Source organism: Bubalus kerabau, unplaced genomic scaffold, assembly GCF_029407905.1.
Source record: "Bubalus kerabau isolate K-KA32 ecotype Philippines breed swamp buffalo unplaced genomic scaffold, PCC_UOA_SB_1v2 scaffold_54, whole genome shotgun sequence".
NCBI classification, from domain to species: Eukaryota; Metazoa; Chordata; class Mammalia; order Artiodactyla; family Bovidae; genus Bubalus; species Bubalus kerabau.
In genome coordinates this window covers 1,197,574-1,269,050 of record NW_026577908.1, presented here as the reverse complement: position 1 = coordinate 1,269,050, position 71,477 = coordinate 1,197,574, and the positions used below count along the sequence as shown (strand labels likewise).

Genomic DNA, 71,477 nt, shown 5'->3' with positions numbered 1-71,477 from the left:
GTGGCTCTAAAGCACATGTTCCAGCTTTCTTGCGTGTTTAGCTTAGGTGTTGTGAGTGCATTGCTGTTCACCCCATGAAATCACGTGTACAACATCCTGCTTTGTAACTGGACTTGTATTGTCTCTTTTTTCTGTTACCACCCATTGCATGTTAGCTGCATTGTTAGTCAGCTTATAATTAAATTAACCGTGAATCATTTTAGCGGCCTGTGAAGTGGTAACTAGTCCATTTTGTGGTCTTTTGACACACTGTTTTTATAATTTGCATCATTGGCTAATTAGTTGATATTTAAAATTCTTTGATGATTTCTCTGTGGTTTCATGCTTGATTTCTTTCCGAATATTTGGAAAAGAACAGTTCTGCATGTTTTCCTTGCTGTTGGAGTTCTCTGACAGTGTGTCTGCTTTCATCATTGGTTTTGATTCCCTCTCTCATCCTGTTGTCTGCTTAGTCGTCATGAATCCAGATCCCCCCCCAGGCCCCGAGGCTGTAGTTTACCCATCCATCTCCCCTCCCCCGTCCCCTCACTTGCTCTGGTCATAGCCGTGCTGTGGTCCACAGCGTGTGTCCCCTTAGTCAGGTTTGTGCTTTGTCTTCATGTCTCATTAAATGGTGTTTTTCCCCCATAGCAGTAAGTTGAATTGGTGTATCACTATGCAGTTACAGGAGAAGGCAATGGCAACCCACTCCAGTACTCTTGCCTGGAAAATCCCATGGACGGAGGAACCTGGTAGGCTGCAGTCCATGGGGTCGCACAGAGTCGGACACGACTGAGCGACTGAACTGAACTGAACTGACACAATATCCTTTCTGTGTTGGTGCTTGTATTTAAGACTGTAAATCTCATCAGCTTTTGCACAGTTAATGTCTCTATTAGACTCGTTAAAAAAGTATCTTCTATGGTTAATAAAATGTAAAGACTGCACCTGCTATTGTGCTAGCTTTCATTCTTACATATTTTCACAGGGAACTTGCTTTAATGAATTTATTTTGAGAAGTTTTAAATCAAATTCTATGTCAGGATTTTACATGAATGTCCAAGAGGTGGTTAGATTTGTTCAATGTTAAACTAGGTATTATGGTAACTTCCTCATCAGTTAAATTACTAATTTAAAGTGTAACATGTTTTTGATTAAGAGAAGCTAACTTATAGAGAGATTTGGCTGAGAATAGACAGACACCTGTTAAGGCCCTTTGTTGTACAGAATGCTGTGCTTTAATAAATCATGATGTTGTAATAGAATGGTATCTTCCTGAGTAATAATTTATAGTGTTTCTCTAGTAAATCTTGAATAGCTTATTTAACTTCTGTGGTCAAAAAAATGTTCTGCTTCCAGTCACATTTCTCTAAATCTTCATGTCACTTACATGTTTGCCATCATTTTTGCTTTACTGTATTTGCCTCTACGGATTCTTGAAATTTTAGCTTCAAAGTCGCAGTAAATCTGGTTTCTCTTCATTTCTTTGCACACATCTATCAGCCTAGTGATTTAAGGAAGCAGCGTCGAAAGGTAAACTATTGAGTAATTTAGCAGGCCTTTGTTTCTCTGTGAAGTATTGAAGAGTCCTTATCGTTTAACGTGAATGAACACTGTGTGGTTATGTCCTGGTGAATAATTGACGGTTTAATGGAAGTGATGAAACTCACCCACCACTTAAAATGTGCTGATGGTTCTGTTGGAAATTGGTCATTCGTTGGGACAATTGTAACAGTGTGCCTTTCTCCCACTTGTTGGCCTTCTGGTCATCTCATGCTTGTTTATAATAGACATAGTATTATTTATTATTTTTAAAAATTTCTGTACTTATGTTTTTGGCCATGCTGCACAGCTTATGGGATCTTAGTTCCCCAACCAGGGATCAGACCAGTGTCCCGGCAGTGAAAGTGCCAAGTCTTAACCTTTGGACCACCATGGAATTTCCGCTTAGTGTTTTCATATAAGAAATGACTGAATCAGAGCCATAGATGTTAGATTTGCGGGAAGCCAATTTAATGATGGTGGGTAGCAGTGTGCAGGAGACTCTGTGTGCCAGGCACGTGCTTTCCGAGTCTGTCATCTCATCCCCAGGTGAGGTCCAGTCTACTGCTATCCCCATTCAGCAGACATAGACACTGAGGCTTAGGGAGGCCGGGCACCCTGCCCAGGCTCTCACACCCAGCAGCGTGGTGTGGACTGGTCTGATCAGAGCCTGGACACTTAACCGTGGTGCTGTCCAGCCCGCTTTCCTCCAGAGGCTCTCGTGTCCATCACGGCATCCCTGATGGAGGGAGCATCAGGAGGGAGCTCTCTGCCTCTCCCCTCGGGTCACTTGGATGAGCCCCTGTTGTTGGAGTCCAGTGCCCCAAGGGCTGGCCTTCCTTGTCCCTCTCCTGCTCCCAGCCCGCTGGCCGAGCACTCCTGGGCCTTCCCGCAGGACTGGGGTGGCCGTGCTCCAGTTCAGGCGGCTCAGTGCCCAGGAGCCCTTCTGCTGGGCACAGCAGAGCAGCGCCGTCCCCCTGGGGTTGGTGACCTGGGCGTGCCGCTCGCCCGCTCTGTGGCCTGCTTTGCCCTCCTGTTCAGGGAGGACACAGCACTGCCCTTCCTAGCCACATGTGGCACCAGTGGGGCAGCTCCCATCCTGGGGGAGGGCAGCCAGGCTGCAGACCCAGAGGCCTTCCTCAGGAGGAGGCCCGGGGGAAGGGGCTGGCCTGGGCCCTGACTCCGAGGCAGGTGTTTGTCTCCACTGAGTCCATAGTCAACCCAGGTGTGTCACTTCCCTGCTCTGTTGGTTGTTGTTTTCTGATTTTTATAAATGCTTATTTTAACTTGAATTTGAGATTGATCCCTGTTCAGTTCCATGTGGAAAATTTCTAGCCTTTGTAGCCTTCTGTTGTCTGAGGGTTCTTGTCAGAGCTCAGGGGAGGGAGCCCAGTTTATCCAGCTGCTGTTAAATGAGTTCAGCTGTATTTTGCACTGTTACTTTGTTGTCACCAAGCTCCTCTGGGGCTGCATGGCATCAGTATTCTTGACAGAATCCCACCAAAAAGGCACAGGTTAGTTGGTTAAAACAACGCACTCATTGTTTATAACAATACATGCCATGCATGTTTCCTAAAACCTCCCCAGGTTTAGCCACACACCAAAATGTATCAGTGAGACCTGTTTGGACCCTGCAGGGTTAATCTGTTCCCACACTGTCTTTCCTTTCCTCACACCCAGGACCAGCGGAAACGCTGGGAGTCCAAGAGAGATCATCTTCTTCTTTTTTTTTTTTTTTTAATTAGTTTATTTTTTAATTGAAAGATAATTGCTTTACAGAATTTTCTTTTCTGTCAAACCTCAACATGAATCAGCCATAGGTATCCATATATCTCCTCCCTTTTGAACCTCCCACCGCTCTAGGGTGATACAAGATCATCTGTTAGTGAAGACCTGGGGGTGCCTTATGGAAACCACTGTGAGCAAATGACACTCGAACGGCGTGTAAGTACTTCAGTGGGTAGTCCCCAGTCTGTATGTTACCGAGAAATACGATCCAGGCACATGGTGTTCGCGTGGAGGGGTTAGGTACCTTTTCTGTGTTTCCCTTGTTGTCATGGGTTCCAGTAACCTGCATCATCACTACAAATGATCTTGGATGGTGACACAAGCTGTGTCTTTTTCTCCTTCAAACAGAAAGGTCTGGACGGCTTTGCTGAGAGGTTTCGTACTCTAGCTGTGGTGCTTCTGAGCAGCATCTGGCGATGAGCACAGTCCTGTCATCAGGGCAGTTCATGCCGTACAGGATCCACGGTGCCAGCATCGCTCTGCTGTCCTGCCCCGCAGGGCCATCTGGTCGCTGGATTCCAGGGAGGGCCGAGGCCGGCTGCAGGGAGGCTCCCGTCCGGGGTCTCTGCACTCAGTCAGATGCTCTCGCTGCCCCATAGCCCCACTTTTTTTGAACAAGACAGTCCTTTAAGATGGCATTAAGCTATAACAAGGGTTTTTTTGTACTTGGGGGAAAGCATAGCTAATAGATTTTCAAATAAGTTTCTGGTTATAATGTAAAGCCTGTGTGATTGCCTTTTTCAGAACAGTCTATTGTTAGCCAATTTGACACTTAGCTCACTCCCTCAGCTGCCAGCTTTACGGGAAGAGGTAGAAGATGACAAGACCGCCATCAGATGTGAACCCTCGACCCTCGCCTGGCCGCGGTCCCTTCGGCTGGGCCGCCTGCACACGGGGGCGCTGCGCACAGCCACCCACGAGGACCTCAGGGACGCCCACAAGTAAGCGGCCTGTGTGTGCGTCGTCAGTTTCAGGAGCCCTGCGCCTCTTGTCTTGAAAGAGTTGCAAGGATGATTTTAAAGGAATACCACTGAGTTCGGTGCCTGTGTTTAGTGGTGAACTTCAGGTGCTGGGGAAGAAGAGCTCAGTGACCTCAGTGATTTTAGAAAACGTCCATCTCTACAGATTGACTCCTGTGGGAGCTTTCTTCCTGCTCTTGGTAGAGGTCTGCCCGGCCTGGGGCACGTTCCTGACGGTGACGGCCCCGTGCCTCTCGGGTTCGCTCTTGAGGGTCCCTCCCTTTCCTGCAGGGGTCTCCTCTCAGGAGACCCTGTCCCCTCCTGTGACTGACACTGTCCTCATTCAGACCACCACTTGCTGAGCTCCCGTCCTGAGCCAGGCAGCACTCGATGGAGGGCACATGTGGTCACCTGACCAGCGGCCCTGCACGGTGACCGTCGCTCTCCTGCCACGGCCGGGGATGGTTACCCTGTGGGAGGCGGGGGGATCTACCCAGAGCAGGGGAGCTCGTCTTCTCCTGGAGCGTCGTCACCTGCCGAGCAGCGACCCTAAGGGAGGGTCAGAGCGCCCTCTGCACCAGCTGGCCTGGAGTCAAGCCCTCCTCGCGGGAGAGCTCGAGGCAGAGAATCTCAGCTTCCCAGTGCGGTTGTCTGACGCCGGGAGCCTGCATTGCTTGTGTGGAGTGTGGTTGGTGAAGGAGACTCCAACTGTCAGCTGCGAGGTTGAGGCGCGGGTGTTGCTGGGTGCCCGTTTCTATCAGTAGCTCTTGTGGAGGGGTGTGTGTTTGCACAAGGGTGCCAGTTAAAGGTCGTTTTCTCTCCCCAAAGCTCCACAGGCTCTCAGGACAGCCCCGGGAACAACCCCAGCAGCAGCACCAGCAGCCAGGGCTCGCTGCACAAAGCCCCAAAGAAGAAGGGCATCAAGTCCTCCATCAGCCGCTTGTTTCGCAAGAAGGAAAAGGACCGGCCTGAACACCCCAGCAAGGAGGCGTTAGGACCAGGTGGGTGCTTCACCGTTCAGAGGGAGGAGGGCCTGCAGGCATCTCCCTTCTGTGTCTCCCCCGTCGTCCCCACGAGGCTCCTGTCAATCACGCTGGGAGTCCTCCTGGGAGCAGGAGTGGAGGAGGCGTCTGTCTTCTCAATGGGTCTGAGATGATCGGCTGAGTTAATGAGTGGATGGTTGGGTGGATGGATGGATGGATGGATTAGTGAGGGGTGGATGGATGAACAGATGGCTGGCTGGATGGGTGGATGAATGGAGCATGGAATGAATAAAGCAGATGATTGTACTCCAGTGCTAGAAACATATTCTACGCAATTGATTGAGTAGGAGCTGGGCAATGATTGTTTCATCCTAGCAGTGACATGTGTTTGGAAACGGCCTAAGTGGTCCTCAGTGAGGGGTGAGGTACAATCTGTGGACACCCCACAAGGAACAGCCCGCCCTCCTTCCTGCCACCTTCCCCATCCCCAGGAGCTCATCAGGGGTTCTGCCCATGCCCCCACCCCACCCCACAGCCACACAGGTCCTCCTGGGGTCCCCTCATCACACAGGGTTATCATCAGGCCCCCATATCACTCAGCTTCCTCTCCTTGAGGACAGACAGCGTATGTTCCTGCCTCTTCAGCCACAAATTTGTTGAGTCTTGTTTGTGCTGGGTGTGGGATGTACAGGGGTAAGTAAAGCAGATGTGGTCTGGAGCACAGCTAAGTGACAAGAGAGAAAAAGGAGCAGATTATTAAATGCTATCCCTATTATTAGTAAATACAATGCTGAGATGGATGGTGCATTGATTATGTACCAGATGCTGTGTGTGCCTCTTAGCAAGCAGGTGCTGCCCCCTCCCGATTCACAGAGGAGGACACAGTGACAGTCACGTGGTTAGGGAGCGGTGAGGGCAGGTTCACACCCACCCAGTGGGACCAGGCACTTTGCCGAGCCCCAGCCACCTCTCTCGTGGATGAAACAGGAATGAGATGGCTCTATGGCATGATGGTTCAATGGACATGAGTTGGAGCAAACTCCAGGAGATAGTGAAGGACAGGAAAGCCTGGAGTGCTGCAATCCAAGGAGTGACAAGAGTCGGACACAACTGAGCGACTGAACTAAAACCTGAGTGTGTGCTAACCCGCTTCAGTCGTGTCTGACTCTGCGACCCCAGGGACTGTAGCCCGCTAGCTCCTCTGTCCATGGGATTCTCCAGGCAAGAAGACTGGAGTGGGTTGCCATGCTCTCTTCCAGGGCATCTTCTCAACCCAGGGATCGAACCCATATCTCTCGTTATCTATTGCATTGGCAGGCAGGATCTTTACCCCTAGCGCCACCTGGAAATCCCCAGTGAATGCTGACAACTAGAAACGCAGAACATAAGGGCCGCTCCTAAGTTAAACTGGAAGAGCAGCAAGCACAGGTTGTAAAGAGGAAAACACACGATGAGCGACAACAGCGAAGTATCTGTGCCATTCGGAAGAGGAGCCCGTCAGCCCTTGGAGGGACAGCTGGAACCAGAATGAAAACCAAGGCCATGGTCAGCAGTGCCCACCACACGGCCTGGGTGGCGTGGTGTCACTCACCGGGCTTCCTGCATCCCCAGAGCTGCTGGCAGTAACATCTCTGAGTGCCAGGCCGGGCAGCGTCCCCGAATGAGCTCAGGCATCACCGCTCTCCTTCCAGTGCTGTTCCGGGGCCCTCTGTGGGCGGCCACCCTCATGCCCTGCCCTGCCACTTGCTGGGGCCCGGCTGTCCCCCTGGGATCCTTTCAGCCCTTGAGCTTGGGTGTTCCCAGCCCTCTGCCACACCGGACTGGGACGCAACTCAGGACTTGGGCTTGAGATATGAAGGAGACCGTGAATCTGGAAGGACACCACCCTGGGGCCTGTGAGAGAGCAGGAGAGCAAAGCCCCTACGGGGAGGAAGCAGAGCTGGGGAACGTGCACACAACGTCCACTGCCTCCTGCACAAGTGCCTTTTCTTTGTCTCTCCTTGACCTGAAACAAACGCCAGCTGCTGCTGCTCCGCAGGTGATTCCTAAAGATGCACCTCCTGCCAGAGCTATTGTCCTGCTGCTCTGGGGCTGCCTGAGTGTGCTCAGGAGTACCAGACAAGTTAGGGCTGCCACACCTCATACTGGAGGTGGGGGGCCTGATACTGGGGAAGGGTCGGAGGTGGGGGGAGGGTCTGAGGGTGGGGGAGGGCCTGATGCTGGACTGGGATCTGATGCTGGACTGGGGTCTGATGCTGGACTAGGGTCTGATGCTGAGGGAGGACCTGATGCTGGACTAGGGTGCATCATTTGGGTCCCCGTCAAGGTTGCCCTCGGACACCCCGCCCTGTGACCGATGGCGAGCCTCGACACCTGCACTTTGTTCCCACCCTCGGCCCGCTGCCCACGCCTCAGCAGCAGAGGGGCCCTGTCCCCGCAGATGCTGAAGTGATGGAGCCTCTTGTCTCCGGAGCCAAGGGAATGAACACACCGTCGGGCGCCCTCTAGGGACACCTATGCTTCCGCCTTCTGGCCTTTCCATTGCATCCGTCCGTTTCTCTTAAGAGAATGTCCGTGGGATGACACGGGCTCCCTTTACCAGCTCTGGTCTGTTCTCAGTGAGAGTACAGCTTACCCTCGGCACTCTTTATTGGCCCTGGGAAATTTTGCTTCAGTACTTGATTGAAAGAAAGCAATAAATAATACTGTGATAAAAATAGTTCAAAAGTAGACTGTACATACTTTGTCACATATTCGGGAAGTTCACAAAAGATTAATAGGAAAATAGAATGATAACAATGAATTGTACAAGTAAATTAAAGGCGGAACCCACATGTAAAGAGACATGCTGTCTCTGTCTACCAAGATACCAGCTGCATAATAAATATCACACTGTGACCTGAACGCATCTCTTGCTGGCTTTTTTAATGTGCTGCTGAAAAAGTAAAGATTACATTTGCTATTTATACAATCCAGAATGGCTATGTCATCACAATCTAAAAATGTACGCCTAGGTCCATTCTTTACACGTTTACAAACATGTAAAAAGATGATTTACATAAAAATAAGGCCTTTGTCAGAGCTGCACTACCCTGTCTGTCTGGGAAGTGGCACCTTCACTGTCCAGCTCGATGGCTCTGCAGCAGGTGCAGGGCATTGCGATTGGTCCCCAAAGAGTCTCACGGGAGAGGAGGGATCCGGGTCCACAGAGACTAGGTTACAGGAGAGATCTTCATAGTCGTCTTCTAGGCATCCTTTCAGCCCAAATTTCATTAGAAGCTCACATTTAACACCCAGTACTTTTAAATCACTTCACGCTGTGCACAAAAACCATTTCTTGCTAGAAAAAGTACAGTTTAGGCCAGTCGTTAACATCCACCAACAATTGGTTGAAATTAAGTTTGCTTATTTCAGAGTGATTGTTGGAGAGCTTGGTTACATTCTGGAAGGATAATAATGCACACCGTGTCATGATGATTTTACCATCGCAGGAAAACCCCTTCTCTCATGGTTTAACATTGAAAAACAAGAATAATGACAATAAATGCATCATTTACAAAAGCCCTGTGTTTGTTCATAGGATTTATACAGACAAGCACTACAGTACATTCATTTGAAAGACTGAAATCAGGTATCAGAACATGAATGGATCTGAAAGGATATTCATAGCCTGAATATACAAGAAAAAGGAAGTAATTCTATAAATGAAGTCATAAGTTTACATAAATATCAGAAACATTAAATTCTAAAATATTTTTTCTCTATGGTCTTCATGAATTTTTCACTAATTAAAAACCCTGTAATATCTTCGGATCCATGTAACAAGTATTAACAGAGTAAAGATGACATCGAGTTCAAAATGTAGTCTTTGTTGTATACTGGATGCTGTATAAACATCTGGAGAATTCGTGCAGGTGAACTGGAAACAAACACACAGAAAAGTCAGTCCTGGGATGGCAGCTGGTGCCCCAGCCCCTGCCCCTCCTGACGCCCCCACCCCCTACCCCATTTGGGGCTTCAGCTGCTTTGAGAATTCAGAGAAACATGGAGGACCAAGCAGATCAAGGAGAGAACTCTGTGGCTGACTTGATTCTGACATATAGCTAAAAGCTGCTGGTAAAAAAAAAACCCTCAAAAGCCCAATCCAGCTTTCTAGCTGAGATGTGAACAGGACAGAGCAGACAGCCTCCTGCCCTCAGAGTTGCTCGAGCAGGGCTGGGCCCCAGGGCCGGACCCACCAGAGGACCACCCAGAGCAGTACCTGCAAGGGAGGGTGGCCCCTTAGTGGCCGCCGAGCCCCAGATGCCGGTGCACCTCCGTGTGAAATGCTGGCCTCTGCACGGAGAGGTCCAGGGCAGGGCAGCCTCGTGAACCCTGACGGTCTGGGCCCTGTTCCCTCCGAGAACGTGCACGCAGGGCGTGGCCGGCAGCACTGCCACTGTGGGAGGGATACCCATGCGTCCCTATGCGAGGGGCCTTGGCCATGCTCTGACCACTCCGGCGGCAGTGGGGCACCAAGGTCACGTTCTCTGCTGTGAGGGTTCTCCCAGGCTAACCTCCGGAGACCCGCTGACCCTCCACTCCCTGGGGCGTGGGCTCCGTGCCCCCGCAGGACCAGGCCGGCCTGTACTCACCCCGAAGCACATCAGGAGCAAGTCCTGACTGTAGCAGAATCCAGCCCCTGCGTTCCCGCCACGCTGCCTGGTCCCATGAGCGCGGGAGGAAGGGTGCAAACACAGAGTGCGGTTAGTCGTGCAACGTCACATGGGGCACGAGGACACACAACGCACACCAGCAGCAGTGCCCACTCCTACTGAGGGTCTGGGGAAACTTCTAGAGGGTGGATGAGCTGGAGAGAGCGAGCCTGGAGGCTGCCACGTGGGGGTCCCTGCCCCCCGGGGTGGGGGGAGGGCGGTCAATGGCACATTTGATAACGTAAACGTGGTCATGGGGACAGATACTCCACATCGGCAGCTGCCAGTCTCTCCTTAGACCTACGGATTCACAGAGCTCCAGATTCACAGATTCCACATAGTCTATTGTTATTCAATTTTACACTTCCCTCATTCCCTCAGCTGCCAGCTTTACGAGAAAGAGGTACGCGATGACAAGCCCACCATCAAATGTGAGCCCTCGAGATCAGACGAGATCAGGCGCCTTCAGGGTGGTATGGCCGTAGACGGAGGCGGCTGCCGCCGGGCGCCCTAAGAGCCCTGCGCTGCGCCTCCCTTTCGCTCTGACCTGCCGGTCGGGCCAGCCGGCCGCACCTCTCCACGGGGACGCGCGCTGTACCTGAGCCGAAGGACCCGCGACCAGACTCCGGCCGGCCAATGCCGCCACGCCCCCGAACACCGCCGCCCCGTGGCCAGCAAACGCCTGGCCAGGTTCGGCAGCCCGGAGGGCTTCCAGGACCCCCAGCGGCATGCCGGGCGTGCGTGCGTGCGTGCGGGGCCTGGGGGGTGGGCTGAGGGGCGCGGAGGTCTCGGTGCCCTCCCACCCCGGGCCTCTCCAGGCCCGGCTGCGCTCGGCGAACCGGGCCTCCCCGGATCCCGTTCGCTGCTCAGGGCCGTGCGGCCCAGAGGTGTCTGGCTTTCGGACCCGCCGCCACCCGCTCCCCCGCGGCCCGCGGGCCTCTGAGCCTCCTGTGGGCCTAGGCGCAGCCCAGCCAGGGCCCTGAGCGCCCATCCTGCCGGACACCTGCCCGGTGCCCAAACCCACCGGGAGCCACGGAGGCGCAGTCCTCCCGAGCGCCTCAGTCCCGCCCCTTCGCCCTACCGAGCCCCCCCCCCCTTTCCCCCACGCCGCTGGACAAGCACACAACCTTCCTGAGAGAGCAAACGAGCGACAGGCAGTCACACGGACAGACACACAGACAGTCGACAGCCCGCCGTCGCAAGCTCGTCAGCCAGAGCCATAGCACCTGTGAGAGGCTGGGGCCAGAGGAACGGACGGGCCGCCGGGTGTCAGGAGAGACAGAGGCAGAAAGAGATGAAAGTTCAGAGACAGACTCCAAGACTGCGAGAGGGAGATACAGACAGACAGACAGACGCATGCGCACGCGCGTGCACACACGGACACACACACACACACACACAGGGAGGCAGAGACAGATGGAGACACAGAGCGAGTGACAGAGAGACAGCAAACAGGAGACAGGGGAGAGACGATGGCATCGGATCTGAGACAGACACACTGGCACAGCCCGTGACGCACCTCAGAGGAAGGCCACGCGGAAGAAGCAGCTTCCCCAAGGGAGGGGGCGTCAGCCTTGGGCCGGGCCCCGGCTGGACGCGGTGCCCTGGGGCTGGCGGTCACCCGTGGGGACCCCAAGACTTCCTCGAAGCCGAGGTCTCAAAGGTCCCCTTCGGCCTGGCTACCTAAGGCGAGACCCAGCCCCCACCCCCAGGCCAGAGGGTGAGTGTGTGAGAGTGTGTGTGAGTGTGTCGGTGGGTGAGGGTGGGGTCGGGTCGACTTGGGGCCGGGTGGATACCCAGAGTGGAGGGGGAGGGTGTGGAGGCCGGGGGTTGGGAAGCTTGCGTGTCCTCTTGCTGTCTCTCTCTCCCTCTTTCTCCGTCTCCCTTACCTGTGGTTTCTAGCTCTTGATCTGTCTCGGCGGCAGGGTGTGTGTGTGTGTGTGTGTGTGTGTGTGTGTGTGTACCTCCAAACCCAAAGCAACTTTCTATGGAGACATAGTGAAGGGTAAATGCACTCTGACTCATCTGATATATGAGTCTAAAACACTGGACATGTCTGGACTCAAACTTCCAGGGCCGCCTTCCTGCCACCTCTGGCAAGCATTGATGGTGCCACTGTAATCCTCTAAAGGACCGAAAGTCCTGTACAAGTCCAGACATCTGCTCTGTACAGTCTCTTCCTACAGTACAGAAAAGTATAGAACAGAATGACACATTCTTTTTTAATTGTACAGATGAATCAGCTGCTATCTGCTGCCTAGTCAACATGGTCAACATGAGGGAGTCAAGCAAGAGTTCCAAATCTCTTGAATGTGGCCCTTGGAAATACTTCTGCTCTTAGTTGCTCAGTTGTGCCCAACTTTTATGCTACCCATGGACTGTGGCCCGTCAGGCTCCTCTGTCCGTGGCATTTCCCAGTCAAGAATACTGGAGTGGGTTGCCATTTCTTTCTCCAGGGGATCTTCCCGACCCAGGGATCAAACCTGAGTCTCCTGCAGGTGGATGCCTTCCCATCTGAGCCACAACTAATTGCCTACTCAAAATAGAAAGAAAAGAGCTAGTGTTCTACTAAGTGGAAAGATGATTTAAGAAACGGAAGCTTTCCTTTGTTGGTATATTTGAATCTTCATTTAGTTTTATTTTATTTTTACGATTAAGGCTACTTGAATTCACCGAAAAAAAAAAAAAAAGGCTACTTGAACAAGGCAATGGAGAAACCCCAGAGTTGAAAAGCAATTGACTTTTTAAAAGAAACATGTGGCAGGTGAAACTTTCTTCATTTTTTAGAGTTGGGTCAATGCAAAATCTTTATTCGACAAATATGACTCTTGTGAACTTTATTTCAAATCTCCACGATGAATCACTAAGGCATCAAGGAAGAAAGGAGTAGAGGTGGAGAAAAAAAGAGCAACCTTTCCCCTTGGCTCCATCTCAACCAGCTGCTTAGTTCCTTCATCTCATGGACTATGATCTGGGATAATCTTGTTTGTCTGATTTTTGTTTGGGGACCATTTCTAGTCACAGGGCTAGAAACAGTGGAGGGGGTAAGCCCTTCTTTCCATTCCACATCAGACCCAGTGGGCAGTCCAGGCCCTGCCCACTGCATTGAGTCTGTAGCAACAGAATCACCAGTGATGTTGGTTAACAATGCATGTTCCTGGAATCCACTCCATTCTCTACTGACTCTTTGAGGTGGTGGTCTGGAACCTATACCTGGAAGCTTTCTTAATGATTCCAAATGACACCAAAGTCTGAGGACTATGGAAGATCTTCACATTTCTGGAAGAGCCACACACCTCCAGAAGGAACCACAAGACTTGCCTGAAATGGTAAAGGTATAAGTATTGGGCTGAAAGTTGGAAGGTCTCCACCTTTGCTATGTAAGTAAAATGATCTTTCTTTGAAATGAAAATGGATAATACTAAAAGTTCACATTGTTCTAGAGCATTAAAAAAAACCCTGAATTATAGAAATATGATGTACGAGTTCCTGGAAAGCAAGAACCTATATTTATTGATATGTCTTCATGCCTTAGATCGTGCCTTGAATATAGTGTGCACATCAACAGAAGAAAGAAAAGAACTGAATCGACAAAGATACAAAGAGATCAAAAGTGCTGAGCCAAGTGAAAAGTTGAGGCTTCACAGAACTTTTCCGTCTTTCACACACTGAATAAATATTGAGCACCTACTATGAGCTAGTAGGCATGCAATATGTTTCTGGAAATAGAATGCGGAGAGAAGAAGAAACACAGTTCCTTCTTTCCCTGCGACTAATCTAATGATAAATAACAGGCAGATCCTTTGAGAACTTCTATAGGGGCCTCTTCCCTCACCAAAAACTGGGTGTCAGAGAAGGCTTTTCAGACTAATAATTGAGTTGAGATCCATAGGTTGAACCAACGTAAACCAGGGTTGAGATGCAGGAAGAATTTCAGGCAGGTAAAATAGCATCTTGGAAGGCTACGTGACAAGGGAACCTTAGTACATTCAAGAAATGAAAAATGCCCTATGGGATGGAACCAAAAGAGTGCAGAGGGCATTCCAGTGAAAAGAAATCAGAGAAGAAAGTGGGGACCAAGCAATGAAGGGATTTGGTCATATCTTCACTATGATGGGAAAATACAAGAGCAGTTGGAGCAGGGAGGTGATAGAATTGCATCTGCATTTTAAAAAGGTCATCTTGCTCCACATCAGTCATGATTGGACAGACTCAACTCCAAACTACAACGAGGTACCACTTCACATTAGTCAGAATGATCCTCATGGAAAAGTCTGTAGATAACAAATGCTGGAGAGGATGTGGAGAAAAGGGAACTCGCCTCCACCGTTAGTAGGAATGTGAGTTGGTAGAGCCACTATGGAAAAGAGTATGGAGGTTCCTGAAGGATCTAAACCTAGAAGTACCATATGATTCAGCAGTCCCACTCCCAGGCACATATCCACCAAAAGTATAACTGAACAAGATACATGCACCGTCTGTGCACATATATCTGTGTGTGCACGCAGATGCGCGCGAGCTCGGGCGTTCGCCTGCGAGGATGGGGGGTGGGGGTGGGGCTGGGGGTAGGGCTGGGGCTGGGGCTGGGGCTGGAGCTGGTGCAGCCTCCCGGGGATTGCCTGAGGCACGCCAAGGGAGCCCCAGACGGAGACCCGCGGGACGGTCGTCTGGTTTCCTGGAAGCCAAATGCGGAGGGGCTCGCGGGCCGCGCGGAGGCACCCCAGGTCTGCAGCGGGAGTCGGTGCCCTGGCCACCCACCCCCAGGAGGGGTTGGGGTGCGGGAGCCCAAGAGTTGGGACGTGGGGGCGGGGGCTAAAGGAGAGGGAAGGCAAAGAGCCTACAGCATCCGGTATTCCCAGGCGGTCTCCCATCCAAGTAAGAACCAGGCCTGACCCTGCTTAGCTTCCCAGATCAGACGAGATCGGGCGCCTTCAGGCCCATACGGCCGGAGAGGGACGCGGCTGCCGCGGGGCGCCCTAAGAGCCCTGCGCTGCGCCTCCCTTTCGCTCTGACCTGCCGGTCAGCCATTCCGTCTACAAGTAATTTTACTCCCTCCCCTTTCTCTCCCTGCTTTCTGAGAGTCTCTCTCCTTCCATACTCGATGGTGTAATGAATGGATGCCTTAGATCATTTTCCCTCAACATTTTTTTCTCTTTATTTTTACATTGATTTCTATGAATTCATCTTCAAGTTTATGGATTATTTCTGCCAGCATCTCATATGTGCTATTGAACCTATCAATTTTTCATTTCAATTATTTTCGTTTTCAAATCCAGAATTTATGTTAGTTTCCTTTAAAAAAAATAATTTGTAGCTCTTCATTGGGTCTCTCTGTTTGTTGACTTAGTATCATACTGTCATCTAATTCTTCAAACATGGTTCCATTATTTCATTTTGTAGTTATCATTACTTTGATATTTTATCTTTTGACCTTCATACTGAATTTATAAGTGATATACTTATATGAGTTATCAGTGGTATGTTATACAAATGCTTTACTCACCACCATTACAACATTAGAGTTTTCTGATTTTAACTGTATACTTACCTGTCCCAGCAGGTTGATAAAGAGTCCAAGCCTAAAGCCCCTTTAAGGAGGAGGCAAGCTTGCTTGCTTTTTCACATTCTTTGGCCTAAGACAAGTAGGCATTGTAGGGAGCAGTATCTCAGGTTCAAGGACATTCCTCTTTTTGAGCTTTGGATGTATGCTATAGGAAAGGGTCTGGGCAAAACGCTCACATCCTTGAGATGTTTTTTGTCTATTCTCAGAGGCTAGTTGAGACGTATATATGGCCCCACTTAAATTAGTGAGCCCCTTCTGATGTCTGTGTCAGAAGCTTTTTCTGTCACCTTCACTTTAAATAAAATATACACAAAGCTCTGAGTGACTGAGACTGTCTTTGGCCCCAGAGTAATATCTTCTTCTTCAGACACCATGAATCCAGTGGCATCGGTCACCGTTGACTGCTAGGTTATCATCTTGGGGGCTTGTCCAAGATCTTCAAGACAAGGTAAGAACACTCAGAGTTGAGATTCTTTTGCTCGTTTACTGTGGTCTCTACTTTACTACGGAGAAGGCAATGGCACCCCACTCCAGTACTCTTGCCTGGAAAATCCCATGGGCGGAGGAGCCTGGTAGGCTGCAGTCCATGGGGTCGCTAAGAGTTGGACACGACTGAGTGACTTCACTTTCCCTTTTTACTTTCCTGCATTGGAGAAGGAAAGGGCAATCCACTACAGTACTCTTGCCTGGAGAATCCCAGGGGCGGGGGAGCCTGGTGGGCTGCCAACTCTGGGGTCTCACAGAGTCGGACACAACTGAAGCAACTTAGCAGCAGCAGCAGCAGCAGCTACTTTACTAAATCAGAAGCATGTGGACTGAACTTCTTTTCCCCAGTCAGCTTTTCCTGGTCCCTCTGACCATTTCATATCTGCTTGGGGAATTAAAGTTATTAACCTCGTGTGCCGGATTGTAGACTTTCAAGGGACTTGCAATCCATGCTGTTATTGTGCTTTTCTAGCAAGGCCCCCATTCCAAGTTTTACAGGACACTGCAGACAGGAGCACTTTAGGGAGCGAGCTGGAGCTCTAGCTCCAGGGACATCTCTCAGACTGGAAATCACCATCCTGACCCCACAGACACACAGGCAAGTTCTTGTCGTGGCTATGCCTCTGGACTATATGGATTGAGGCATTGCTGGTGAGCATGAGATTCCTGAGGACACAGATTGGGACACCCCAGATTTGGGCAGATTGAAAGCGCATTGGGCTTCTTCCCTTAGTAGCGCTAGCTCTTAGCAGAGCAGACGAAGCCCTCCAGTGGCTCTTGTCTCAACTCCTTAGGTATTCTTTTTGTACAGTCTGAGGGACAGGAATCAAAAGGATGATGTTGGCACTCCATGCATAAGAAGGATTAGTTTTTCCTCGCAGGCGGGCCCTCCATTGCCTCCTTTGTTATTAAATAGACTCGTGTGGCCACTCTCAGGAGGATGTCTTGGGTTTTCTGTTCATCCCTTTATGACTTGCCACCTATACTGTTATGAGGAATGTGCGCAGGTACACAGAAGTTGGGTGCTTCCCCTAGTGGTCTTGGCTCGGCGAGCATCCGGAAAACTACTCTGTTCCACCCCAGGTGGTGCCGGAATAAAAGGGAAATCAAACCAAGGTTTTAATGGTGAGGACCTGGACATCAATCTGGGATGCCATCAGGTCTAACCCTGGTGCATCTCCACCATGCCTGGGTGGTAGAATGAGGGGGGGTGGGAGTAGGACACCTTCACCTGTAAGAGACAGGTTAGCTCTGGCCAGGGAAGGAAGCTTAGGTGGAAAATATGTCTCCAACCCCGTCTAGAGCAGGGGCAGACACCTCTGGTAGAAAAAAGCCATGGCACTGGGCACTGCTTTTTTCTCTCTTACAGATGGGGCTTAACAGTCCAGAACCACTCCCCCCCTTGAATAATATCTTGAAAAACTGGGATAATTTTGATCCTCAAGGCCTAAAAATCCCTTATATATGGGGTTTCTTTGCTTTAAGAGACGACCTCACCTGCCCAGAGAGATAATCCCTGCTGGGACATCTTCTCGATCAGTCTAGCCCTGTCATCAGAGCCAATTTGAGCACTCTATGGTTTAAATTTTAGCTATGAAGCTATGACTACATGAAGGAGAAATGACATTTTGAACCCTGAATGGCCATGTGTATTCTTTAGACTCTGGAGAAAACTAGGTAAAATGGAATCTTTTTGAAATTGCAAAACTGGTTCCTTTTGCACATGTAATTACTAAAAGTTTGACTTGTGAAAATACTCTTTTGGGGAGCTCTGATCCTGCCTGAGAAACAGAAACATGCCTGGGGAAAAACCTGAGTTAACTCTTATCATGTCCTTGAGATACACAGCCCACTCGATCCGGGACTCCAGCCATGAGCTGGAACTCAAGCCAAGAAAATAAAAGGGACAAAGAGACAATTTAAATTTCAGGTGGAAAACTGTGAGGTTTCTGTCTGTCCAGATTTGTGTGTGTCTCGGTGTATGTCTCCATCCTTGGAAAAAATTGCTAAAGGCTATGTGGTTCAATGAGCTCTAATTAATTGGCCTAAAGAGAAGTAAGTGCTTACAAATCAAACAATTCTAAATTCAAGGAAATTAAAGTAAATGAATTTGAGGCTTGTGTGAACTGGGAAATAATCATTATTGTATTGATACATGATACTGATGTTTGTTTATTGATCTAATTAACAGAGACATTGTGCAGATACTTTTATAAATGATATAACTTTGGGTGATTTATCCTTACCAATCGACAGAATGATGATGTAAAGTACAAGTCATGGTTTCTGAAGAAAAGTAAGATGTGTGTTTTTAATAAAAAGTAATAAGGAATGGAATTACATTCTATTAAGGAAAAGCAAAGTAAGTCTAAACGTACAGGTGGCTGTCCTCTAAGTGGACAAATGAAGTGACGAATACAGAAAGTGCAAAAAGGTGTGTTGCAAGTGAAAGAAGAGTTTTGTGCATGCTACAAGTTTGTTAAGACATTAAACTGCCTTTGAAGTCTTATTGTGACTATGACTAAGTGAACAACTATTGTTTCACAGTGAATATAAGCTGTTACCAAACTGGAATTTGGTTTTCTCTCACTGATTAAAAGAACAAAGTTTTCTTGGAATGTGGCTTTTGATAACAGACTACAGCACATATGAACAAAGCTCATTCTGCTTCTACAAAAGTTAACGCCTCTTCAGGGAATTTAAAATGGATTAAAAATGGCCATAAACCAAAGAGTTGGGGCTATGAGAGGTCCAACGTGGCCACTTGGCTTTTCCTGGCTCCCTGACAAACCTCATTTTTATTTGATAATGCCTTTCCTGGCTTCAGAATTAATATCTCAGAATAGAAAAAAATGGTTAAAAGGTGCTTTCCACAATCTCCAGTGATCAGGGCACCCACTTTGCTGGACAGGTCATACAGACATTCACAAAAGCTTCATGAGTTTCTTCGCGACTACTGCTTTCACTGATGTCCTTGGCCATTGGGCAAGGACAGCAGAACAAAGGGATCAATTGCATGGGATGGAGTAGACTGCTAAATATGACCGCAATTTTCACGACTTTTTGTCTGACATATTGTTGATTTTTACTCTGTGTTTTCAGATATAAAGAAGCACTTCTCCTCGAGTTACTGGTCATTTAAAACAATCTAGTGATTTACTCCTACGGGTAAAATTATACCTTTTTTCTCTCTGCCTCATCCCTCCAGAAGCTGGAGACACTTGGGTTCTGAACAGCCTTCTCAGGTAAATAAAAAGACTGTCTCCCGACATATACAGAAATCTCAACGTATACTGGGGAGCTCTAAAAGAAAAATCCACCTAACTGATGTCAGGCCTATGGCATCTATTACGTTTCACTGAATATTAAGTTCCAGTTTTTTAAGTTAAGGTCTGTATTTACTAAGACGCACTCCTTAGATAGTTCCTTGTGGTTATGTTACATTGCTAAGAGGTTTAATTAAGTTGTTAAAAAGGACATTCTGAGTTTGTTTCTAAAGCTTATCTCAATAACCAGTCTTTGAATCAAGATCAGATGCTCAGGATCTACAACCAGGATATCAACAGCAAGCTATAGTCATTTAGCAAACTAAGTCAGATGACATGGAGATGTCACTGGGCTACACCTACTAGAAGTTCTTGACTTAACTTCTTACTTATGATTCTACTATTACTGCTATTGCTTTCTATATTGCCTGTTTCAAGAAGTGTTGTTCCTTACATTATCAAGTGTGTGACTGAGCCACTAAGTGAGTCACTGTATGACTTAGCTGGAAAAAGAAGAGAAGTGAAAAGCAAAGGAGATAAGGAAAGATATAAGCATCTGAATGCAGAGTTCCAAAGAACAGCAAGGAGAGATAAGTGAAAGGTTGTTGTTGAATCACGCGAATACACCAGGATTCTTGGCTCCCGGAGGAGAAGAATTCAATCCGGGGCCAGAGACAAGGCTTGATTGCTCAGAGCTTTTGTGTAATAAAGTTTTTTTATTAAAGTATAAAGGAGATAGAGAAAGCTTCTGACATAGGCATCAGAAGGGGGCAGAAAGAGCACCCCCCTGCTAGTCTTCAGCTGGATGTTATATAGTCACTAGCAGTCTGTTAATGAAAGAAAGGAATGTCTTAAAATTTAGAATGGCACCAAATGGTTTATCTTGGGCCATAAAATAATTAACTTGAATCTTAAAGAAGGACAGACCACCATACAAATAGTTTCATTTACATAGATTAGGGGAACAATATCTGAGTATAACATACTGGTTTGTCAAGTAGGTTTTGGGCCAAGAGGCGGAACCGACTTGGAGACAGAGTTTGGGGTAAAGGCGTAGTACATTAGCATAGCTTAAGACAAACATTTCCATAAGAAAAAGGCATTGGTTATCTCTAGGCTCAAGAATAGCTAACTTCAGGTGAAACCAGGTGTCATTATGGCAACACAGTATTTTAAGAGAAACCTCTCTTTAAATTTGTATAGAGAAGGAAAAAAATATTGTTAGTTTGTTTCTTCCTGCCGCTTAAGAGAGATAAAAATGTCTGACACTTGCAGGCTATTTCCTCCATTTGGAGACCCCTGGCCTTCCTGCCTGTTACCCTCTCATTCCCCCCTTTTCTTTTAGGAGAATTATGTTGTCTAGGGAAAAGGGGCGTCGTTCTCATTCCATAACTACTTCCGAGCTGACAAGGGGCGTTGTCCCTAAATTGGTGAGGCAACATATTCTCCTAATCCTCATATTGAGGATATCTGATCCAGGGGCCCCAAATAGTAGTCGGAGGAAGCTACAGCAGTAGCAGGAGTTTGAGCAACCATTTGTAACTTAAAAGCTTTCATGCGGCTAGAAACAAATCCAGTTATACAATTACAGATGCAGGGAGCAAACAGCAAGAACAAAACAACCAGAATTATTAAAAGTCACATTATGTCCATAGTTAAAGTGCAAAGTGTTGCACCAGTCCATTTTAGGGTTGGTAGATGTCATCAGATGAAGAAGAGGCATCGCATGTGATTGTTGTCGAAGGTATTCACAGACTTGGAGAAAGTCTTTTCCTTGAAGTGGGGACGTCCACCACGGGAAGCCTTCCATTGACGAAGAGGGGAGTGCTCCACAGACCCAGCAGTTAGACCGATTGTGGAATGCAGCATAGGAGTGAGCCCAGGACAGGAAGACATTGTCTTGAGGATCCAACGGCAGACTCAGGATATTTGGAGTCAGCAGAAGTAAGCTCGCATAGGTTATCAGGTACATCTAAAAGGTACAAAGTCAGAGCATAGAAAGTAAAGACATAAAATGAAGTCACTTAATTTTGGTCAGGGTGCCACCTCTTAACTCGAGTATGATGTACCCACGAATCAATTTCTGGCACTTTGACAGCTGTGGGAGAAGAAAGAATAACCTGGTAAGGACCTTCCCAGAGAGGCTCGAGGGATGGGCCCCCAGATCCCAATGTTTTTATGAGGACCTCGGTTCCTGGCTCAAATAGAGGCTTGTTTGTCTCGGAGGCTGGGTCAGGAGTTGTCTCCCGGAGTTCTGTTAATGCCTGTTGAAAAGCTGAGAGCTGAGTTACATAATTAGTTAATTTCAAGGCTTCAGGGTCTATAACAATGTCTGTGCGTAAGAAAGGCCTTCCATAAATACATTTAAAGGGGGACAATCCCTTCTTTTGGGGTGTAGTTCGAGCCCTCATTAAAGCTATGGGTAGGACTTTAATCCATTTGTCCTGCGTCTCTTGAGTTAATTTGCGCAGATGTCTTTTGATAATGTCATTTGTTTTTTCAACTTTTCCGGAGGATTGGGGTCTCCAGGAACAGTGTAAGTGATATTCTATTCCTAGAGCTTTAGACACCCCCTGAGTTACAGCAGCTTCAAAGGCGGAGCCATTGTCACTCTGAAGGCTCCGTGGCAGCCCAAACCTGGGGATAATTTCATGGATTAAAATCTTTATAACCTCCTTAGCCTGTTCACTACGACTGGGAAAAGCCTCAATCCATCCAGTAAAGGTATCTACCCAAACTTGTAAGCAAGAATATCCATTAGCTTTTGGCATGTGAGTAAAATCAATTTTCCAATCTTCTCCAGGATACTTCCCACTTCGTTGTAATCCAGATTTTGTTAGCTTTTCAGTCTTTGGGTTATTTTTTTGACAAATCTCACACCTTTTGATAATATTCTTTAAAGTTTTCATTACATTTTTACCTTCAAACAAACGAGAAACCATTTGGTAAGTACTCTCGGCACCCAAATGAAAACTCTGATGTAAACCCTTAAGAATTTTTCACTGAGCATTTTCAGGAATTATTAATTGTCCATCCTCAGACTGTAACCATCTTTTATCAGTAATCTTTGTTCCTCGTTTTTCATATCTTTTTAATTCTTCTTCAGTATATTGTGGTCTTTTCTGTTCCACAGGACCTGTCCAGATCAAAGGCGTCTGTAGTGAAGGGGTTTCGTAAAGTGCCGCTTTTCTGGCTTGGCAGTCAGCCAGATGATTACCTTCGGCTATTTTACTCCCATCCCTGCTGTGCCCTTTGCAGTGCATAACAGCTACTTCTTTAGGACAATATATAGCAGTTAAAAGTCTCTCGATCTCTCTGAAATGTTTAATAGGTTCTCCTGTTGCTGTTTTAAAGTGTCTCTCTTTCCATATTGCAGCATGAGCATGTAAAGTCAAATAGGCATACTTAGAATCTGTGTAGATATTTACCCGCTGCCCTTTGCTTAACTCTAGAGCTCGGGTCAGGGCCACAAGCTCCGCTAACTGAGCACTGGTTCCCTGGGGGAGAGATTTTGCTTCCAAAACCTGTTCAGCAGTCACCACGGCGTAACCTGCTTTACGCTTTCCATCCTGAACAAAAGAACTGCCATCTGTAAATATTTCCATGTCAGGATTGTCTAATGGGGTATCCTTTAGATCCTCTTGAGCTGCATAGTTTAAAGTTAGGAATTGAGAACAATCGTGATCAGGTGTTTCATTTTCCTTCTCAGGAAGGAAAGTGGCAGGATTTAAATTTTCACAAACTTTAAGCTTAGTTACTGGTCCTTCTAACAACAATGACTGATACTTAAGAAGCCTACTGTCTGTCATCCAAATATTAACCTTAGAATTTAAGATTCCACTCACATCATGAGAAGTCAGGACAGTAAGGTTTCGTCCATTAATTATTTTTAAAGCTTCAGGTGCTAATAAAGCCGCTGCCCCAATTACTCTTAGGCAGTGGGGCCACCCACGTGAAACTACATCTAATTCTCTGCTTAGATAAGCTACAGGCTGCTGGTGAGGCCCTCGGGGTTGTGTCAAAACTCCCAATGCCACACCTTTTCTTTCAGTGACAAACAAATTAAATTCTGACCCTGTGGGCAAGCTCAGAGCTGGAGCTTGCAGGAGAGCAGTCTGAAGAACCTTAAAAGCCTTTTGAGTTTCTGGAGACCAAACCGGTTTGTCGGTTTGGGCCTGCTGAGTTTCAGCTATAAGTTTATATAAAGGCCGGGCAAGTTCCCCGTAACCTGGAATCCAAATGCGACAGTAACCTGTGATTCCCAAAAATCCTCTCAATTGTCTTAAAGTCATAGGTAGGGGGTGATTTAGTATAGGTTTAATTTTCTCAGGGCCTATGGCCCTAGTCCCTTCTGATATGATTAGGCCCAGATATCTAACCGATTGTTGACAAAGCTGAGCCTTTTCTCTTGATGCCTTGTAACCACAGTCCGCCAGAAAGTTTAAGAAATCTTCAGAGGCTCGCGAACAAGCTTCCTCTGTCTCAGCACAGAGCAAAATATCATCTACATATTGTAACACCACTGTTTCAGAGCTATTAAAGTTTTGTAGATCTCGTGACAAACTTTGTCCAAATAAGTGAGGACTGTCACGAAATCCCTGGGGCAAAACTGTCCAGGTTAATTGAGAAGCTGGCTGCGTAGGGTCTTCAAAGGCAAATAGGAATTGACTTTCTTCCGCCAAAGGCACTGAATAGAAGGCATCTTTTAAATCAATTACTGAGAAATATTTGGCCCGTTCAGGAATTTCAGACAATAGAGTATAAGGATTAGGCACTACGGGGTGTAAAGGAACTACAGCCTCATTTATTATTCGTAAATCTTGAACTAGTCTCCATTTACCATTCGATTTCTTTATACCCAAAATAGGAGTGTTGCAAGGACTGTTACAGGAAATTAATAGTCCCTGTTCCTTTAAATTTTCAATGATGGGTTTTAACCCTTCCTTAACTTCAGGTTTCAGTGGATACTGCTTCTTATGTGGAAATACGTGCAGGTCTTTGAGCTTAACAACTACAGGAATAGCATTTTGAGCTCGACCCACAGATTTTCCATCCGCCCATACTCTAGGATTTACATTTTGTTCAACTAAAGGGAGAGAAAGGGAGGGCTCCATATTCATGAAAACAGAGGCATGGACCTTGCTCAGTATATCCCTTCCCAAGAGGGGTGAGGGAGATTCTGGCACAATCAGAAACTCGTGTGAAAACAGCACAGAATCCCAGTTGCAAGATAAAGAATAACTGAAATAATACCTTTTGGCTCGTCCAGACAGTCCCATTACGGAAGCGGATCGGGAAGAAAGTGGGCCAGGGGCTTCAGTGAGCACAGAATAAGTTGCCCCAGTATCTAAAAGGAAATCGACGGATTGGCCCCCCACAACTATTAATACCCAGGGTTCCTCAGGTGTAATTAGGACGGGAGCTTGTGTGGCGACCCCTGGGCACCTTCAGTCCTGATTGTCTTGAGAGTCCGACCCGGGAGACCTACGCCTCTGGGGGCAGTCTCTCTTCCAGTGTGGTCCTTTGCAGACCGGACATGGAGCCGGGGGCAGCTTAGATGCCTGAGGGCAATCCCGCTTGAGGTGTCCCCCCTTTCCACAGTAGTAGCAAGCCCATCTGTTTTCACCTGGGCCCCTCTGGGCACTTTTCTCAGGCTGTTTAAGAACGTTTTTCATAGCCATGGCGAAGGCTTCCGCCTTTTCCTTTGTCTTTTTTTCTTTTCCTCATATTCTCTACCGTAATAGACTGTCTGAGCCAGTTGTAACAGAGTATCTAAAGACTGATTTGGTCCATACGCCTGTTTTAATAGCTTACGGCGGATATCTGGAGCCGACTGAGTGAGAAATCTATCTTTTAAGATCACTTTTTTCTCTTCACTTTCGGGATCAATCTCAGTGAATCTGCGAAGGCCTTCTCTCAGTCTATCTAGGAATTTACCAGGAGCTTCTTTTTCCTCCTGTTCTATATCTGCCAATTTGCCATAGTTTAAAGGCTTAGAACGTGCCTGTCTAAGTCCTTCAGGAATACATCTAACAAAATGATTCTGATCCCATCTTCCTTTAGCTGTGTTGTAGTCCCAGTCTGGTTCTATAGTTGGGACCGCCTGATTCTCAGTGGGGAGGGCCGCTATCTCGTTCTCCCTCTTCTCTACTGATTCATTACCAAGCCATTCATCTCCATAAGCAACCGCTTTTCCCAAAACTCGAGTCTTTGACTCGGGAGTCAGCGTTTGTCCCAAGATATACATCACATCCTTCCAGGTGAGGTCATAAAGCAGAGTAACACCTTTGAAAGCTCTAATATATTTTTCTGGGTCATCTAAATAGTCTCCCAGATCTTCCTTGATTCTTTGTATCTCTTGATAAGAGAAAGGCTTATTAACTCTCACAGACTGATTATTTTTCCCGGTGGGTGTTTTATAAAGAGGCAACAGCTTTTGTGGCTGTTCCTCAGTCTCTCTGGCTGTTCTGCGCATATGATCCCAGGGATAGATTGGAGAAACCTGTTTTTCCTCTTCTCTTTGTCTCCTGTCCTCCATCTCATCTCTTACTTCGATGGTCTGAGTTTCTACTGAAACCAGAGTAGTCTGAGGTCGTACTGAGACAGGAGATGTTTGGACCTCCATGTGGGCAGTTTGAATCCCAGTTTGGAGTCCCCAGCACGGGGGCAAAGTAAGAGGACAGGAGGGAGCTGAAGGTTTCACGCCCAAATCTATACCCTTAGGACATAAGTCTGGCATATTTCGCAGAGAGTAAAAGGGCAACACATATGCTACTTCTACCCATTTCCCTTGTTCCTTACAGAACCGGTCTAATTGTAGAACAGTATTATACTTAAGAGACCCTCCAACCGGCCACTGTTCGCCGTCCTCCAATGGATACCATGGCCATGCAGTATCACATAGGAAGACCAGGTGTGTCTTCTTTAAGCCCTGGGGATCAAATCTATCCCAGTTTTTCAGGATACAGTTCAAAGGAGTGAGGCTGGAATTGTTAGCTCCCATCTGTAAGAGAGAAAAAAAGCGACCAGCGCCATTTTTTCTACCGGAGGCGTCCCTCCCTGCTCTAGATGGGGGTGTAGACAGACGTTACACCAAAAGCTTTTCCTTCCTGGTCGGACTTAGTCTGTCCCTTACCGACGCAGGCGCCGTACTCGTCCCTCCCGGTTCTACCACCGAGATGGGGTGGGGATGTACCAGGGGTAGACTTGATAGCATCCCTATTTGACGTCCAGCTCTTCACCCTTAACCTTGCTTGTCTCTGATGTCACCTGGGGTGAATCAGAGTAACCTTCTGGAATGCCTCCCAAGCTAAGACCGCTGTGGGAAACATTTGTCACCTGAGTGCCTGTGCACGACCCTGAGCATTTCCTGACTACAATAAGACCGACGCGAACATAAAACTGAGATGTTCTTTTCAAGCATCACCACACCAGTATAACAGCCTCCTCTGATCCACTAAGAGCTGGCGTTACCCATCGCAGTCCCAATCTGCGTAACCTTTAACCTCAGAGATGTTCTGGGGGCTAGAGCTCCATCTAGCTTCCGAACTTTCGATTTCTAGCGAGGCTAGGCGCTTTCTTGAATTACCAGTCTAAGTTTGGGACCTAAGCCACAGTATACAGTAACAATATAGATCACAAGTCTCTCGAAAGTCTATGATCCGATAGATTAGGTTAGTACTTCTAATTCTCAAAGAGTTATGAAATGGTCAAAGAGACCGAAAAGTTTGACCGAGAAAGGAGAGTTCGGTCCACACGCTTTGCCCATTTCTGGTCGGTTCCCGAAGGAGACATTGAGTGCCTCTTGGCATTGGCAGGTCGGTATAACACCCCAACAGGTTTTTCCCATAAGCCCTATGAGATCACTGTGGAACCGCAGAGCAGGGCCCCTTACTTGCTTCACGCAGGGCCTGTCATTCATTCACACAAGCACACGGTAGAGTTAGTAAAGCACAGCAGAAAACGTGTTCGCTAAGAGAACAAAGAACTAAAGCTCTAAGCATCCTTACCTTGTCCTGAAGGATCCCGGACGAGCCCCCAAGATGAAAGGTTGTTGTTGAATCACGCGAATACACCAGGATTCTTGGCTCCCGGAGGAGAAGAATTCAATCCGGGGCCAGAGACAAGGCTTGATTGCTCAGAGCTTTTGTGTAATAAAGTTTTTTATTAAAGTATAAAGGAGATAGAGAAAGCTTCTGACATAGGCATCAGAAGGGGGCAGAAAGAGCACCCCCCTGCTAGTCTTCAGCTGGATGTTATATAGTCACTAGCAGTCTGTTAATGAAAGAAAGGAATGTCTTAAAATTTAGAATGGCACCAAATGGTTTATCTTGGGCCATAAAATAATTAACTTGAATCTTAAAGAAGGACAGACCACCATACAAATAGTTTCATTTACATAGATTAGGGGAACAATATCTGAGTATAACATACTGGTTTGTCAAGTAGGTTTTGGGCCAAGAGGCGGAACCGACTTGGAGACAGAGTTTGGGGTAAAGGCGTAGTACATTAGCATAGCTTAAGACAAACATTTCCATAAGAAAAAGGCATTGGTTATCTCTAGGCTCAAGAATAGCTAACTTCAGGTGAAACCAGGTGTCATTATGGCAACACAGTATTTTAAGAGAAACCTCTCTTTAAATTTGTATAGAGAAGGAAAAAAATATTATTAGTTTGTTTCTTCCTGCCGCTTAAGAGAGATAAAAATCTCTGACACTTGCAGGCTATTTCCTCCATTTGGAGACCCCTGGCCTTCCTGCCTGTTACCCTCTCATAAGCAAGCCTTCCTCAGCGATCAATGCAAAGAAATAGAGGAAAACAACAGAATGGGAAAGACTAGAGATCTCTTCAAGAAAATTAGAGATACCAAGGGGACATTTCATGCAAAGATGGGCTCGATAAAGGACAGAAATGGTATGGACCTAACAGAAGCAGCAGATATTAAGAAGAGGGGGCAAGAATACACAGAAGAACTGTGCAGAAAAGATCTTCACGACCCAGATAATCACGACGGTGTGATCACTGACCTAGAGCCAGACATGCTGGAATGTGAAGTCAAGTGGGCCTTAGAAAGCATCACTACGAACAAAGCTAGTGGAGGTGATGGAATTCCAGAGGAGCTGTTTCAAATCCTGAAAGATGATGCTGTGAAAGTGCTGCACTCAATATGCCAGCAAATTTGGAAAACTCAGCAGTGGCCTCAGGACTGGAAAAGGTCAGTTTTCATTCCAATCCCAAAGAAAGCAATGCCAAAGAATGCTCAGACTACCGCACAATTGCACTCATCTCACATGCTAGTAAAGTAATGCTCAAAATTCTCCAAGCCAGGCTTCAGCAATACACGAACCGTGAACTTCCAGATGTTCAAGCTGGTTTTAGAAAAGGCAGAGGAACCAGAGATCAAATTGCCAACATCTGCTGGATCATGGAAAAAGCAAGAGAGTTCCAGAAAAACATCTATTTCTGCTTTATTGACGATGCCAAAGCCTTTGACTGCATGGATCACAATAAACTGTATAAAATTCTGAAAGAGATGGGAATACCAGAACACCTGACCTGCCTCTTGAGAAATCTGTATGCAGGTCAGGAAGCAACAGTTAGAACTGGACATGGGAAAACAGACTGGGTCCAAATAAGAAAAGGAGTTCGTCAAGGCTGTATATTGTCACCCTGCTTATTTAATTTCTATGCAGAATACATCATGAGAAACGCTGGACTGGAAGAAACACAAGCTGGAATCAAGATTGCCGGGATAATATCAATAACCTCAGATATGCAGATGACACCACCCTTATGGCAGAAAGTGAAGAGGAACTCAAAAGCCTCTTGATGAAAGTGAAAGTGGAGAGTGAAAAACTTGGCTTAAAGCTCGACACGCAGAAAACGAAGATCATGGCATCTGGTCCCATCGCTTCATGGGAACTAGATGGGGAAATAGTGGAAACAGTATCAGACTTTATTTTGGGGGGCTCCAAAATCACTGCAGATGGTGACTGCGGCCATGAAATTAAAAGACGCTTACTCCTTGGAAGAAAAGTTATGAACAACCTAGATAGCATATTCAAAAGCAGAGACATTACTTTGCCAACAAAGGTCCGTCTAGTCAAGGCTATGGTTTTTCCTGTAGTCATGTATGGATGTGAGAGTTGGACCATGAAGAAGGCTGAGCACCGAAGAACTGATGCTTTTGAACTGTGGTGTTGGAGAAGACTCCTGAGAGTCCCTTGGACTGCAAGGAGATGCAACCAGTCCATTCTGAAGGAGATCAGCCCTGGGATTTCTTTGGAAGGAATGATGCTGAAGCTGAAACTCCAGTACTTTGGCCACCTCATGCAAAGAGTTGACTCTTTGGAAAAGACCCTGATGCTGGGAGGGATTGGGGGCAAGAGGAGAAGGGGACAACAGAGGATGAGATGGCTGGATGGCATCACTGACTCGATGGACGTGAGTCTGAGTGAAGTCCAGGAGTTGGTGATGGAGAGGGAGGCCTGGCGTGCTGCGATTCATGGGGTCACGAAGAGTCGGACACGACTGAGCGACTGAACTGAACTGAACTGACATAACATAAGAAATCCCCACATAATAGGAATTAAGCTCAATATATGAGTTTTCTCATACAGTGTGATTTACTAGCGAAAAGCAACCACCACCCCACAACCTGAACTGCTCATGAATCCAGACTGAATGAGGCAGGCAGAATAATGTCTTATTTTAAGCCTCATTCCGAGAGAGAGAGATTTGTATGAATGATGTCTCTGTGAAATGAAGCAATATATTCTGGCCTCTTTATTTCCTAGTACTTGTATTTATTAACAGGAGAGATAAGAATGGCATATATTGTAAGCATCTTTTTTAAAAATTCCTCACCCAAAATATCTGGTATTAAACTCCGTAGTTCATGGCTGAAGGTCATGGATTATGGTTTCTGCTTAATTTACACATGAAGGCAGAGCTGAGGTCTCTATGGAAGGCTGTTAAACACTATAAGCAAACACAGAGATGGGGATATTGAAAAATATCAGTTATTACCAGATATTCGCAACTATCTGGGAAGACGAATGGATGATCTTTATGAAAATGTAACTCCAAACAACTGATCCACTTGAGGAGATAATTCAATTGGGAAATTAAGTAAGATTTGGTTGATTTACATTATTTACAACATATTCATTCAGTTACTTTGATAACTTCTGCCTCCTTAAGATGATTATTTACAATTCTGAAACACCATTCTTTTTTGACATTTAAATATTCAGCAAAATATGCAAAATAATATTTGCAAAGTATCTTGCAAGTACAAAAATAAGACACATACATATTCAGTTCAGTTCAGGCCCTCAGTCGTGTCTGACTCTTTGAGACCCCATGTACTGCAGCACACCAGGCCTCCCCGTCCCGTCACCAACTCCCGGAGTCCACCCAAACCCATGTCCATTGAGTCAGTGATGCCATCCAGCCATCTCATCCTCTGTTGTCCCCTTCTCCTCCTCCCCTCAACCTTTCCAAGCATCAGGGTCTTTTCAAATGCGTCAGCTCTTCTCATCAGGTGGCCAAAGTGTTGGAGTTTTAGCTTCAACATCAGTCCTTCCAATGAACACCCAGGACTGATCTCCTTTAGGATGGACTGGTTGGATCTCTTTGCAGTCCAAGGGACTCTCAAGAGTCTTCTCCAACACCACAGTTCAAAAGCATCAATCCTTCGGCCCTCAGCTTTCTTTATAGTCCAACTCTCACATCCATACATGACTGCTGGAAAAACTATAGCTTTGACTAGACAGATCTTTGTTGCTCGTAAAGTAATGCTCAAAATTCTCCAAGACAGGCTTCAGCAATACGTGCGCCATGAACTTCCAGATGTTCAAGCTGGTTTTAGAAAAGGCAGAGGAACCAGAGATCAAATTGCCAACACCTGCTGGATCATCGAAAAAGCAAGAGAGTTCCAGAAAAACGTCTATTTCTGCTTTATTGACTATGCCATAGCCTTTGACTGTGTGGGTCACAATAAACTGTGGAAAATTCTGAAGGAGACACACACATAATATAGCCAAATATTAATATGGCCTATCTTTGTGTGGAGAACAGTTAACAACATTTTTATGACATAGTAATAATATGATTCTTTAAAATCCATCATCTGTCCTATTAATTCTAAAAAATATTACATTTTTTGAGAGAAACATTAGAAAATATCCTATTACCTAAAATAAATCTATAATATTAAATATAGTTTAACTCATTATATAGAATACAAATCTATACTATTAATAGTTACATTTTATATCCAAAACTATGCACATTTTCATAAGAAAATGCAGCAATCTTAAAAATGTATTTCAAACAAAATGTATACTTTGCCCTAGAAAATCATGAAAATCCTATAGGTATGGATGTATACACATTAGACTTCCCTGGTAGCTCAACTGGTAAAGAATCCACCTGCAATGCAGGAGACCCCTGGTTGATTCCTGGGTCGGGAAAATCCCCTGGGGAAGAGATAGGCTACCCACTCCAGTATACTTGGGCTTCCCTGATGGCTCAGTTGGTAACGAGTCTGCCTGCAATGTGGGAGACCTGGGTTCAGTCCCTGGCTTGGGAAGATCCCCTGGAGGAGAACATGGCAACCCACTCCGATATTTGTGCCTGGAGAATCCCCATGGACAGAGAAGCCTGGTGGGCTACAGTCCATGTGGCCACAGAGTCAGAAACACCTAAGCACAGCAGCAGAATATATATATATATATATTCCCATCACTGAGTCTGATCTATATTTTGTCAAATATTATTTTAGGATTATTCTACACTTGAATTTAGATAGTAAGTGAAAGTCTTTTACTTTGAGATAAATCATCTGTTTTTTTTTTTTTTTTTTTTTAAATTTTATTTTATTTTTAAACTTTACATAACTGTATTAGATTTGCCAAATATCAAAATGAATCCGCCACAGGTTTACATGTGTTCCCCATCCTGAACCCTCCTCCCTCCTCCCTCCCCATTCCATCCCTCTGGGTCGTCCCAGTGCACCAGCCCCAAGCATCCAGTATCGTGCATCGGACCTGGACTGGCAACTCATTTCATACATGATATTTTACATGTTTCAATGCCATTCTCCCAAATCTTCCCACCCTCTCCCTCTCCCACAGAGTCCATAAGATAAATCATCTGTTTTGAGGAACTAAAGGATTTATATTTTCTTCTTTTTTGTAGCAAAGTCAGTTGTAGTTTATTTATTCCTTGATCATGTATACTTAATGTCAAACCCAGTTCAAATAGCATGAGTTTGTGTGTGTATATATATATATATATATATATATATATATATATATACATATATTTCCCCCAATACTTACAATGTTACTTCACACACAGATCACACAGTGACTTGCTTTTCAGACTGTAAGACTTGCCATGTCGACTATAAGGCTGGACTTTACACTATGTTGTATTTAGATCTATATATTCTTTTCACTTAAGTAAAATAATAGCAGTTCACAAATACACACAAAAAAATCTCTAGGTACTTGATTAAAAGAAATCTAGAGTTGTAGGATACGAGGCTAGGTATATAGTTCTGAAAGGAGTTTGCAGTATGTGATTGTTCTTATTTTCCTATAACTGCCTTTTTGTTTTTGTTTAGTCGCTGAATCATGTCCAGCTGTTTTGCATCCCCATGGGCTGTAGCCCACCAGATTCCTCTCTCCATGGGATTTCCCAGGCAAAAACACTGGAGTGGGTAGCCATTTCCTTCTCCAGAGGATCTTCCTGGCCCAAGGATTGAACATGTGTCTCCTGCATTAGCAGGTGGATTCTTTAACTGTCTTTTACCTTGTAACATATTATTACCTTTTATACCTTGAGGCCAAGTATTTTGAGAGCGAAGTCTCCCCCAGGTTTAGCCTTCAATACAGGCAGGATCACTCTCCCTCCAGATTTTTCAGTGTGTTTTTACTCTGTAAAAAGTTTCCTTTTCTTTTTTTTTAAACAAAGGGGATTATTAGTGAAAAGTGAAATCAAGGAAAACGCATTGAGAGGAAAATAAAGAAGGAACCACTGAAGGCAAGCTGTTGTTGGAGGCTTGGCTTTTACACATTCTGCCTGATGTTCCCATTAGCAGGAGAGACTCAGCAACAGAGGGAGTGATGAGAAGACAGTCACTGGCGTCAGAGATGAATGACCTTCAGATCATTAAGCTCCCTTCCCAGAACCTTTTATTGCACCAAACTCTTCTTATGGAATTTTTCATCTCCATGTTTCTAAGTGTGTAGATAAGCGGGTTGAGCATGGGGACAATAATTGTGTAGAAGAGCATAAACACTTTATCCTCTGGTAATGTTGTGGCAGGTCTAATGTAAACAAAGATGACAGGTGTGAAAAAGAGGATCACGGACTGTGATGTGGGAACTACAGGTGGAAAGTGCTTTATGGCGGCTTTCTGCAGAATATGTGCACACATTATACAGAATCAAAATGTAGGAGGCCATCAAAACCACAAAGAGCACCAGTCCCATCAAGCCAGAATTGGCAATGACAAAAAAGCCAATTTTGTGTGTATCAGTGCAGGCTAGTTTCAACAAAAGATATGCATCACAGAAATAGTGGTCTATTTCACTGGGGCCACAGAAAGGTAAAACAATCGCAAGAAGAAAGAGACCAAGAGAATGAAGACGTCCCCCTGCACACGACGCTATGAGAACTGAGTGACGTTTTTGCCTGTTCGTGGTGATGGCGTCGTGGAGAGGTTTGCTGATGACCACATAGCAGTCACAGGCCATCCCTGTGAGGGTGAAGACCTCATTCCCCCCTCCCCAAAGAAGTGGGTGGTGAAAAGCTGTGTCATGCAGTTTTTATAGGAAATGGCCTTTTTCTCCATCAGTAAGTCAGTCATGAGTTTGGGTGTCACAGTGGAGGTGTAGAAGAGATCTGAGAGTGCAAGGCAGTTAAGGAAGAAGTACATGGGCTGGGTGATTAGCTGACTGCATGTAATAGAAATCACAATGATCAAATTCCCCAACCAAATAGCCAGGTAACAGAATAAGAAAAATAAAAAGCAGAGGATCTGGACTTTCTTGTCCATAGAAAGTTCTAAGAGGATAAATTCAGTAACATTATTTCTATCTTCCATGATCTGATGTTCAAGAAAGTTATCTGAAATGACAAAACCAATGAAACGAATCATTGATGAGAAAATGGAAACCTAATATCTACTTTAAATGGCACCAATGTGCCGGTGCTAGACGGCAAAGTCGATCAGGTCCCGAGAACGTGCACGGCGGGGCTGAGAAAAGAAACGAAAGCAAGAGAAATCTCCAACAAAGATGGGGTCGAGAGGTTCAGACACGTCTCCACGAAGGGACGCAGTCTGACACCAACTTTATTCAGCATCTCATATTTATACAGAAGAGCGTGAGAAAGACAAGACAGTTAACATTTTCTTTGTTTGACCTACACATCTTACAAACAGTCACAAGAAATCTTGAGAGCATGGGAATGGCACCCTGTTATTATTTCTTACACCAGATAATATTTCTCTGTGCGTGAGAAGTTTGCACAGAACTCCAGGTGCCTGCAGTAAATAAGCGCCTAATCTCTGGGGTGGCGGGACAGAGAGCTATGTTTGCAAGCAAACCCTCAAGGACTGAGGCAGCTCCCAGAGCTGTGTCCTTCGGACAAAGGACCCCGTTCTGACGGGCAGCTCCCCGCACCAATGCCTTTTAAAGACAAGTTCTTTTGAGACCCACTGAAATCATTTTCATTTAATACGAGTCTTTTGAATATCTAGTACTAATATTCCTCGAAGAGCTAAGAATACAGTGATAAATTAGACAAAGTTCCAGTTTTTATATAATTTAAATTATTTTGTGAGGAAGCCAGGAATTATGTTTATCAAGAATTTTTAAAAAAGAGATAATCTTAATAGTGTTAAGTAGGGCGACATATAATGTGCCGATTTAGGATGTAAAATAGAGGTAACTATAGAATTTGCTTGATTAAGTGGTTTCTAATGAAGTCACAAAATTGGTGTAGGGTGTGTGGGTGGGCTTTGCAGTGCTGGCACAGAGTCAATGTTAAATAAATATCAATTAAATAAAAATCTGGAAAGTGAACAATGTGCTATAATTTTGAAGGAATAATACAATACATAATCATCCTTTAGTCAGGTAATTCATGATAAAACTGAAGAACAAATCATTTTTATGAGTGGACTCATGATCCTTTTTGACTTTTAAGGTAGTTAAGTTGCTCAGTAGTATCTGACTCTTCGCGACCCAGTGGACTGTAGCCCACCAGGCTCCTCCATCCATGGGATTCTCCAGGCAAGAATACTGGAGTGGGTTGCCATTTCCTTCTCCAGGGGATCTTTCTGACTCAGGGATCAAACCCAGGTCTTCTGCATTGCAGGCAGATGCTTTAACCTCTGAGCCACCAGGGAAGCCCTTTTGACTTTTAAGAGGAAATAATTCCTTCATGCGAAATACTCCATGAAACTTTCATATTTCTTAAACAATATTTGTAGCATCTCTAGGTTAATATATTGACAACTATGCTTTTCCTGTTTGTCTATATTTCTCTTGCAAGATTATTTCCTCTTTCAAAATCAATTAGCATTCAGAAGTTATTTGAGTTACATCTTATCAGACTGTAATTATACTTGCCTAGTTTGGAAATCATATACTGAGGAATGGGCTCCTCTAATTCCAAAATAGTTCCCCCAAAACACAATACAACAAACAAGATGTAGCACTCCTTCCCTTAATTTCTTAGAGAATTCACCCACACAATCTGCATGTGGAGTAGAGTTCCCTTTGGTCACATCTTCTCTAGCATTCGTTATTGACAGACTTTGCAATGAGGACTATTCGAACTCGTGGAAGTGGTCCCTCCTTGTAACTTGGAGTTGAGTCGCTCCAAATATTAGTGTTATGGAACAAGATGACATTTTGGAAATGCAGAGAAATTCTATCATCTCCCTGCCCCAACTGCTCTTGTATTTTTCCATCATATTGAATATATGATCACATCCCTTCATGCTTGTTCCCCACGTTAGTCTCTGATGTCTTTTAACTGGAATGCCCTCTGCACTCTTTGGCTTCCATCCCATAGGGCATTTTTCATTTCTTGAATGTTCTAAGTTTCCCTGGTCGCATAGCCTTCCAAGATGCTATTTTCCCTGCCTGAAATTCTTCCTGCATCTTAACCCTGGTTTACGTAGGTTCAACCTATGGACCTCAACTCAATTGTTACTCTGAAAAGCCTTCCCTGACACCCAGGTTTTGGTGAGACAAGAGGCCCCTCGATAAGTTCTCAAAGGATCTGCCTGTGATGTATCATTAGATTCGTCTCAGTGAAAGCAGGAACTCTGTGTCTGCTTCTCTCCGCCTTCTAGTTCCAGAAACTTATTACATGCCTCCCAGCTCATCGTAGGTGCTCAGGATTTACTTAGTGTGTGAAAGACAGAAAAGTTCTTGGAAGCCTCAAGGTGTCACTTGGCTTGGCACTTTTGATCTCTTTGTATATTTGGCGATTCAATTCTTTATTTCCTGGGTTGACGTGTACACTATAATCAAGGCACAATCTAAGGCACTAAGACATATCCATAAATATAGGTTCTTGCTTTCAAGGAACTCGTACAGCAGATTTCTACAATTTAGGTTCTTGCTTTCAAGGAACTCGTACAGCAGATTTCTACAATTTAGGGCTTTTCAAATGCTCTACAAGAACGTGAACATTGAGTATGATCCATTTTCACTTCAAAGAAAGATATTTTGATTTCCATAGAAAAGGTGGAGACCTTGCAACCTTTAGTCCAATAATTATACCTTGACCATTTCAAGCAAGTCTTGTGGTTCCTTCTGGAGGTGTGTGGCTCTTGCAGAAATGTGAAGATCTTCCATCGTCCTCAGACTTTGGTGTCATTTGCAATCATAAAGAAAGCTTCCAGATATAGGTTCCAGACCACCACCACACACAGTCAGTAGCCAAAGGAGTGGATTCCAGGAATATGCGTTGTTAACCAGCATCACCGTTGATATTTCTGCTGCACACTCAATGCAGTAGCAAGGGCCTGGATTGTCCACTGGGTCTCATGTGGAATGGAAAGAAGGGCTTCCCCCCCCTCCCAAACATCCACCCCACTCTTGACAGCCTTGTGACTAGAAACGGGCCCCGAAACAAGAATCAGACAAACCAGATAAGCCCAGATGGTAGTCCATGAGATGAAGGAACTAAGCAGCTGGTTGGGATGGCGCCAAGGGGAAAGGTTGCTCTTTTTGTCTCCCACTCTACTCCTTTCTTCCTGGACGCCTTAGGGGTTCATCGTGGAGATTTGAAATAAAGTTCTCCAAAGTCATATGTGTTGAATCAAGATTTTGCATTTCACCATCTCTCAAAAACGAAGAGTGCTTAACCTGCACAGGTTTCTTTCAAAAAAGTCAATTGCTTTTCAGTTCTGGGGTTTCTCTCTTGCCTTGTTCAAGTAGCCTTAAGAGTAAAAATCAACGAAAACTAAAGAAAGATTCCAAGATACCAACAAAGGACACCTTCTGTTTCTTCAATCATCTTTCCACTTAGTAGCACACGAGCTCTTTTCTTTGTATTTTGCCTAGGGAATTCGCAATGTGCTGGTTCAGATGGCAAGGCATCCGCCCGCAGGAGACTCGGGTTTGATCCCTGGGTCGGGAAGATCCCCTGGAGAAGGTAATGGCAACCCACTCCAGTATTCTCGCCTGGGAAATGCCAAGGACAGAGGAGCCTGATGGGCCGCACTCCATGGGTCCTATAAGAGTTGGGCTCAACCCAGCAACTACGAACAGAAGTATTTCCAAAGACCACACTCGTGTGTGTGTGTGTGTGTGTGTGTGTGTGTGTGTGTGTGTCTGTCTGTGTGCCTGCCTGTGGTTCGTCTGCTCTCTCAGGAAGGTCGGGTGCTTGGCAGGCGGCGTGGGGACAAGGGGGGCGCCTCGGTAGGGCAAAGGGGCGGGGCTGAGGCGCTCCGGTCGACCGCGCCTCCGTGGCTCCCGGTGGGTTTGGGCAGCGGGCAGGTGCCGGGCAAGTTGGGCGCTCAAGATTCGCTGCGCCTAGGCCCGCAGGAGGTTCAGAGGCCCCCGGGCCGCGGGGATCGGGAGGCGGCGGGCCCCGAAGACCGACACCTCCGGGGTCGCGGGGCACTGAGCAGCGAACGGGATGGTGGGGGGGGGGTGCGAGGCCCCGCTCAGCCAGCGCGGCCGGGTCTGGAGTGGCCGGGGGTGGGAGGGCGCCGAGACCTCCGCACCCCTCAGCCCACCCCCCAGGCCCCGCGCGCACGCACGCACGCCCTCCCGGTCACTGGGGGGTCCTGGAAGCCCATCGGGCCCCCGGGCCCGGCCAGGCGGTTCCTGGTCTGGTGTTGGCGGTGTTCGGGGGCCGGGCCGGCGTCAGCAGGCTGGAGTGCGGTCGCGGGTCGTGCGGCTCAAGTACAGCACGGCCCCCCGAGGAGAGGGGCGGCCCGTTGGCCCGACCTGCAGGTCAGAGCGAAAGGGAGGCGAAGCGCAAGGCTCTTTGGGCGCCCCGCGGAGACCGCGTCCGTCTGCGGCCCTACCGGCCTGAAGGCGCCCGATCTCGTCTGATCGCGGAAGCTAAGCAGGGTCGGGCCTGTTTAGTATCTTGGATGGGAGACCACCTGGGAATTCCGGGTGCTGGAGGCTTTTTTGCCTACCAGAAGAGGTCCTTTAGCCCCCGCCCCGCGTCCCAATTCTTGGACCCACACCCCCCTCGCCCCCCCGCCAACCCCGCAGCCCCAGCCCCTCCCGGGGCGGGGGGAGGGAGTGGGTGGCCGGGGCCCCGACTCCCGCTGCAGACCTGGGTTGCCTCCCCGCGGCCCGCGAGCCCCTCCGCATTCGCATTCGGCTTTCAGGAAACCAGACGACCGGCCGTCCCGTCTCCCTCTGGGGCTCCTTTGGCTTGCCTCAGGCAATCCCGGGGCTTGCACCGACTCCAGCCAGAGCCCCAGCCCCCGCCCCACCCCCAGCCTCGCAGGCGATCGCGCATGCGCATGCGAGCGCGCGCACAGATCGATGTGCCCAAACGGGGCATCTGGCTTGTTGGCTTGGACTGGGGGTGGATCTATGCCTGGGAGTGGGACTGCTGAACCATAGGCTACTTCTACGTTTAGTTCCTTCGCGAACCTCCATACTCTTTTCCATCCCGGCTGTACCAACTCCCATTCCTACTCAGCGTGGAGGAGAGTTCCCTTTGCTCCACAGCTTCTCCAGCATCTGCTATGGACAGACATTGCAATGAGGCCCAGTCGGACTCGGGCGAAGTGGTCCCTCCTTGGCGTTTGGAGTTGAGTCTCTCCAATCATTAGTGACGTGGAGCAAGATGACCGTTTGGAAATGCAGATGCAATTCTGTCACCATCCTGCTCCAACGGCTCTTGTATTTTCCCATCATATTGAAGATACGACCAATTCCCTTCATGCCTGCTCCTCACGTTCTTCTCGGATGTCTTTTCCCTGGAATGCCCTCTGCACTCTTTGGCTTCCATCCCATAGGGCATTTTCATTTCTTGAACGTCCTAAGGTTCCCTGGTCACGTAGACTTCCAGGATGCTGTTTTCCCTGCCTGAAATTCTTCCTGCATCTCAACCCTGGTTTACGTAGGTTCAACCTATGGACCTCAACGCAATGGTTACTCTGAAAAGCCTTCCCTGACACCCAGGTTTTGGTGAGGGTAGAGGCCCCTCGACAAGTTCTCCAAGGATCTGCCTGTGATGTATCATTAGATTCGTCTCAGTGAAAGCAGGAACTCTGTGTCTGCTTCTCTCCGCCTTCTAGTTCCAGAAACTTATTACATGCCTCCCAGCTCATCGTAGGTGCTCAGGATTTACTTAGCGTGTGAAAGACAGAAAAGTTCTTGGAAGCCTCAAGGTGTCACTTGGCTCGGCACTTTTGATCTCTTTGTATATTTGGCGATTCCATTCTTTCCTTTCCTGGGTTCATGTGTACGCTATATTCAAGGCACAATCTAAGGCATTAAGACATATCCATCAGTATGGGTTCTTGCTTTCAAGGAACTCGTACAGCAGATTTCTACAGTTTAGGGCTTTTCAAATGCTCTAGAAGAATGTGAACGTTCAGTGTGATCCATTTTCATTTCCAAGAAAGATCGTTTGACTTCCATAGCAAAGGTGGAGACCTTCCGACGTGTAGTCCAATACTTAGACCTTGACCATGTCAGGCAAGTCTTGCGGTTCCTTCTGGAGGTGTGTGGCTCTTGCAGAAACGTGGAGATCTTCCATCGTCCTCGGACTTTGGTGTCATTTGCAATCATCAAGAAAGCTTCCAGGTATAGGTTCCAGACCATCACCGCACACACTCAGTAGCCAACGGAGTGGATTCCAGGAATATGCGTTGTTAACCAGCATCACCGTTGATATTGTTGCTGCACGCTCTATGCAGTGGCCAGGGCCTGGATTGTCCACTGGGTCTCATGTGGAATGGAAAGAAGGGCTTCCCCCACCCCCCACCCCACCCCCCACTCTTGACAGCCTTGTGACTAGAAACGGGCCCCGAAACAAGAATCAGACAAACCAGATAAGCCCAGATGGTAGTCCATGAGATGAAGGAACTAAGCAGCTGGTTGGGATGGCGCCAAGGGGAAAGGTTGCTCTTTTTGTCTCCCGCTCTACTCCTTTCTTCCTGGACGCCTTAGGGGTTCATCATGGAGATTTGAAATAAAGTTCACCAAAGTCATATGTGTTGAATCAAGATTTTGCGTTTCACCATCTCTCAAAAACGAAGAGTGCTTAACCTGCACAGGTTTCTTTCAAAAAAGTCAATTGCTTTTCAGTTCTGGGGTTTCTCTCTTGCCTTGTTCAAGTAGCCTTAAGAGTAAAAATCAACGAAAACTAAAGAAAAGATTCAAAGATACCAACAAAGGACACCTTCTGTTTCTTCAATCATCTTTCCACTTAGTAGCACACGAGCTCTTTTCTTTGTATTTTGCCTAGGGAATTCGCAATGTGCTGGTTCAGATGGCAAGGCATCCGCCCGCAGGAGACTCGGGTTTGATCCCTGGGTCGGGAAGATCCCCTGGAGAAGGAAATGGCAACCCACTCCAGTATTCTCGCCTGGGAAATGCCAAGGACAGAGGAGCCTGATGGGCCGCACTCCATGGGGCCTATAAAAGTTGGGCTCAACCCAGCAACTAAGAACAGAAGAATTTCCAAAGACCACACTCGTGTGTGTGTGTGTGTGTGTGTGTGTGTGTGTGTGTGTGTGTGTATCTCCCTCTCGCCGTCTTGGAGTCTGTCTCGGAAGCTTCATGGATTTCTGCCTCTGTCTCTCCCGACAGCCGTCCGCCGGGCCTTTGGTCTGGCCCCGGCCTCTCCCAGGTGCTATGGCTCTGGCTGAGGAGCTCGCGCAGGCCAGCTGTCTCCCATGGCGTGGGTGCGTGCGAGTGTGTGTGTCTGTCTGTGTGCCTGCCTGTGGTTCGTCTGCTCTCTCAGGAAGGTCGGGTGCTTGGCGGGCGGCGTGGGGACAAGGGGGGCGCCTCGGTAGGGCAAAGGGGCGGGGCTGAGGCGCTCCGGTCGACCGCGCCTCCGTGGCTCCCGGTGGGTTTGGGCAGCGGGCAGGTGCCGGGCAAGTTGGGCGCTCAAGATTCGCTGCGCCTAGGCCCGCAGGAGGTTCAGAGGCCCCCGGGCCGCGGGGATCGGGAGGCGGCGGGCCCCGAAGACCGACACCTCCGGGGTCGCGCGGCCCTGAGCAGCGAACGGGATGGGGGGGGAGGCCCCGCTCAGCCAGCGCGGCCGGGTCTGGAGTGGCCGGGGGTGGGAGGGCGCCGAGAACTCCGCACCCCTCAGCCCACCCCCCAGGCCCCGCGCGCACGCACGCACGCCCTCCCGGTCACTGGGGGGTCCTGGAAGCCCATCGGGCCCCCGGGCCCGGCCAGGCGGTTGCTGGTCTGGTGTTGGCGGTGTTCGGGGGCCGGGCCGGCGTCAGCAGGCTGGAGTGCGGTCGCGGGTCGTGCGGCTCAAGTACAGCACGGCCCCCCGAGGAGAGGGGCGGCCCGTTGGCCCGACCTGCAGGTCAGAGCGAAAGGGAGGCGAAGCGCAAGGCTCTTAGGGCGCCCCGCGGCGGCCGCGTCCGTCTGCGGCCCTACCGGCCTGAAGGCGCCCGATCTCGTCTGATCGCGGAAGCTAAGCAGGGTCGGGCCTGTTTAGTATCTTGGATGGGAGACCACCTGGGAATTCCGGGTGCTGGAGGCTTTTTTGCCTACCAGAAGAGGTCCTTTAGCCCCCGCCCCGCGTCCCAATTCTTGGACCCACACCCCCCTCGCCCCCCCGCCACCCCCGCAGCCCCAGCCCCTCCCGGGGCGGGGGGAGGGAGTGGGTGGCCGGGGCCCCGACTCCCGCTGCAGACCTGGGTTGCCTCCCCGCGGCCCGCGAGCCCCTCCGCATTCGCATTCGGCTTTCAGGAAACCAGACGACCGGCCGTCCCGTCTCCCTCTGGGGCTCCTTTGGCTTGCCTCAGGCAATCCCGGGGCTTGCACCGACTCCAGCCAGAGCCCCAGCCCCCGCCCCACCCCCAGCCTCGCAGGCGATCGCGCATGCGCATGCGAGCGCGCGCACAGATCGATGTGCCCAAACGGGGCATCTGGCTTGTTGGCTTGGACTGGGGGTGGATCTATGCCTGGGAGTGGGACTGCTGAACCATAGGCTACTTCTACGTTTAGTTCCTTCGCGAACCTCCATACTCTTTTCCATCCCGGCTGTACCAACTCCCATTCCTACTCAGCGTGGAGGAGAGTTCCCTTTGCTCCACAGCTTCTCCAGCATCTGCTATGGACAGACATTGCAATGAGGCCCAGTCGGACTCGGGCGAAGTGGTCCCTCCTTGGCGTTTGGAGTTGAGTCTCTCCAATCATTAGTGACGTGGAGCAAGATGACCGTTTGGAAATGCAGATGCAATTCTGTCACCATCCTGCTCCAACGGCTCTTGTATTTTCCCATCATATTGAAGATACGACCAATTCCCTTCATGCCTGCTCCTCACGTTCTTCTCGGATGTCTTTTCCCTGGAATGCCCTCTGCACTCTTTGGCTTCCATCCCATAGGGCATTTTCATTTCTTGAACGTCCTAAGGTTCCCTGGTCACGTAGACTTCCAGGATGCTGTTTTCCCTGCCTGAAATTCTTCCTGCATCTCAACCCTGGTTTACGTAGGTTCAACCTATGGACCTCAACGCAATGGTTACTCTGAAAAGCCTTCCCTGACACCCAGGTTTTGGTGAGGGTAGAGGCCCCTCGACAAGTTCTCCAAGGATCTGCCTGTGATGTATCATTAGATTCGTCTCAGTGAAAGCAGGAACTCTGTGTCTGCTTCTCTCCGCCTTCTAGTTCCAGAAACTTATTACATGCCTCCCAGCTCATCGTAGGTGCTCAGGATTTACTTAGCGTGTGAAAGACAGAAAAGTTCTTGGAAGCCTCAAGGTGTCACTTGGCTCGGCACTTTTGATCTCTTTGTATATTTGGCGATTCCATTCTTTCCTTTCCTGGGTTCATGTGTACGCTATATTCAAGGCACAATCTAAGGCATTAAGACATATCCATCAGTATGGGTTCTTGCTTTCAAGGAACTCGTACAGCAGATTTCTACAGTTTAGGGCTTTTCAAATGCTCTAGAAGAATGTGAACGTTCAGTGTGATCCATTTTCATTTCCAAGAAAGATCGTTTGACTTCCATAGCAAAGGTGGAGACCTTCCGACGTGTAGTCCAATACTTAGACCTTGACCATGTCAGGCAAGTCTTGCGGTTCCTTCTGGAGGTGTGTGGCTCTTGCAGAAACGTGGAGATCTTCCATCGTCCTCGGACTTTGGTGTCATTTGCAATCATCAAGAAAGCTTCCAGGTATAGGTTCCAGACCACCACCGCACACACTCAGTAGCCAACGGAGTGGATTCCAGGAATATGCGTTGTTAACCAGCATCACCGTTGATATTGTTGCTGCACGCTCTATGCAGTGGCCAGGGCCTGGATTGTCCACTGGGTCTCATGTGGAATGGAAAGAAGGGCTTCCCCCACCCCCCACCCCACCCCCCACTCTTGACAGCCTTGTGACTAGAAACGGGCCCCGAAACAAGAATCAGACAAACCAGATAAGCCCAGATGGTAGTCCATGAGATGAAGGAACTAAGCAGCTGGTTGGGATGGCGCCAAGGGGAAAGGTTGCTCTTTTTGTCTCCCGCTCTACTCCTTTCTTCCTGGACGCCTTAGGGGTTCATCATGGAGATTTGAAATAAAGTTCACCAAAGTCATATGTGTTGAATCAAGATTTTGCGTTTCACCATCTCTCAAAAACGAAGAGTGCTTAACCTGCACAGGTTTCTTTCAAAAAAGTCAATTGCTTTTCAGTTCTGGGGTTTCTCTCTTGCCTTGTTCAAGTAGCCTTAAGAGTAAAAATCAACGAAAACTAAAGAAAGATTCAAAGATACCAACAAAGGACACCTTCTGTTTCTTCAATCATCTTTCCACTTAGTAGCACACGAGCTCTTTTCTTTGTATTTTGCTTAGGGAATTCGCAATGTGCTGGTTCAGATGGCAAGGCATCCGCCCGCAGGAGACTCGGGTTTGATCCCTGGGTCGGGAAGATCCCCTGGAGAAGGTAATGGCAACCCACTCCAGTATTCTCGCCTGGGAAATGCCACGGACAGAGGAGCCTGATGGGCCGCACTCCATGGGTCCTATAAGAGTTGGGCTCAACCCAGCAACTACGAACAGAAGTATTTCCAAAGACCACACTCGTGTGTGTGTGTGTGTGTGTGTGTCTGTCTGTGTGCCTGCCTGTGGTTCGTCTGCTCTCTCAGGAAGGTCGGGTGCTTGGCGGGCGGCGTGGGGACAAGGGGGGCGCCTCGGTAGGGCAAAGGGGCGGGGCTGAGGCGCTCCGGTCGACCGCGCCTCCGTGGCTCCCGGTGGGTTTGGGCAGCGGGCAGGTGCCGGGCAAGTTGGGCGCTCAAGATTCGCTGCACCTAGGCCCGCAGGAGGTTCAGAGGCCCCCGGGCCGCGGGGATCGGGAGGCGGCGGGCCCCGAAGACCGACACCTCCGGGGTCGCGCGGCCCTGAGCAGCGAAGGGGATGGGGGGGGAGGCCCCGCTCAGCCAGCGCGGCCGGGTCTGGAGTGGCCGGGGGTGGGAGGGCGCCGAGACCTCCGCACCCCTCAGCCCACCCCCCAGGCCCCGCGCGCACGCACGCACGCACGCCCTCCCGGTCACTGGGGGGTCCTGGAAGCCCATCGGGCCCCCGGGCCCGGCCAGGCGGTTGCTGGTCTGGTGTTGGCGGTGTTCGGGGGCCGGGCCGGCGTCAGCAGGCTGGAGTGCGGTCGCGGGTCGTGCGGCTCAAGTACAGCACGGCCCCCCGAGGAGAGGGGCGGCCCGTTGGCCCGACCTGCAGGTCAGAGCGAAAGGGAGGCGAAGCGCAAGGCTCTTAGGGCGCCCCGCGGAGGCCGCGTCCGTCTGCGGCCCTACCGGCCTGAAGGCGCCCGATCTCGTCTGATCGCGGAAGCTAAGCAGGGTCGGGCCTGTTTAGTATCTTGGATGGGAGACCCCCTGGGAATTCCGGGAGCTGGAGGCTTTTTTGCCTACCAGAAGAGGTCCTTTAGCCCCCGCCCCGCGTCCCAATTCTTGGACCCACACCCCCCTCGCCCCCCCGCCACCCCCGCAGCCCCAGCCCCTCCCGGGGCGGGGGGAGGGAGTGGGTGGCCGGGGCCCCGACTCCCGCTGCAGACCTGGGTTGCCTCCCCGCGGCCCGCGAGCCCCTCCGCATTCGCATTCGCATTCGGCTTTCAGGAAACCAGACGACCGGCCGTCCCGTCTCCCTCTGGGGCTCCTTTGGCTTGCCTCAGGCAATCCCGGGGCTTGCACCGACTCCAGCCAGAGCCCCAGCCCCCGCCCCACCCCCAGCCTCGCAGGCGATCGCGCATGCGCATGCGAGCGCGCGCACAGATCGATGTGCCCAAACGGGGCATCTGGCTTGTTGGCTTGGACTGGGGGTGGATCTATGCCTGGGAGTGGGACTGCTGAACCATAGGCTACTTCTACTTTTAGTTCCTTCGCGAACCTCCATACTCTTTTCCATCCCGGCTGTACCAACTCCCATTCCTACTCAGCGTGGAGGAGAGTTCCCTTTGCTCCACAGCTTCTCCAGCATCTGCTATGGACAGACATTGCAATGAGGCCCAGTCGGACTTGGGCGAAGTGGTCCCTCCTTGGCGTTTGGAGTTGAGTCTCTCCAATCATTAGTGACGTGGAGCAAGATGACCGTTTGGAAATGCAGATGCAATTCTGTCACCATCCTGCTCCAACGGCTCTTGTATTTTCCCATCATATTGAAGATACGACCAATTCCCTTCATGCCTGCTCCTCACGTTCTTCTCGGATGTCTTTTCCCTGGAGATTATTTAGTATAGCTGATCTGGAACCCTTGTTTTTTAATTCTCATCATTACTGTTCTTTGCTCGCTTTTACTTATATTTGTTTTTTAAATGGTTAAATATTGCAGTGTATAGGGTAAAAAAAAAAAAAAAACTCTCTCTTCCAACAGACTTCCCTCCCACTCTTCCATGTTGTCCAACATTGTAGGGGAAACCACTATTGATAGTTGGGCTTCTCTGGTGGCTCAACCGGTAAAGAACCCACCTGCTGATGCAGGAAACATAAAGAGACGTGGGTTTAATCCCTGGGATGGGAAGATTCCCTGGAGGAGGGCATGGCGACCCACTCTAATATTCTTGCCTGGAAAATTCCACGGACAGAGGAGCCTGGAGGCCTACAGTCTGTGGAGTTGCAAAGAGTCAGACAAGACTGGGCACTTGTGCACTCACTATTATCAGTTTGCTGTATACATATGCAATTTCCATGTGTGTGTCTTAAGTACTGATACATTCATTCACATACATATGGGTATATACACGGTCCAAGATTTTTTAAATTTGTATTATATTTAATTTTTATTGAATTATAATTGACATACAATATAATGTTAGTTTCAGGTGTACAACATAGTGATTTGACAGTTTTTTAATTTTAATTATTTTTTTATTGAAGGATTTTGCTTGACAGAATTTTGTTGTTTTCTATCAAACCTCAACATGAATCAGCCATAGGTATGCATATATCCCCTCCCTTTGGAACCTCCCTCCCCTCTCTCTTGGAGAAGGCGATGGCACCCCACTCCAGTACTCTTGCCTGGAGAATCCCATGGACGGAGGAGCCTGGTAGGCTGCAGTCCATGGGGTCGCAAAGAGTCGAACACGACTGAGCGACTTCACTTTCACTTTTCACTTTCATGCATTGGAGAAGGAAATGGCAACCCACTCCAGTGTTCTTGCCTGGAGAATCCCAGGGACCGGGGAGCCTGTTGGGCTGCCGTCTATGGGGTCGCAGAGTCGGACACGACTGAAGTGACTTGGCAGCCCCTCTCTCTCCCCACCCCACCCCTCTAGGTTGATACAGTGCCCCTGTGTGAGTTTCCTGAGCCATGCAGCAAATTCCCATTGCCTATCTATTTTACATATGGCAGGCTAAGATTTTTGAAAATAGTTTTACTCCAAACTAGAACCTAACTAAACCAAACTAAAAATGGCGGGGGAGGGTGATAAAATGGGAGTTCTGAACAACAAAATAAATATCATTTCTAATAGAAATTGTTATTTCTCTTATCATTGCTCATCTAGAAATAATCATGAAATTTTTAAACATTTTTATTTATTTGACTGCACTGGGTCTTAGTTGTGCCATGTGGGTTCTTTAGCTGCAGCATGCAAACTCTTGCGGCATGTGGGATCTAGTTTCCTGAATGCAGATGGAACCCAGCCCCCTGCATTGGGAGCACAGACTGAGCCACTGGGCCACCAGGGAATTCCCTAGAAATTCTCATAAAATTTGACAAAAGCTTTTCAGGCTTCCCAGGTGGAGCCAGTGTTAAAGAACTCACCTGCTGGGACTTCCCTGGTGGTCCAGGGGCTAAGACTCCATGCTCCCAATGCAGGGGGCCTGGGTTTGATTTCTGGTCAGGGAACTAGATCCCACATGCTTCAACTAAGGGTTCACATGCTTCGACAAAATTGCAACCAAATAAATAAAAAAAGAAAACTCACTTGCTAATGCAGGTGATATAAAGGACACTGGGTTCGATCCGTGGGTCATGAAGATCCCTTGGAGGAGGTCATGGCAACCTACTCCAGTATTCTTGCCTGGAGAATCCCACAGACAGAGGAGCCTGGCCAGCTATAGTCCATGGGGTCTCCAAGAGTCGGACATGACTCGGTGACTAACACACATGAAGGGGTCCTCAGTGCTATGCATGGTGGGTAGGGTGGAATTTATTCTTTGGAACAGTCTGTTATCTCTTGCTTCATAGGATTAGTTTGGTACTTTAGAAAGATCATTCTGGGACCAGAATAGAGGATGGATTAGAGACAGTGAAACCAGCTGAGGGGTTACTGCAATGTGCCAGGCAAAGGGGGGTGAGTGTGTGAACTGAGAACGTGGAGCTGGATGTGCACAAGTCAAAGGAGAAAAGGGGTCTGGATGAAGAGACCTCGGAGGAAGACTCACAGAACCTGAAAACCAGTTGGATATGGAGGTGAAGGGGAGCTGGTAGACACTCTTCCTTCTCATCTCCTAAATCTTTAAAAAATGTTTATTAATTTATTTGGCTGTGCTGGGTCTTAGTTGCAGCACACAAGGTCTTTAGTTGCAGTATGTGGGACTGAATTTCCTGGCCAGTGATAGAACCTGGGCCCCAGCCCTGGGAGCAAAGAGTCTTAGCCACTGGACCACCAGGGAATTCCCTAAGATCTTTCTTTCTAAGCAGGAACTTTGTATCTCTTGCCAACTCTGGCCAGGTAACTGGGGCTCAATTAAAGTTTTCTTTATTTTTGTTCTAAATGTATTTCAGTTTTTTTCAATTAAAATTTTTGAAGAAATCCTTCATTTTGTTTTGTGGGTTTTTTTTTGTTTTTTTTTTTGTTTTTTTTTTTTTTTTTATCCACTATACAATCCTAAGCAATTCCTGTTCATGTTTTGATTACCAAAATTTTAATGCTTTTTTTCCCTTCAAAGTATGATTTCAACTAATACAATAGTTTTTATTACTCACCCGGTCATTCAAAAGCTGATGGTTTAGGGGTGTTGAGGTACTCATCTTTGTCTGCATTTTGGGACCATTTGTGTTTTTTGGAGGTGGAAATGCCATCATGAAATAACTGAATATTCTTCTGTAAGAAAAACTATGTCTTCAGAAGAAATGAATCATACAATCTTCAGAATACTAAAAATACTAATACCATATAATCTTTTTCAGTACACTGGGACAGGGACTAGCGGGAGAGTGACATTTACTGGGAGTATTTTATATGTCAGGCACTTAACAGGTTTGTTCAGTTAAACCCATAACAATATGGTAAGGTGGTGGGTTTTAGCTTATTTTACAGATGAAGAAAATGAGGCTCACTTTGCTTTGCCCAGAGTTATACAGACAGTAGGTGGTGAAACAGAGAATCAGACCCAGGTCTGTTTAACTCTGTTTGATTTTCATTGGACCAAGCGGGAAAAATCAGAATCACTCTTAGCTAAGAACACACCATATTGGTCAGAAAGAAGTATTTATAAAATCACTGTGCAATCTGATCTACTCCATTTTGTCCCTTGTGACCTCCTTCTTCCTCTGTTAACTTTCTGACATCTAGCTAACAAGGGCTCTAGCTTGCTACCATGTTTAAGAAGTAGAATAGTACAATGGACAAGGCCAAGAATTTATATATGGACAGATTTGGGTTTATTGAGAAAAATACACTGGGGAAAATATACAGTACACCCAGTACTGTATATGTCTGCCTTCATTTTTGTGGCCTCACGGCATGTGGGATCTCAGTTCTCCCACCGGAGATGAACTCACATCCCTTGTATTGGAAATGTTGAGTCTTAACCATGACTGCTGTTGTTCAGTCGCTAAGTTGCGCCCAGCTCTTTGCAACTCCATGGACTGAAGTACACCAGGCTTCCCTGTCCTTCACTATCTCCAAGTTTGCTCAGACTCATGTCCATTGAGTTCGTGATGCCATCCAACCATCTCATCCTCTTTTGCCTCCCTTCTCCTCCTGCCTTCAATCTTTGCCAGCATCGGGGTCTTTTCCAAGGAGTCGGCTCTTTGCATCAGGTGGCCAAAGTTCTGGAGCTTCAGCTGCAGCATCAGTCCTCCCAATGAATATTCAGGGTTGATTTCCTTTAGGATGGACTCATTTGATCTCCTTGCTGTCCAAGGGAGTCTCAAAGGTCTTCTCCAGTACCACAATTAAAAGGCATCGATTCTTCAACGCTCAACCTTCTTTATGATCCAATTCTAACCATTGGACAGCCAGGGAAGTCCCTATGTATGTCTTCATTGGATTAAAGCACTCTAATTTCCACGAGGGATTACTTTTCCCTCAGTGTTTAGGGTCTGCTGGGTTGGTTAATCGAGGTGGCCTCCCCTTGCCCAGTCATAAGACTAAGCTAGGCCAGGTAACTGATGCTGGCTTATCCTTGCTTTACAGCCAAGGTGATCATTCAAAGTACCATAGATGCTCTGAGTAGACTGTTAAGCTGTTCTTAGACTCTTCTTGGAGGGGCTTCCTTGGTGGTGCTAGTGGTAAAGAATCTGCCTGCCAATTCTGGAGACAGAAGAGATGCAGGTTTGATCCCTGGGCCAGGAAGATCCCCTGGAGGAGGCCATGGCAGCCCACTCCAGTATTCTTGCCTGGAGAATCCCTGGGGCAGAGGACCCTGGTGGGCTATGGGCCACAGGGTCACAAAGAATCAGACACGACTGAAGCAACTTAGCATGCATGCATGTCCTTTCTTATCCATTTTGTGGGCCACCTGATAGCCTTCAATAAATTTCACCTACATTAGCTAGAAGACCCTTCTTGTAGGGGCATCCCTGGTGGCTCAGATGGTAAGGAATCTGCCTGCAGTGCGGGAGACCTGAATTCGATCCCTGGGTTGGGAAGAGTCCTTGGAGGAGGGCATGGCAACCCACTCCAGCATTCTCGGCTGGAGAATCCCCATGGACGGAGGAGCCTGGCGGGCGACAAAGAGTTGGAAACAACTGAGCGACTAAGCACACAGCACACACACATTAGCTAGAATCTATTTCTGTTGTTTGCAACCAAAACTTTTTACATTACACAGTTTGGATCCTGGCTCTAAAACTTACTAGCTTTGAAACTTTTTGCAAGTAGTCACTCAGTCATGTCCGACTAACTCCATGGACTGCAGCATGCCAGGCTTCCCTGTCCTTTCCCATCTCCCGGAGGTTACTCAAACTCATGTCCATTGAGTCAGTTATGCCATCCAACCATCTCGTCCTCTGGCATCCCCTTCTCCTCCTGCCTTCAATCTTTCCCAGCATCAGGGTCTTTTCTAATGCGTGGGCTCTTCGCATCAAGGGGCCAAAGAATTGGAGCTTCAGCTTCAGCATCAGTCCTTCCAATGAATATTCAGAACTGATCTCCTTTAGGATTGACTTGGGCAGGTACACACTGCTATACTTAAAATGGATAACCAACAGGGACCCATGATATAGCACAAGGAACTGTGCTCAATGGCAGCCTGGCTGGGGGAGAATGGATACATGTATATGTATGGGTGAGACCCTTCATGGTTCATGTGAAACTACCACAACACTGTTAATTGGTTATACTCCAACACAAAATAAAAAGTTTAAAAAAAAAAATAGCATCACCACAGACTTTCTTAGAACTTCCTGTTATTTCCAGAGTTCTTCAAAGCCTCTCCTTGAAGGGGGCACAACTAAATATTTTAAGGTAAAAATATTTAAAGCAGATGGATGGCATTTTTCAGTATATAGCTTCAGTGTTTCTGTTTGTTTGTGCCTTCTTCCTCTCTGAAGGTATGTTTCAGATCCAAAGCAGTGGTGCTGAGTTGGAGCCTGCACAGGATTTGCCTACCTGACCCAGGGCTCCAAAAAGTATAGCAACAAATATAAGACAATTTAAAAAAAGATTTCTTTTTATTTATTTATCTGGCTGAGCCAGCTCTTTGTTAGGGCATGTGGGATGTAGTTCCCTGACCAGGGATAGAACCCAGGTCCCCTGGACCACCAGGGAATTCACCCAGACAATATTTTGATCCACATGCCACAACGAAGACCTGGCACAGCCAAATAAATAAAAACAAATATATATTTTTTAAATTAACCGTTAGTTTTGGACTTACAGAGGATTCCCCCAAATGCTAGATCTGAAATTTTGTGACTCTCACTTGACATGTAATATTCCCTCTCAGGTTTAAATTAGAGCTGAAGAGAAAGCCAATAGTTTTAAAACCTCAGGGTTTTAAACCATAGATAATGTCTTCCTGCAGTTGCCTGCTGATACCTCTCCACTGGAATAAGGGGAAATAAAGGAGGTTCAGATGAGCCCTCACATTCTTAGCTCCTAACAGCTAAGTTGCAAAGATGTAAGAAATGATTTCATTACAGTATTATTAATTGGCTGCTATAAAAATACACATGAACAGGCAAATATATAAAGCATGGTCACTGAGTCTAGATCTGCTCAGTTAAAAATCACATATTTCCTTTTTTATTGCTATTTATTCATGGTTGATGTTTCTTCTATTTAAATTGATTGAAGTTGTGTGTACACAACAATTTTTATTTATCTGTTTAGGCTAAGCCACTCGGCTTGCAAAATCTTAGTCCCCAACCAGGGATTGACCCTGGTCCTCGGCAATGAACATACAGAGTCCTAACCTCTGGACTGCCAGGGAATTCCTTAAACCAATTGTTTTCCATCTTTTATTTTATTTTTTTCAGGCCTATAAAACTCTTTGAGGATATGATGAAAACTATGAATCTTCTCCCTAGAAAAATTCATATTAACATTGCTGCTGCTGCTGCTAAGTCACTTCAGTCGTGTCCAACTCTGTGTGATCCTACAGACGGCAGCCAGCAGGCTCCCCCGTCCCTGGGATTCTCCAGGCAAGAACACTGGAGTGGGCTGCCATTTCCTTCTCCAATGCATGAAAGTGAAAAGTGAAAGGGAAGTCACTCAGTCATGTCCGACTCTTAGTGACCCCATGGACTGAAGCCTACCAAGCTCCTCCATCCATGGGATTTTCCAGGCAAAGTACTGGAGTGGGGTGCCATTGCCTTCTCCGCATATTAACATTACATTTTGCTTATACCAGGTTAAAACCGTCTGTTGTAAGCTCAGAAACTCTCTTTTCCCAGTTTGAGTAGAAAACAATCTGACTGATTCTAAGCACGATTTCTGATTAAGACAAAGTAGTTTTTCCAGGTCCTCCCTAAGGTTTTGCTGTTTCTTTTTGTTTTGTTGTTTTTTTTTTTCCTTCCTGGTTCTTCAGAGCTAGAAATCATTTGAATTAGGCTTTTTTTTTTTCAAGTCAATTTGAGTAAAGTTTGGTTTTCAGGAGATGGGCCTGGCTGAGCAAAAGAGCCCTCTTGGTAATAGTCTTCCTGAAGCAGGCATATGGAGGTATCCTGCCCTGGTTTTTGTCATTATCCTTTTACAGTTTTTTTCCTCTGTCCACTCTAGAAGATGGGCAGTGTGCATATCTGCATGTCCACACTGGTTCACAGTATAGACCACTCAGACTCTTTCATACAACATACCAAAAAATTACAAGACAAAGCAAGTTGCCTTCCCTCCTTCTACATAAAAACCTGGCTGTTGTTTTTTCATGACCTCTTTCCCCCTTAATGGCTGTCCTTGCATGTTCCCCTTTAATTTTTCTTTGGATAAAGGGGAAGAAAAAGGGCTTCTGGCCCTTACCCCCAGTGTGTGCTTCTAGTGTCATGCTTAAAGGCAAGGCTAGGTCCTCTGGTCAAGTTCCAGTGGTAACACACCTCCAATCCCATCTTCAAAGCCATTCTTCACACTGTCACCATTGCACAACTTCACTAAAGACTTATTAGGTCTGTATTACAGGTATAAAGACAAGTCTTGCCTGTAATGGAGATTACAGTCTACTACAAGAGGGTTTTTTTAACAAAAAAAATGTATATATTTAAGGTGATGTTTTAGTATATGTACACATTGTGGGATGCTTACCACAATCAAACTATGTAACATATCCATCACCTCCCATAGTTACTGTGTGTGTGTGCATGTGTGCGTGTGTGTGCATGTGTGTGCTTCTGTGTGTGTGATTACCCTTGAGATCTACTCTTCTAGTAAATTTCAAGTATATAATATATTATTATTAACTATAGTCACCATGATCCCTGGGCAGGAAGATCCCCTGAAGAAGTTAATGGCAACCCACTCCAGTGTTCTTGCCTGGAGAATCCCATGGACAGAGGAACCTGGTGGGCTACAGTCCATGGGGTTGCAAGAGTGGGACACAACTTAGCGACTAAACTACCACCACCATCACCACATAGTCACCATGCTGTACATAAGGTCTCTAGAACTTATTCCTTTTATAACTGAAGGTTTGTACCCTTTGATCAATATCTCCACACTTCCCTCCTCCCCAACTTTGGCTAACCACTACTCTATTCAGGGAAGTATTTTTTTAAAGGTCTGTTTGTCATTTGTCAGCTCAAAAACCTTCAGAGACTCAGTAAGGGCTACAGAATCCTTAGCATGCTGATCTAGGTGCACCATGAATTTACCTTTTTGGTTCATCCTCCTTCCTCTCCCTTCATGCACTATCTGTACAGACACACTGAACTTCAGATCAGAGAATGTGGTACAAAACTGGTGCTTCTCTGCTAATGTGGTTTTCTGAATGTGCTCACCTGAATCCTAAACTCAGTAGTACACAGTAGGTGCTCAATAAAACCTTGTCTCAATCAGCGGAATGAATGAACACAATAGTGGAGGTGAGGTGGTTTAAGGATTAAAGCTAGTGGCAAAGAAGGTACAACTCAACATTAGGAACCGAACATTGGGGTTAGACTCAGGATAATCGGGTTTTTATTTGGCGTTTACAGAGCAGAACACGGTTGAGTTTCTCCACTAACACACAGCTCACCCATTGTAAGCTGCAGTATCATCAGAGAAGGAAATAGAGATTGCCAGGAAATGATCAGGAAATAGGGTACGGATGTGAGAGTTGGACTGTGAAGAAGGCTGAGCACCGAAGAATGGATGCTTTTGAACTGTGGTGTTGGAGAAGACTCTTGAGAGTCCCTTGGACTGCAAGGAGATCCAACCAGTCCATTCTGAAGGAGATCAGCCCTGGGATTTCTTTGGAAGGAATGATGCTAAAGTTGAAACTCCAGTACTTTGGCCACCTCATGCGAAGAGTTGACTCATTGGAAAAGACTCGGATGCTGGGAGGGATTGGGGGCAAGAGGAGAAGGGGACGACAGAGGATGAGATGGCTGGATGGCATCACTGACTCGATGGACGTGAGTCTCAGTGAACTCCGGGAGTTGGAGATGGACAGGGAGGCCTGGCGTGCTGCGATTCATGGGGTCGCAAAGAGTCGCACACGACTGAGCGACTGATCTGATCTGATCTGATCTAGATTTAAATATGAATTCATCTTATATTCAACTAGGTGGAAACAAAGAGAAACTATAAGACAATGCAAAGACCTAGTGCTTTGATAAGCACAGAAGTAATTATTTGTTGGTTGTTAATTTCATATATACGATGCACCTGGTCATTTAACTGCTAATACACAGCAAAATGTAATTCCCGGGGTCACTGCCAAGCCTCGTGAGAAGCCCAGGAGGACCTGAGAGAAGAGCTCTCAAAAGAGTCTCCATCTTTTTCATGCACCGATCACTGCTCTCACCTCTTTAAGGCTTTCTCTTCAAGTCTTTCTCCTCAAGCCTCTAGCGCTGGTGTTGCCATAGCTCCTGTTTCTGTGACTCCGTCTAGCCCCCACCCCTTCCAGTAGGCCAATCACTACCTATAAATCTTTTCGCTGGCATCCGGGGTCTCTTAGGCAACAATGTGTGGTCTCTTGATTGGCTGGGAGATCCTGGAGGGCTGGCTCCAAATTTGGGCACGGGGACAAAATGGAAAAGTGGGAGGGCCCAGAGGGTGGGAAAGGCTGCCATCTCTCAATAGAGTGCTAGGACGAATATGCAGCCAATCCTGAAACAAACAGCATTAAATGCCCCCTTTCAAGCTGTAAGTATGTTCCAAATGAGGCCAACCTACTGAGCATGCCCAGTTATATCGTTCTGGTCACACCGGGGTTCTGAAACGTAAACTCCGTTTCTCCGGGTTTTTAGAGTGGCCAACAGGTAAAAGAAGGTTGCAGGAAAAACAATTCTGGAGAGGTTCAATGAAAGAATAGCACCTGCACACAGGAAGTGAAAGAACGTGGGAAAATTGCCCAACACACAAACTCAGCAATGCTTCCACATGAATTGTACTTGATTGGATTAAGGAATTCAGGCCGACTAACAGATACACCAGGGAACCAGCAGATGGCATGCCTGAATAAGGATAACTCCAAATTTGGGGAATTTTTCAATCTGGTCTAATTTCATTAATGAAATTTATGAAGCATCTACCATGTAATGAGAGGCAGAGTGAGAATGCAAGAATAAAAAAAAAGAAATCTAATGAGGAGGATTTGAAAGTACAATGTAGAAATAACTACTGGTATAGAACTATAAACTAATGCTGGAGAAAAACAACATTTCAGAAGGGACATCTGGGAAGTGTAAAACAGTTCTTATGGGCAGCAGCTAACCAAATTCAAAAAAGAAGACTTTTCTCATTATCTCACGTTCTCTAAAATACATAAAAATGTACTCTCTTCCAAGGTAAATAAATGTAAACCCTATGTTTATATTGTTTCATTGTTTTGAAATAGGCAGCATTCGTATATCTCCCGTTTAAAAAACAATGAAAAGTAAAGCTCATAGAGGTTGCTGCCTTCTTTAGAGTTGACAAAGGCTCAGTAAGTGGCCAAACTGAAACTTATGGTGTCTGAATTCCATCCCAGTGGTTTTAAGTATGGTTGTATGTTTTATGATCAGGTTGTACGTAAAATGAATAAACAAAGACTTTTGCAGGGGTGGAGGCCTGGGGGAGGTAAGTAGATGCATTACTGAATTACCATGTATTACCGGTTAACATGGATGGTTTCAAAATGGGTTCATCCAGAAAGAGACCAGTTTTAACAACTCCCTGGGAGAGTGTTGGGTCTCAGTGAAGTTCCTGAGCTACCAGGGAAGCCCTAAAGACTTTCTATTGGTGGTTATAACATTGAATGAAAGAAAGATGGGATTAAAGAGAGCCCGACACTTTATCCCTGTTAGATCTGAATATTTTTATCCCTGAAAATAAGGTCCCTTTCATTGATCCTCTTAACTAGCATTCTCTGGACCTCTCCTTGTTCAGCCCTTCATCAGTGTGACTGCTGATCCCCCAGTGAACACCACCATTCACATTGTGTTCATGGTGAGCACATTGGCCTAATGTCCTTGAAAATTTAACATTACTTTCATTTAATTTTTTTTTTAATTCCTTTTAAAAATATTTATTTGGCTGCACTGGATCTTAGTTGCAGCACACAAGATCTTGGATCTTTAGTTGCAGTTTGTGGAATCTAGTTCCCAGTTGTTCTTCAGTCGCTAAGTCGTGTGTGACTCTGAAACCCCATCAACTGCAGCACTCCAGGCTTCCCTGTCTTTCACTAGTTCCCAGACCAGGGATTAAACCTAGGTCCTCTGCATTGGGAGGGTGGAATCTTAGTTACTGGACCACCAGGGAAGCCCCTCAACATTATTTTTAAAGGAAACATTTCAACCATAAAGAAAAGTTTACAGACTTGCCTAAGAAACACCCTTTTCTCCCTGCAGAGATTTTTTAAAAATGTTAACATTTTGCTTCATGTGTGTGATTAAGAGTTGAAGCCTGTTTTACATGCTGCCCAGATCTCATTTCCCACCCTGCCTGCCTAGAAGCATCCACTGTCATAAAATTTAGTGTGCTGCCTACTTGTCCACTTTTTTTGCTTATTATATATACATGTTTGGCCTTGTAAACAGTGTGACTGTTTTAAAGAGCTATCATAATTTACATACTTTGTAGTTCGCTTCTTTCACTCAGTGGTCTATTTCTGAGATGTGATCATGTTGATACATTCAACGATAATTTCTACATCATTCCCACCTCCCACTAGGAGCCAAGATATGTTCTATGCCTGACAGTTTTCACAAGACCATGTGTAAATTGCATAAAAATGCGAGAGCAGCACATCTCTAGAGGATCTGAAGGTACAAGGGATCTAGAAGTACCCGAAGCAGGTCTATACTGCTTTTCATAAATGCTCTTAGCTGCTTCACTCACCTTCAGTAGAGGCAGTGTTGGCTCCACAACACACAATGACTTGATAAGAATCAGCCTATGGATCAATGTTATTTTTTTTTTTTAGAAAGTATTACTGCATTAGTATTGATTAACGAAATTGAAAATGTCATTTCAGATCCCCTTTATGGTGCAATTCGCATAGCTCATCTGACATTAAACGATATTTATGACTGTCTAAGCTCAGTATTTATTGTCATTTAGGGAGCATCTTCAAAACAGATTGTTTCACTGGTGGCTCAAACAGTAAAGAATCTGGCTGCAATGCAGGAGACCTGGGTTCCATCCCTGGGTCGGGAAGATCCCCTGGAGAAGGGAATGGCAACCCACTTCAGTATTCTTGCCTGGAGAAGTCCATGGACAGAGGAACCTGGTGGGCTACAGTCCATTGGATCACTCACAAAGAGTCGGACACGACTGAGGGACTAACACTTCCACTTTTCTTTGTATAAAATAGTTGCCTATAATTAAAGAGGCCACAGAGATGTGTCCCAAGGGTTTGGACAAACCACAGATTATATAGCTGTTTTTGGTCAGTCTCCTAACATGGGGTGGCAAAGATTCAGACAGAAGATCATACTAAAATACACCATTTTAACCAAGTGTACAGTTGAAGAACCTTAAGTACAGTCATACTATGCTACAAGATCAAAGTATTTCTTTAAGTCCTGTGTGCTACCATAGAACAAAATGATGCCTGTGAAGTCTAGGTTGAAAAGGGAGGGAAAGGAAGAGAAAGGAAGGTAGGTAAAATGATAGAGGCAAAGGTAACAGCTCTGGCTTGGAATGAGTGAATCCAGACTCAGCCCTTAAAACGCTGCCTGGCTTTGGCTAAGTCTTTTTAACCTTTCTGGACCATTCTTTTCCACGTCTGAATAATGAGAGGTTAGGTTTAGATGATTTCTAAGGAATCTTTAAGTTCTGAAATAGCTTAGGTAGAAAAAAATAAAATCACTTACGAAGAAAAAGAGAGAAGAAACATTTCTCAAAGAACAGAAGATGGGGCATGTCACCAATAACCTCAAGCCCCACCTGCTCACTAAAGTGGGTGTTGGTAAAGAGGGTATCTGCTCTGCTGCTTCAGCCTGGAGCTCTGCAATATGAAAGCTGACTACCTCTATCTGCACCCAGTACCACTCTCAGCACCCGCCTCTTAATCAATTCCAATCCCCGGGTTCCCAGGGGGCACGCTGGTTCTCAAACAGGTTTTGGTGGTCTCTCAATAATAGCGTTCCAGGCTTGAGTGATGCGAGTCGCTGCACTGTCTCAGCAGGGAAGGGAGGGAGAGCTTTGCAAAGGGGACTGAGGGCATTTAAGAAAAGCTTCCAGAGCGCGGAACGACTCCGCCGGAGCAGGACAGGGCCGGGCATCAGCCTCGGCGCGAGGTCAAGAGCAACGAAACCTGCAGACGGGTATGCAGAAGCCGGTCTCAAACTAGGAGCGCTCGGCCGAGTGTGCGCAGCGCGCCTGCGCCGTACGTGCGTGCGCATGTGCCGCGGCCATCGCGAAAGCTCTCGGTCGCTTGGAGGCGCACGCTGGTGGTCCTCGCTGGCTCTGTTTACCTGAGGGAACTGCGGCTGCCCCCGGCCGGCGCCGCAGCCCCCCGGGAGCCCGGCCCCGATGTGTGAGGTGAGCCCCGGGTCGTGCAGGCCACTTCCTGTCCTGCTCAGCGGGAAAAGGACTTGGGAGTGGGGACTGAGGAGGTGCCGCGGCGGCTGCCCGCTCCTCGGTCTAAGCCTGTGCCGAAGAGCCACGAGCAGCTGTGGCACCTCCTCCTCAAGGATCGTTATTCTCGTCTCCGACAAAACAAAAGCCTTGGGCGCTGTGCTGTGGAGGGGTGTCTCCGGGCTTTCTCGGGGTGGGTGGCGGGCCGGCGGGGGAGCCCGAGTTTGGCGCTGGGCGGGCTGTGCGCGCGGACTGGATTAACCCTCTCGGTCCCGAATCTGCGCCGAGCAACCGGTTCGAGTGTGGCCCGCGCTCCCTGCACGCCGCCCTCGGCCCAGCCCTGGGGCTCGGTCGGCGCCGCAGGGGCGTGTGGTGCTCCCGGGCCACTGGGGGCTGTGGGTGGAGCACGCGGCTGCTTGCAGGGAGGACGATGCACGGAGGGCTGGGTGCGGGGGTGCGGGCGGCATCGCAGCATCTGGACTGCTTCCTGTTTCTAGTCCTGAAAGTTGTCCCCTCTCCTCCCTCCCATCAGTTTTGCAAAGTCTGCATATTCCTCCTCGAGGCTTTCCCCTCTGCCCCCTTGGACGCTCCGTGTGTTTGCCCTGGGGTACCTCGGGGAGGTTCATCCATAGCCTCTGAAATAAGGTTCTGTTAAACATTTCAAGACATTTTAACATCTTCCTAGAGGCCTTTTTCAGAATTAGTTGCCTTCCTCAATAAGAGAATAAGGGGTGGTTTTTTCTTTCTTTCTTTCTTAAAAGAACAAAAGCATATGCCACTAATTTAGGCAGAGGAGTCAACTCGAAGTTGCAAAATATCTAGGAAGGACAAAAGGTCTGGTTCTGGGCCCAGAATAAATGAAATTTTGAATTTTTGTTCCCTTCTGAATGTAGGCAGACAGAGCAGCAGAGCAGACCAGCAGCTATAGAAATAAATGACTGCTCGATAAGATTGGTCAAAGAATATCTTATTTTATAGAAGTAGTTTGGAGAGACCTGTAACGTTTATGTACGGGAATTGGGTTACTTGGCAAAGCCAATACCGCAGGAGCAAGGAAACAAACACTTGACGAGGGGGATGTTAACCTCCCTCTTGAGCCTTCTTTTAGCCTTTAGTGGCATGCTAACAGTCAAAGGGATGGATAAATCCGTAGTTCTGTTATTAAGAACCATTTACTCCTCAAGATAATGATTTCCCTCCATCCTTTTTTTCCCCCTCATCGGTGCTTTTAAGCAAATCAATACCATCTTTTTACTCCATAAGAAGAAGGGGAAAAAAAAGTGTTTGTTTGAAGTACCAAACCACAACATAGAGGTAATAAGATAGGAAAGTGATGTAAAAGTTTAAGTGGGCAGGCTTGCAAGGATGTCACTAAAAATAAAAGATAATTAAGATGCAGTTCTTCTTACAGTGTTGCCTTTTATTTAGTGAAATAAGAGATTCCTCCTCTACCCCCCTCCCCCCAAATGCTTTGAAATGTCAGGAAAATAAGGTAATTAGTTTTCAGGAAGCATTTAACAGGAGGCTTCCTGTGTGCTCTTTTGGATCTGTCAGAAATTCTCTGTTCCTTACTAATTCCTAAATACTCAAGTGTCTCCCGGGGGCTGAGAAATCCAGGCATTTCCTTCACTAGATTTTCTATATGAAGGTTAAGTACCCTCTTCCTTCTTGTGAACCATACGGTAAAAGTGATTGTTTACAACTCTCTCTCTCTTTAATATGGATCACCTATGTTTTGTAAGTCTGGAATTTTAATCTTTATCTTTGCTGAGAAAAACTACCTTGTAAGACAGTCTATATGCCCACACCATGTTAATTAAAACACCTTTGCTCCATCAGAGCTCTGATCCCCATGTCTTTCTTTTTCTCTCTCTATCAGGCTATTTCTTTGGAGCACAGAGGCCCTCTGAATTCACTTTTCTGCCCGGGCTTCTAAGACCCTCTTGAGAAGGCGCTTTTCTTGCTGCCTGTAGGAGGGTATTTTTGTGTCCCTTGGCTTGTTATTTAATCAACAGCCAGTAAATCATTGATTCAAGTAGTAGTATTGTCAGCACACATTCATAGATTTAGCACTTAATGTTCCCATACATAAATAACATGCGACAGACTTTAAAATAACATTGCAGCATTTATAATACTTTACTACTTTTTTGTTTTGTTTTTGTTTTTTGACCACGCTGTGCAGCTTGTGGGACCTTAATTCCCTGACCAGTGATGAACTTCGAGCTCCCTGACGTAGAAGTGTGGAGTCCTAATCACTGGATTGCCAGGGAAGTCCCTATAATATTGTATTTTTAAACAGTTCAGGTAGTTTTATTCTGTCCCGTGTATGTATATTTTTGACAGAAGTGGGAGACTATATGCTGTTTTGTAAACCATTTAAAATTTTATTTTTCAGTTTTTGTAGTGTTACTGTCGTTTGAAGTCAGTATATACAGATCCTGCTCATCATTTTTAGTGAGTGTGTTATGGGTTGGTTGTACCTTAGTTTAACCAATTCCATATTGGCAGACTTTCAGATTGTCTCTGGGTTTTTGTACTAACATTTCAGTTATACATCATGTGTACTTGTGTTTACTTTCTTAGCATAAATTGTAGAATGGGTCTGCTGAATCAAATTATATACATTTTAAGGGCTTTTGATGTCCATAGCTATTTTTTTGAAATACCAACTACTTTGCTTTTCCTCCAGTAGTATTTGAAAATGGAGAATTTCCTGGCGGTCTAGTGGTTAGACACTCCACTACTCTAGCCCGGGTTCAGTCCTTGTTTGGGGAACTAAGATTCTGCAAGCCGTGTGGGACAGCCAAAAAAAAAAAAAAAAAAGTACTTCCATGTGTTGGAATGTTGAATATATTCCTTTTTCTGCACCCTCTCCTATACTGTGTTCTGTTATTCTTACTTTGCTCATCTGATTGGCAAAAATGTTAAACATCATGTTTGTCTGTTTTTATTAGTAAAGTTGAGTATCTTTTCATATGTTTGTTGGCCATTTGTAAATTTATGTCCTTTTTCGATTTTTCGAGGTAGTATTCTTTATCTGCTTTAAAAAAAATTCATTTTATATATTACTTTTGCTAAGCACATAATTATGTGCAAATATCCTGTACTGTTTTAAGTTATTCTATTTTAGGATAGCATTTCTCAAAATATAACTTATAGATCACTTGTAACAGTACAGAGATAATCATTAGAATGCATGTATATCATTCATTTTCCAGAGGTTTGGATTTCTTAGACCCGTGGGGTTTCTATGAATCTACTGCACATTAAAATGAGGGAACCTCTAATTTGGAAGAAATATGAATTCCTTAATATTTTTACTGTTCCTGTTTTTCTTCTTGTCTCATGGCATTCTGCTGTTTTTTCTTATTTATCTTAATAATCGTAAACTACAGTCTTAATGTATTAAGGTTTTATCCTATCCCAGGCTAACAATAATTTTACAAAAATGTTTGGATATATGGAAATTTGAATGTTAAAGTGCATAAAGGAAAGCACTTTTGTAAGTCTGTGAGAAGCATTGTTTGTAAATGAGGCAAAAGGAATAACTGAGGGAAAAACAAGTAAAATAGAGTAGACAGAAGTATAAGGGGGTTTCTCATCTGGTTTAAAAAACTCAACATTACCTTGTTTCTGCCTCAAGTTTTGTGTGGTCATCTTCTTTGAACCGTAAATTTAGAACCCATACAGCTTGAATAATAGTCTAAATGAAAAATTTGAAATTCTCATTGTTATACACACATTCAGTAGGGAGCAATGTCCCCTTTAATTTTTTTTAAGTTGCAAGCAGATGAACATGCTGCATAAGGAGCAAACTACAAAAATGGAACTTCTATGGATGTTTGGTACTGTAGCCAAATAAAGCTTTCAGGGCTTATTTGACACATGTAATGATATGCATAATTGGTACCGTGCTGCATGATAATTAAGCTTAAATATACATGACTGTGTTTAATATCTCTTTTCCATAGCCAGACATCACATTTCTGGGCCCAGCTTGAAGGAGGAAAGAAAATGGCAGGCCAAGAAGCTTTAACAAATATTTCTGATTTAGAGATTTCCGTATTAGAGAGATGAAACGTTTGGGGCAGAGGTTGCTTGTGACTTCGGTGTCTCTAATTCCTAAGGCTGTAGACTTTACTTTTCTCTTCTTCTACTCAAGACCATATGCTTGGGGGAGAAATTGGCAAGATTCAGCCATGGCTTTACTTTCTCCAAATAGTTTTTTCTGCCCAGTAATGAAAGCCTGGGAGGCAGAGGTCCCTGTCATTGGTAGTGCGCAAAGGACAGTTTCTTTCTCTGCTTTAGCCAAGACGGTTCAAGTTCTCTGTCACAGGCCCTAATATCTATTTGAGTTGTCCTGTTAACCTGGGTCTCTGAGAATTTCTGAACCTGACTTTCTCATGTTTTCCCAGCTGAGGTTGTGTACTTCAAACAGAAATATTTGACATCTGTGAAGCAAAAATAAAGTAAAAGCAGACTTAACATCATTACAAAACCAAATGGAAGTATGATAGTTTTAGAATATGCTTTTTTCCTACCAATCCTGCCTTCCACTCTACCTACCCTTCCAGCCCCAAAAGAGATGCATATTTTTGTCCCTAGAAAAAAAGTGAATGTGAAAGTTGCATCCAACTCTCCGCGACCCCACGGACTGTAGCCTGCCAGGCTCCTCTGTCCATGGCATTCTCCAGGCAAGAATACTGGAGTGGGTTGCCATTTCCTCCTCCAGGGAATCTTCCCAACCCAGGGATCGAACCCATGTCTCTAGCATTGCAGGCGGATTCTTTACCATCTGAGCCACCAGGGAAGCCCCCAGGAAAGGCAGTGTCAAATCCAACTCTGAAACTTGGTAGAAACTCTTAACTGGAAATCATTCCTATTCCATGCTGTAACTCTCTAGAGTTGACTCTTCTCTGCAGCCTGACTGTGTATAATGAGGCATTTGTTGGTCAAACGTTTTCTCCATCTATGTACTGAATTTTTGTACTATCTAAAAGGATGAAGCATTGTTGGGAAAATGTCCTGATGCTACTTTTAGAATCTTCTGTTTGCCAGTTCAGTATTGGTTGATAGAAGTAAGTCTTTGTATCTGCTGTCATTCAGTAATAAAACGACCTAAAGTTTGATGTTGCTTTACCTTTTATAGAGGGCATTATTTTATAATTCACTCATACATCTTTGACAGGGAGGTGCAGTTTTTAGAAAGGAAAATTCTGAGCTCAGAGAAGTTAAGTGATTCACATAGTTGGAAAGAGGCTTCAATCCATATCTTTAGAGTTTACACCTTTCACAGATACCATCTGCTGAATCATGTAATGATTAAAACGTATATAATAACATTTAAATAACTTGTTATTAAGTGTGGCAGATATTTAAATAAAATTTAGGACAGCAGCATGCAAGGTTTTCAAAATGGATCAATTATGTCTTGTGACAAATGAAAAACTACCACTGTAGATGGGAAATTAAACTATATGTTATATAAACAACTGAGGGAGGAAATAGTGCTTTCCTTTAAATGCTGTTTATGGATTCTCTTGTATATCTATAGCAAGAATGAGAAGGTAGAGAAACTGTCGTATCTTTTCTGAAATATCCATGTATTTTATCTGTAAGGCAGTCAAAGTTTGTGATCGTTGTTGTTGTTGTTAGCCACAGGCCTGGCGCTTGGAATTTTAGTTCTCCACCAGGGAGTGCACTGGAGCTCATCAGTGGATGTGTGCAGTTTTAATCACTGGACCACCAGAAAGTCCCAAAGGCAGTATTTTAAAATTTCTCTTTCTAGTAGCTGATTGCTAGTGTGTAGAAACGCAACTGATTTTTGTATACTGATTTTGTATCCTGCAACTTTACTGAGCTAATCAAAGTTTTAATATCAAGCTTGTAATATTTTAAGAGGAAATTGCTAATTTCACCCATTTGTTTTTCAATTATTTTTCAGATATTTCAGTCAAAGGAAGAAATAGCTCTTCTCCTAAGATGGAATCTGTTGTTTGGGAATGTGGTTGATCAACTTGACACGTTGGCCACATGGTACCCGATGTAAGAAAATGAAAAGAAGAGGCAAGATGATGTCATTTTCCCATATTGTGAAACCAAAACCAAATGCCTTTTGTGAGACCAAGCTAACAAACCTCTGACGGTGCAGAGTAATTCTGTTTGAAGAACTTAACAGTAAGATAGAAGAAGTACTTTCAAGCTGAGACCTGTAGGTGTACAAAGATCTAAAATACATCTTGAGTAGGCCTGATCATCCGAATCCCATTCAGTCGAGAAAGCGTGGCTATGAGTTGGATCATCTTTTAACTGTGGCCCTTGACTATGTTTGTGGGCCATACAGGTAGGCACAGTTTATTTTCTTTGAGCCTATTACCTTGAGGGTGTGCCAGGATTTGCCTTATAACACTGCCTTCATGCCCAATCTTCTGAATCACTATGACCAACAGATGGTAGTTTCAGCAATGGAGGTAAGACTTCATCTATTATTTGGCATATTGTAGAAAATTATTCTTGTATTGCCCTTTTAATCAGTCTAATGAATGTGTTTGATAAACAACAGGAACAACTAACATGTTATTTTTAACTGCATCTTGTACATTAAAAAGTTATGTATTTACGCTCAGACTCTGATAGATTGAAGATTTCATGTTTGGGGGATGTTACTTATCTTAGTTTTCAGATATTATTCTTTTATGAAGAACTTTGAAACATTGGAACTGGGGAAGTAATAGCTTTTCAGAAGTTTAAATTGTCCAAGTTATGGTTACATCTTTTCTGTTATTTGATAATAAGACTTTAAGGAGCAGACTATAATAATACTATTCATAATTCACTTAGTAAATATTGAAGGTAACATGATTTTGAAAATGGGTGCTTTGGTTCAGCCTTTAGGCTGGTGGGTTTACAGTATTTACATTGTCTTAAATACTTAAGATGGTATCCTGGTCTTACTATCTTTACATCAATTTAAGAACAGTAACTCCCAAGCAGTGATAGAGGTTTTGTTGTGTGAATTATCTGTTGTTGACCTCTCAATACGTCCTGAAAATCGGTTGCCTTACTTGAATTTTTCTAATGATAATTCTTTAGGCACTTTTATTTATTTATTTATTTTTATTATTATTATTTTTTGTTACTTTACAATATTGTATTGGTTTTGCCATACATCAACATGCATCCATCACGGGTATACACGTGTTCCCCATCCTGAAGCCCCCTCCCACCTGCCTTCCCATACCATCCCTCTGGGTCATCCCAGTGCACCAGCCCCAAGCTTCCTGTATCCCGCATCGAACCCGGACTGGCGATTCGTTTCTTATATGATATTATGCATGTTTTCATGCCATTTTCCCAAATCATCCCCGCCTCCCTCTCCCACAGAGTCCAAAAAACTGTTCTATACATCTGTGTCTCTTTTGCTGTCTCGCATACAGGGTTGTTGTTACCATCTTTAGGCACTTTTTAATTATCTTACTTTAGAAGCTATGACAAATTAGTGGATACAGTTAATAATAGGTTTAAATAATTTTGTATGTGTTTCAACAGTGGTTTTAGAATTGTGGACAAAGGTATGTTTACCAGATAGGAATTAGGGGGCAGTAAACTGTGACGACAAGAGGTAAAAGCTTTGGAAGTGTATAAACTGCAGCAGCAGCTACCACTTTCTATCTGTATTACTTTGGTCAAGTTACTTGGGCTTTCTTACCATTGTCACTTTGCTTGTAAAATAGAGTTAACACTTTGGAAGCTACAAAATGAAGCGTTTATACAAAATGAAGCATTTATAAAGTATTTGGCACAGTACTTCTGGAGTAAGTTCTGTGAAAGTGATAGCTTTTACCGTTTTCTCATATTCTAATATTAATGTAGCTACATAGTACCTAGAATTTAAAGTTGTTGTTGTTGTTGTCTTAATTTTAGTCTTTAATCCTTTGTTACAGTGCTTTCAGCAAATCGAATACTACTTGTTTTGGAATCTTCATTTTATTGTAAAATTCAAAGATTTAATACTTCCAAGTAAACTAGCATAAATCTGGGAAATTTTGTAGAAAGATGATTATTGATAGATTTTGAAATGTAGAGGGCAACTTGTATAGTCCAAATACTTGAAAATATTGTAGAGGTTGAATAAAATATTTCTGCTCTTCCACTGACTACACACAGTCTAACTGGTAAGGAGAGATTTGGTATAGACTGTGGGTATTGGTTTAATATAGGAATTTGGTTCCTTGCATGGTAGTCCCTGTTGGGTGTTAAAACTACCCAGTTCTCTCACCAAAAAAATGAAGGAGGACTATCTTTGGTTCTGGTATCATTTTAAGTCAGTATAATCCCTTTGGAAAGCAAATAGAGTTGTAAGAAAGAAGTCATAAAGATTTATATACTGATTTGGGTTTAACTTTTGCCTCTTTCACGTAGTAGCTTTCAGACTTTGAACTTTTTTTTTTAGTTTATTTTTTATTTTTTTTTTAAATTTTATTTTATTTTTAAACTGTACATAATTGTATTAGTTTTGCCAAATATCAAAATGAATCCGCCACAGGTATACATGTGTTCCCCATCCTGAACCCTCCTCCCTCCCCATACCATCCCTCTGGCTTTGAAATTAAGTCACCTAACATCTCTGTGATCTGGAGAAGGAAACCCACTCCAGTCCTCTTGCCTGGAAAAGCCCATGGACGGAGGAGCCTGGTAGGCTACAGTCCATGGGGTCGCAAAGAGTCAGACACGACTGAGTCACTTCACTTCACTTCAACATCTTTGTGAAAATCATTTGTGAAAAGGCACTAATAACAAAAATACTTTGAATGGCTATTAGGATTAAGTGAGAGATTTAAGTAGCTAGCACAATGCATGATGCAGAATAGATGGTCCAGAAGTGTTCATTCTATTCCAGATTTCATTTCTAAGTGACCCTAGAGAGAAAGTACTAGAAAGATGATGTATTTGTTTCATATGAATTTGCATCTCTCATTGTGGGCTCCTGGGGCTTTCATAATGGTGGTGGCATGGTGAGCTGTCTCTGTCCTCTCTTCAAACATGCCCATATAGGCTAGACATTTTGCTGGCAGTGAGACTGCATCTTTTTGAATTTCACTCATTCTAGGGAGAGCACCTAGATGTGTAAGAGAAAGCTCTGGTGATATGAAGTGATGTCGGGGATAGTTGGCTTGGTTGTCATATCAGGCCAGTGATGCCACTGACAGAGTCTCCTGACAGTCTGAGAGTGTAAAGTTTCCGTAATAGCAAAGGATATGGAAATTCAGCAATCAACACAGCACACTTGCAAATAGAAGTAAGGATTCTTAGGTCCTTACAAGGACTTGTCTGCTGATGACACCGTCCTGTCTCTGATCCAGGAACTTTGGATCAGCTTGCCAGCTTTTAGTGGGAGCAAATAATTGGAGCAGGTAACCCCAGCACATTCTTGAGTGTTCTTTGTGGGACTGGATGAGTCGAAAGACATTTCCTAGGTAAAGCATCTTTCAGCAGACCCAGGCTTCAAGCCTGCCTTGGGTTCATTCCTGTACTGATGTTTGGTGAAATCAAAATGAGTGCTTCGAATGAAATAATACATGGTATTGAGCTAAGGATGCCAGGAGAGAAATTGCAGAATTTGGGTTATTTCAAATTTGCTTATTATTGTTCACAATCAACAAGTTGGGTGTTCTTTCATTGGGTATAGAGAATTCCTCCTCAGTACTTCGATTGAAATTGGAACATGTTCAAATAAATGGGGTGAATGTCCATTTATTAAATTGGAGAAAAGATCCTTGTTAGTATGTTAGTATGTTTATTTCTCTTTACAAAACGTGCATTTATACACAAACACACACATTAAATTTTTCTGAAGTTCTTAACTTGATGTCTGTCTTTTCCCCGAGTATTGTGGCTTTTGATAGAAACAAGATTGCTCATTCCTGAGTTTGGCACACCATTTTGAACTGTCTCAATTGCCAAGTACACGGTACAGTACAGTTGTCTCCAACGTACAATTGACGTTGTACAGGAGACAGGAATCAAGACCATCCCCAAGAAAAAGAAATGCAAAAAAGCAAAACGGCTGTCTGAGGAGGCCTTACAAATAGCTGTGAAAAGATGGGAAGGAAAAGCAAAGGAGTAAAGGACAGATATCCTCATTTGAATGCAGAGTTCCAAACAATAGCAAAGAGAGATCAGAAAGCCTTCCTCAGCGATCAGTGCAAAGAGATAGAGGAAAACAATAGAATGGGAAAGACGAGCGATCTCTTCAAGAAAATTAGAGATACCAAGGGAACATTTCATGCAAAGATGGGCTCAATAAAGGACAGAAATAGTAGGGACCTAACAGAAGCAGAGGATACTAAGAGGTGGCAAGAATACACAGAACTGTCCAAAAAAGATCTTCACGACCCAGGTAATCACGATGGTGTGATCACTCACCTAGAGCCAGGCATCCTGGAATGTCAAGTCAAGTGGGCCTTCGGAAGCATCACTACGAACAAAGCTAGTGGAGGTGATGGAATTCCAGTTGAGCTATTTCAAATCCTAAAAGTTGACGCTGTGAAAGTGCAGCACTCGATATGCCAGCAAATATGGAACTCTCAGCAGTGGCCACAGGACCAGAAAAGGTCAGTTTTCATTCCAATCCCAAAGAAAGACAAAGGCAAAGAATGCTCAAACTACTGCACAATTGCACTCATCTCACACTCCAGTTCAGTTCAGTTCAGTTCAGTCACTCAGTCGCATCCGACTCTGCAACCCCATGAATCGCAGCACGCCAGGCCTCTCTGTCCATCACCAACTCCCAGAGTTCACTCAAACTCATGTTCATCGAGTCGGTGATGCCATCCAGCCATCTCATCCTCTGTCGTCCCCTTCCCCTCCAGCCCCCAATCCCTCCCAGCATCAGAGTCTTTTCCAATGAGTCAACTCTTCGCATGAGGTGGCCAAAATATTGGAGTTTCAGCTTCAGCATCAGTCCCTCCATTGAACACCCGGGACTGATCTCCTTTAGGATGGGCTGGGTGCATCTCCTTGCAGTCCAAGGGACTCTCAAGAGTCTTCTCCAACACCACAGTTCAAAAGCTTCAATTCTTCAGCGCTCAGCTTTCTTCACAGTCCAACTCTCACATCCATACATGACCACTGGGAAAACCATGACCTTGAATAGACGGACCTTTGTTGGCAAAGTAATATTTCTGCTTTTGAATATGCTATCTAGGTTAGT

The 71,477-nt window shown here is 46.0% G+C and overlaps 1 protein-coding gene and 3 pseudogenes across 4 annotated transcripts; 3 read left to right on the top strand and 1 right to left on the bottom strand.

Annotated features, from left to right (window-relative positions):
* Window positions 1-19,956: 19,956 nt before the first annotated feature.
* LOC129640899 (uncharacterized) lies at window positions 19,957-27,962 on the bottom strand. Of its 4 annotated transcripts, none has more exons than XR_008709031.1 (2): window positions 27,270-27,962; window positions 19,957-21,232 (listed from the first exon to the last, which is right to left on the bottom strand). XR_008709031.1 is itself a non-coding variant. In XM_055565868.1 (2 exons), exon 1 carries the CDS (start codon window positions 23,550-23,552, stop codon window positions 22,260-22,262), a length of 1,293 nt encoding a protein of 430 aa, XP_055421843.1. In that variant the 3' UTR covers window positions 20,784-21,232; window positions 21,381-22,259. The 4 variants fall into 4 exon arrangements, 2 of the variants coding, with proteins under 2 accessions (XP_055421843.1, XP_055421842.1); XR_008709030.1 differs by having other exon boundaries at window positions 20,784-21,358; XM_055565868.1 differs by lacking the exon at window positions 27,270-27,962 and adding an exon at window positions 21,381-23,552 and having other exon boundaries at window positions 20,784-21,232.
* A 10,854-nt stretch (window positions 27,963-38,816) lies between these two features.
* On the top strand, window positions 38,817-38,936 carry LOC129640971 (uncharacterized; annotated as a pseudogene).
* Window positions 38,937-42,378: 3,442 nt separating this feature from the next.
* Window positions 42,379-42,498, top strand: LOC129640970 (uncharacterized; annotated as a pseudogene).
* A 3,240-nt stretch (window positions 42,499-45,738) lies between these two features.
* On the top strand, window positions 45,739-45,858 carry LOC129640974 (uncharacterized; annotated as a pseudogene).
* Window positions 45,859-71,477: the final 25,619 nt, after the last annotated feature.

Coding starts and splice junctions, on each gene's coding strand:
- LOC129640899 (XM_055565868.1), bottom strand. CDS start 23,552: ATGACTTTAAGACAATTGAGAGGATTTTTGGGAATCACAGGTTACTGT.